A 70,277-nucleotide genomic window follows, 5' to 3' on the forward strand; every position below is an offset into this window, starting at 1 on the left:
TACCTCGTGGCATGTGTCTTGTGAGAGAGCTAAGATTATATATCAAAAAGGTTGATTTTATGTATTATAGTATTAAATTGTATTAGAAAATGAAAAATTACATTGAAAATCACTTTACATAGATTTTGGACTTGTGAACCTTTAATGTTTTGTTTTTGTTTGAAACAATATTCTTGTCCTCTGGTTGTCAGATTTTAATATGATGATGCACTGAGAAAAACAGCTTTGTCTGAATATGATCAGCTGTTCTTCCCTGTTGCAATGGCACCATCTATTGGTTAAACCTTGAATACAAACCAACAACAACAACAAATTACATTTGTATAATAATAATCCTTGCATTTAATATTGCGCTTTATCATGTCTTTGAGATGTCTCAAACCCCTCACAGAATGTATTGTAAAGTGAATTGACTGTATATTTTGTGGGCGAAACGTGGCAGCCAATTGCACACAGGAGTGTCCCACATACAGTTGGGAATTGAAGTGATGAATTTATTATTTTTTTTTGAAGGAATTATTACCCCTGGAAAATCGATCTGCCAATCGACTGTCAACCAGGTTCCTACTTACTGCTAGGTGAACAGAGGCGTGTGGAGTAAGGAAACTTGCCTAACATTTCGTCCTGGTGGGAATCGAACCCAGGTCTCTCGCTTGCGAGGCGAGCTTTCGAACCGCGACTTTCATATCGGAAAGATGTCCAAAAGTGCTGACTAGGTTCTAATAAAGAATTTTACAGTTTGCAGAAAATTAAAAATTTTAAGTTAAAACTTAATGCATATTCTGAAATTGTAACCACGCTGTGGAATATCATAAATCAGAGTGTAATTTTTTTTAAAAAGTTGTTGAGATACACTTGGCTGTCTGGAGAATATTAATATGTGCAAAATGAACTTTTCATCACTTTGAGAACTCCAAGTTAAAGAAACCGTAGTATGAATAGCTGTAAAATAAAACCTCTGCCACGCATTACCCAAGGAAGTACCTGAATGGTTCACAAACAGAGAAAGGAAAGAGGTTGGCCACTAGAGGACTCTTGTACAGCTTCTCCCAGCCTACAATTGATGGCTTGTCTGCCTGTAATTCACCAAGTAGCAGCTGGTAAGGCCGTTCTGTAGAATTGTGGACAATTTCACAAATTCAGCCTCAACTTGGAAGGCTTTTTTGTACAGTTGAATTCTTCAAAGAAGCCAGCTTCAAAACACAAGATTGGAACTTAGATTTTAAATTAAAAATGAACTTACAGACTTCACAGCGTATACTGTAAAGTGAATTGACTCTATAATGTTTTGAACCTGTGAAAGTATGACTCAGCCCATCATTCTGCTGGGTAATGTGTGAAGTGCACATTAAATGCGTTGTTACATGTTTCTGATTTACATATCAAGATGACAAGACCTGTTATTGATATATCAGGAAGTGTTGTTCTGGGTTTACTTTCTCAATCCCATTTAGAACATTGTATGCCCCTATAAGGTCCTCTCTCAGCCTTACCTTATCTAATTGCTGCTCATTAATGATTATAATCACACTAGGGAAGATTCTCATTGCTCTACATTCATTGCCTCCAGACCTGGGAAATACCCTTATGTTGCAGCAAGCAGCCTTGTATGCCGGTGTGGCCTGTACAGCTCCAGGAATCTGGTTTGGCAATAACAGTAGTCAAAGTATAATCCCGTGGGTTGTTTTTTATTGCTGTCTCACTATTTTGATATGGAGAGCAATGAGTCAGCCACTTCCCCTAGGTTCCTTTCAGCTTCCTGAGTTGTCCTGACTCATGCCACTCAGCTTACATTTTCCCTCCAACACCTTGTATATCACCTTTATATAGTTTGGAGGGACAGCTCCCATCCAAGGTTTCCAAAGCACAGAAGTGACTGAGAACAACCACCTTTTTCTAGTAATGACTTAGTTTTCTGCCTTGTTTTATTCTTTTGTGTACCTGAGTATATTAACTAATGTATCATATTTGCCATATCATTGATGGGTGTATTAAGATTGTTCTCCAAAAACATTTGCAACTCGTGTGGCCGTGAAACTGACCAACCAATTTTTTACTTCTGACATTCGGGCAACCTTTTCCTCTCCCACTGATTACTGACACAATAATACAGTGCTCATCTGGTCTGGTTTCTTAATAACTTAATACCCCTTTGGATGGTCTCTAGGCCTGGGATTCTTTTCAACAATCTAAAGATTCACAAGGAATGTACAGCATGGAAACAGGACACTCAGGTACAATCAGTCTGTGACAATATTTATATTCCACACAAGCATTCACCCATTCCTTATTTGCTACAATTTCCCTTTTTTTCCTCGCTCCCTCATGAAGGTCTAGCTTCCTCTTGAATGTATTTACATTGTCTGATTCTACCACAGCTTCAGGCAACGAGTTTCACAATCTCACTACTCTCTGCGTCAAGTAATCGCTAATTTACACCTGTGTCACTTGGTTACAGACTTCCCAACCTGTGGAAATAGCCTATTCATATTAACCTTATCAACCCTTTTATGTTTAAAATCCTCTAATAGTTCTCCCCTGAAACATCTCTAGCAAAAAAAAAGGCCCGAGCTATCCTATCTATCCTTAAACCTAAGCAGTACTATTTCCCTCTGTATGCTTTGCAATGGTTGTCTTATTAACACCATTAAATAAATACACTTCCCATCTTAACATCAGGCTTTTAAAATAAATTCTAACTATGAACTTCGGCTTTTATTTCGAGTCCCATCTGGGGTTCAGAGATGTGGCCAGCAGTGGATCTAACCACTCTGTTTAGCCTGGGACAAAAGGTGTGGCCAGAATAGACCAGCTTATTCTGTTTAAGATGAGTGGTCGATACCGTGGACCACTCTATCCTTTTCCACTGCCTCTCTTCTCACTTCAACTTTCAAGGTTCTGTCCTTGAATGGTTCAGGTCTTATCTCTCACACTGTCTCCAATTTGTCTCTGCTAACAATTTCTCTTCCAGCCCCCGCACAGCCTCAGGGCTCTGTCTTCAGTCACCTCCTCTTTAACCTCTACATGCTCCCCCTTGGTATCATCATCTGCAGACATGGGGTCAATTTCCACATGTACAACAACAAGATTCCATTTTTTTTTTTTCCATTTATAATGTGCTGTGCTGACTCCCAATCCCTCAGAGGATAGAATTCAAAATCCTCATCCTCACTTTCAAGGCCCTCCTTGGCCTTGGCCCCACCTACATCTCTGACCTCCTGACCCCCATCAACCTGTCCGCTCCCTCCGCTCAGCAGGCTTTGGTCTGCTCTAGATCTCCCTCCTGACCTACCCTACCATCGGCGGCCGGGCTTTCAGTCTCTCTGCCCCCACTCTTTGGAACTCCACCTCACAATCCCTTTGCCTTGCTCCCTCTCTTGCCTCCTTCAAGGCACGACTCAAGTCCTTCCTTTATGACTTTGCCTTCAGCCACCCTCCTAACCCCTCTGCCCTCCCTCATCCCAACTCTGCCCCCAAGCTCGAGTCCTGATCCCTGACTGTTCAGTGCCTTGGGATGACCTTCCGATGTGAAAGGCACTTTACAAATGTAATTTTGTTATTGTTATTTAGCCAAAATATAAAGTCAGGAACCCGAGAACAGAGGAACCAAAGTCACTTGTTTCTATGCTTAACAACTCAATCAATCACTAAGGCAAAAAGATATGTAGTTCGCATTAATTTAATAAACTGGGTTACAATAGCCAGGGAATATTATGCTTTTATGCTCACGTGTAGTACATCACCATGGTGACAATATTGATGTTCATAGGCAGCATACAAATTTCTTTTGGTTTGAGAATGCTGATAATAGCTGTGTTGAATCTGTTACAACTGCTCAGTTATACTTCTTTATATCATGGTTACTTACTTCAGGCTAATCAGTGCATATCAGCACTTTTTCACCCACCTGATTATTTTCATCAACTTGGGTCAACTTATTAAACTACAAATCCATGAAACAACAATGAATTCACGACACAATAGACTACAGCTGCAATACAAATTCCCCTCTTCTTTCTCAGCCAATTTAATAATAATAATCCTTGCATTTGATATAGCACATTATCAAGTCTTCAAGACATCTCAAAGTGCTTCACAGAATATACTGTGAAGTGAATTAACTGTATATTGTGTAGGCAAAACCGGCAGCCAATTGAGAACAGCAGTGTCCCACAAACAGTCGTGGTTTGAGTGACCAAATTATTATTATTATTTTTGACAGGATTATTACTCTTGGAAAAGCGATATGCCAGTCGACTAACAACAGGGTTCCTACTTACTGCTAGGTGTGTGGAGTAAGGAAACTTGCCTAAGGTTTCGTCCCACCCAGGAATTAAAACCTTCACTTAATCAAAACAACATTTTACGATTGATTTTTAATGATTTATAATTTAACTTCATAATACAATACGCAGCACATTGATGTCTTCTCATACCATTTTGTCTAGTGTTATTCAGGCTACCCCATGACACATGTTACGCTTATAATACAATATTTTGTAACCAGGATTGTAGTTCTGCAAATCATCTCAAACCCTAATATTGAGCATAAGCAACCTTCACTTAATCAAAGTAGCATTGTATAATCATTTTTTTAATTGTGCATGTCAGATCGACACCAGCTAACAAGCATAAACATACTTAACTAAAACATTTTTAATAATTCACTTCAAATCCGATCACACACATTTGCAATGAGAAGTGCTTTTTTCCCGGTGTCATGGCCAACAATCGTGCAAGCAAAATTGGTTATTCACTACATTGGCTGTTTATGGGACATTGCTGTGCTTAAATTGCCTACTGCATTCACCTACAAAATATACTCTCACTACATTTTACATTTAAGATATCATCCCAATATTCCAAAAATGACCATTATTATTTGATTATTAAAAGTTTAGGAAAATCAGTCACAATTAAAGCAAATTGTAATAATACCCCCAAAATAGAATTATTATTATGTTTACTGTCACAATCTAAACTTCTTAAAACTGTGGTGTTTTATCAAAAGATTAAGGCTTCCTCATCTCATCATTATTAGTCATGCTGATGTTTTCCATTGTGCCGACACAGGATTAAATTGTGTGAAGTTGAACTGCAGCAGTAGGTCTAAATTAGCACTAATTCTATTTGATACATGATCTGGAACAATAGGGGTGAAAAACTGTCATGTCTCATTACATACATCTCTCTGATGCTTCTCCTCTAATGGTGCAGGTAAGTTTAGCCAGTGAGCAAGTTGTACTATATAGTATATGTTCAATCTTGCTGAGTGTGTGAGGCTCAGATAGAATAGCAGTTTGTACTCAGCACCCTGGGCTGGTTAGTGGAAAAACAAATCTGCCAGAGACTTCAGACCTGATCACCACCAACTGACCCATGATAGAGGCGAACATGTCTGGTTAATGTGTGATCTTCTCCACAGTTGAATAGCCTGCCATGTTGACATTAGCTGTCAAAGCTCACATATCTACTCATAGCCATTTTTCAACTCTATCAGAAGGAAATTGACACCAGTGTAACAATTTGAAATTTAAAAGGGGGAAATGAAAAGGAGAGGAGGGGAGAATTGTTGTGAAAACTCATGGGTGACAAAATAGCAAAGAAATCCAGGATTCTCTAAATAATAGAAACAATTCAGATTTACTCCACAATTGTACAATACTATATTCTATGCTCATGTGGCAAGCTTTTTAAGAACACGTACCCGATTGATAACTGGTAGCAAGTCCACTCAAACTAATCGTTTGAGTTCTATTCCAATGTTGTGACTAATATCTGAGCCAGGAAGGGCACCTAACAGAGATTGACAGTTATGATAATGCATAGGTCATTTTGACCTTATTTGTATTTTTTTCCCCCAAAAATAGTATTTTTTTAAAAAAAGTGCAGTAATGGCGTATTTTGTAGGTGACACAGAGCGGCAAATTTGCACACGGCACTGTCCCACAAACAGCCATGAAGTGAATAACCAATTTTATTTGGGAGTTTGTTGGTGAGGACATCAGGAGAAATTCCCCTCTCTTTTTGAACATGGCAATAGGATCTTGAATATCCACCCAAAATGACAGTCATTTCATTTCCCCTTTGTCTAACATCTCATCTGATGGACAGCACCTCCAACAATGCAGCATGTCGCTATTGGAGTGCCAGTGTAGACTTGTGAGTTCAAAGTTCGGATGTGCAACTCAAACCAATAACCTTTTTGACTCAGAGGCAAAAATACTATCAACCCTGAGCTAGGCTGACTTCTTGAATTTGAACTGTATAAATAGGAATACTTTTACTCAATTGGTAAATTAATCAGAATTTTTAAGGAGATGTGTTAAGTTACTTTTTCATCATCTTTTTGCTTTACTTTGAGGTATTTTTCCCCATGTCCTTTCCCCAACAGGCTCCGCAAGTCTATTAGCCCCATCCTCGCTCAGCTCCACTGGCTCCCCACTCCCAAGTGGATCAAATTCAAGGTCCTGATTCTCATCTTTAAATCCCTCCATGGTCTGCCTCACCCTACCCCTGTGACCTTCTTCAACCCTACTGACACAACCGTTCTCTTCGCTCAGGAAACATTGGCCTTTATGTAACCACCCCTCCCCTTATTCACCCAAACATCAGCGGTCAGCTTTGAGCCATTCTGCCCCACTCTTTGAAAGTACATTGCAGAATCCCTCCAACTCCCTTCCTCCCTCTCCTTGACATGCTGATCTCAAGATGTAGCTCCTTGATCACATTTAGTGTAATATTTCCCCTTCCTCACCCCCATCCTGGATGCCCAGCCAGCAGTGTTAATTGCTTTAAGACGCCCTCCTGATGTGAAAGGTGACATATTAGTGTAACTTGTAACAACAACAACTGGGATTTATATAGCGCCATCCACACCGGACGGCGTCTCAGAGCACTTCACAATAACGGATCCCGGGGCCGAGCCCGGGGGAGGGGGAGGAAGGTGACCAAAGGCGCGGTCGAAAAAAAAGGTCTTCAGCCGAGACCTGAAAATAGGAAGAGAAGGGGCGAGACGAAGGGAGTGAGGAAGGGAGTTTCAGAGCCTCGGGACGTAGTGGCGGAAGGCATGGCTGCCGATGGTGGAGTGGAGGATTCGGGGGACAAGGAGGAGGCCAGACCCAGTGGAACAAAGGCAACGTCACTGCTTTGAGGAGAGAGTAGGTCAGAGAGGTAGGGGGTTGCAGAGGAGTGGAGGGATTGTATTGTCCACTTCCCACAGATCCACAGACCATTTTAACAGGGTTTCCCAAAAAGTTTTATTACAATAATCTGCATGAATAAATAAATGAGAGAATACATGTTTGTTTTGTGTCTTCTTTGGCAGCTAAAGGTTTCTATCAAACCGTTAATAGACCATGTTGATTTTTATGTACAATTTTCAAACCCTATTAAACATTGCTTTGAGGCATCAGCATGTTTTATGTGTTTTCTCAAAGGCTGAAAGTGATACAAAAATAATCGACATCTGGTCCATGCAGTAGACAAACATTACTGACTGATTATTGAAAGGTGCTTAACTCAGGCATCAAATGTTTTTTTGGTTTCTATGTGTAATAGTTTTACTGGAACAAAGATGTGAACAAAATGTTTAAATCATTTCCTGTACTGTGTGATTACTCGCATTCTTTCATAAACAATTGATTTCAAAGATCACAAGAGAGATGTAAGGATGTAAAAGGTCCTTTGGTCTCTTTGATCGTATCCTCTCAAAATAACAAGTCTAGCCTCTTACCATTACAGCATTCAGTTATTTTTTAAATGAGTTCAGTATCATCAATTTTTCTTGGTAACCGTTTCCATCTGTTAATCACACTCTTTGTAAAAAAAAGTATTTTCTAGTATTTGGTTAAACATGAACATTATTTCGAATATTTGAAAGTATTGTTTCCAGGTTGTTATCAGCATCCCATTGAACATCTTATGTACCATTGTAAGCACTCCGACATGCTACTTGTGTGAAGGGCGCTATAGAAATATATGTTGTTATTGTTATTGTAAGATCCTGTGAATTTTCGAAGCTGCAGATCCTAATCTAGTTTTTCCTAATCATCCCTCAAACATTGTGGATTAGTCTTGTTGCATTCCTTTATCTGTGGGACCTAAGTAGCCCATTATGTCACGACGACCAGAAATGTACTCCAAGTGCGGTATGATGTCAGGATATGAGCTCAACTGATTTGGCACTGCAGCTCCACATCCTGTTTGACTTGTTTATGGCTGCCTCACACACTGTTTGGCGATTCAGTCATTCACTGTAAGCTGTTTATCATAGCTGGATTGCAGGATAAACATTGTTCTTTGAGGCATATCATGATTGATACAGTATTGCCATTTATTTTTATAGCCACTAAATTGTAATCTTCCTCCCTGGCTGGCAGCTTCACTTTCTGCTCACAGTCACGGCAGCCAGATGTAGATCGAATGTGACGGGTGGGAGGATGGGCAGGATAATTCCTTGGTCTGGGGTAGATCTCTCTACATTGTTCTCTCTAATGTGGTAGTTGTAGGCGTGGTTGTTCCTCTTGATCAGTCAATCAGTTGCGATTCTCAAGGTAGTAAATTGCGGGCACATTTTCTTCTTCCACCCTAAGTTATTTGGATGCACGAGTGTTGTTCTCTGATCTCCTCTGTAATTACAAGCTGCCCACTGCTATAGCTTCATGCCTTTGGAATTCCAGACAGGTCATTTCCCTGCCGAAACTGGGCTTGTTTTCCAAAGAAGCTGCCTGTCAGAAATCTTGCACAGAAACTGCATGCATTGCTTAGCGAGAACCATCTGAGTAACTATTTAAAAAAAAGCATATCTTTACCTACACCAGTAAACATGCAAGTTTAGTAACCACAATACACATGCACACAGTAACTGGATAAATGAGACCCCTTGCTTGCCTTAACAGGGCAGTGGTTAAGTCTTACATTTCAGCCTTAACTTTCACTGAGTATTACCAGATGATCAGACCATCATCTAAGACCACTATTATCTTAGTTTTTACAGTAATGGCAAGTGCCTGCTGAATACTCAAGGTCACAACTTAGTTCTGCTTCTCTCTGGTTTATTGGTCAGAATGTGGTTCATAAGTGAAACATTTATTATTAATAATAATAATCCTGACATTCGATATAGCACCTTTCATGTCAGAATGATGCCTCAAAGCTCTTCACAGGATACATTGTAAAGTGTGGTGACTTTTGTATTTGGGCAAACGTGGCAACCAATTTGTGCAGAGAAATGAGCCACAAACAGCCATGAAGTGAGTGACCAATTTTATTTGGGGGATTGTTAGCTAGGACAACGGGTATAACTTCCCTCCCTATCTGAGAGAATAAAGATCACTGAAAAAATATAGAAACTGCACAAGGTAGCGAAGAGTTAAAAAAAGGGATGCAAAGAGCTGGCACCAAAAGAAACAAAAACAATAGAAGCAATATCATATATTTAAACTGAAGTGTAGTATGGTAGTGTTTTGACATACCAAAGTGCTATGCTATTGTAGAATATAGAATTTGCTCACAATTCCCCAGGCGGTAAACTCCCAATCTTGGCTGAAACATCAGAGGAGGATGCTGAGTAATGGCCTTAGGAGAGGGAGGGAAATAAGAAGGCTAGCAACTCCTGCTGTTCTCACAGTCTGTTACAGAACAATCTTAGCAGGAGAAAAAACCTTTCTTGCCAACAAGGAAAACTACACACTTACAAAATGGTGTGAAGTACTTTGAGATATCTCAATGACGTGATAAGGCGCTATATCAAATGCAGGGATGATCTGTTCTGACTTTCTGTCTGTCCAAACCACATGAACAATAGATAATGAAGAATAATGATTAGCAAATTGCGGCAAAGTATGTCTGCTGAAAGTCCGAGCATTATTACGTTCAATAAAATGGATTTCTTGTGCAATTTCCGAGCAGTGAGATCTGATCATTCCAGTAAACAGAGAAAGATGTTCTCTGTAACTAAATACTACATTGTTTCCTACCTAACCTGTACAGTGTGTACTAAGGTATTCAAACTATTGTACTTGTGTTCAGCCCAGCACAGTTGTAAGGACATTTTCAGAATTTTTGGATTGTAAAGCTAAGGCTTTTATTTCATGAGCTCACCAAATAGAACCATTGTATTCTAGCATCAAAAGTGTAACAACAACAATTTATATAGTGTGTTTCACATTGAAAGAGTCTTAAACTGCTTCACACAGCTGACTGTATGTCCAATCTGGGGGGTGGGGGCGGGAAGTGGAGGGGGGGGAGAAGGGGAGCTCAAGAGGCGGGGAGCAAAGAAATATGTTTTAATATGGGTTAAGGCAAAGGGATTGCAGATGGAGTTCCAGAGAGCAGGGGCACAATGGCTGAAGGCTCATCCTTCGATAAAAATAATAATTCTCCTTGTATTTGCTATAGCACCATTCACATCAGAAGGAAGTCTCAAATCGCCTCACAGAATTTCACTGTGAAGTATAATAACTGCACATCTTGCAGGCGACCTTAAAATTAACCTCACTCATTTCAAACTCAGTGCAAGAGCTCTGAAACCCTGCCCCACATGAAGGCGCTGTATAAATGCAAGTTGTTGTTGTAATGTAATTCTACTTTATTACTTCCTGACTTTTTATTAACCAGGCTGGAATTGAAGGTGAGCTTATTTATGTTGACACTTGCTAAAAGTGATCAAATTTTTATCTATTGCCGAGTTGGGTGCTGGTGGTTTATTTAAGTTGGTTAGTGTAGGTGGGACATCCTCCCGTCGTGCAAGGTGCTATACAAATGTAAATTGTTGTATAGGTGGTTTGGTTAGATGTATCAATAAACACTTGTATAACTGGTTTTCCACAATTCCTTTGTTAAAGGTGCATTATTATTTACATATAATATAATGCCTATATAATGTCAAAATATCACAAAGAGCTTTGCAGAGTTGCAGAGGTTTATTTAAAGTGTCTTTGTAAGTGAATGTGACAAACAATTTATATGCAGCAATGTACAACAAAAAGCCAAGAAGCAAATGACTAATTTATTCTTGCTTGCACAACAGAAGAAACTTCCTTATCATTTTGAATAGCGTCATGAGGACTTGACGTGCACTTGAACAAACAAATGGGACCTTGTGTTAAGGTTTTATCTGAAGAACGGATCTCCAACAATACACTGCTTCCCAGCATTGCACTGTAGACTATAAATTCAAAATCTTTACATGGACCTTAAGACCCTTTGACTCAGAGGTAGTAGCTCGTCAAATCTTAAAATTAGAAACATAGCAAATGCATAATGTACACAACTGTAAAGTGTGCAGAAAACACCTCAGGATTAGTAATCTGAGCTCTCTGCGGGGAATCAACACCTGCTTTTTTTCCAATTTTCATCACAAAATCACAACATTAGTTTGGTTTAAACATAGTTGTTCCCATATTCAAGAAAGGTAATAGAACCATGTCTGATAACTACAAACCCATTAGATTGAGCTCAATAATTGGAACAAATATCCAATAATTATATCCAATCACAAGATTGGTTTGGATAAAGAAAGCCTTTCAGCCCATCTGACCTGACTCCTCCGGAATACCTACCTACTGTCTGTCCTCTTCACAGCTTCAGGCTATTTTCTTTTATGAGTCCAGTGTCCCGGCCTCAAACACATTTCCTGGCAACCTATTCCAGTTGTTAGCCAGACCTCTTTTTACTCTCAACTGATAAATTATCCTTGAGTAATACCTCCCAGTCTATGTCTCTTAGCACAGCCTTCACACCCTTGAAGTTTTCCAACCTGACGTTGCACACTAGCTTTGTTACATGCTTGTGCTGTTCCCCAAGTCAAACTGAATGTTATTGAGGCACTTTCTTAATATGTGATCTTTCCTTTACAACTATCTGCAACTCCCTCATTAGACATCTGACAAGTACAGGTTTGAGGCAAGCAGGGTCTCCTTGAAGTTGAGTTTGTTCCAAGATGGCATGCCACACAAAGGAGTATCAGAATCGAGCCATTTCTCTGTGGCCATCTCAGTAGTCCACTATCTAAGTCTGACAGGTCTGTAGTACTCCAGCATACTATTATGACAGACCAGCCAGCTTGCTTCAGCAGCGGGATTTGGAGGAGCAGGCTGCTCACTGAATGAAATTGGTTATTTGTTTCATGGCTGTTTGTGGGACACTGCTGTGTGCAAATGGGCTGCCATGTTTGCCCAAAGAAATGCACAAAAATACATTTTGCAGTAAATCCCCTGAAGTGCTTTGAGAAATTCTCCCAAAGTGAAAGATGCTGTACCAAATGCAAGGATTATTATTTTACTAGCTCCTTCTCTCCCAGCAGAGTGACTTCAATATTTTCATTCTGACCTTCCAATTTCTTTATCCTCTTGTCCTACCCTACAAATGCAATCTCCTCCAGCACCATTCTCCTTCCACTTCTGAAATTTGTGTCTACTATTCATTCCTTGCCACTCTTCTTCAATTCACTGGTGACCATAAATTCAAGCAATATAGCCCTAGTGCTTCTCTCTTCCAAAATCCCTGGCTTTGTGCCCTCTCTCCATGTCTTCAAAACCTTCCCCCCAAATCTCTTTGACTGCTTTCGGTCAACATGCCCATTATTTCCTACCCAAACTCTGTTTCCATCCTGTTTGATAATCTGCATCTTCTTTACAAAATGTTTCAAGACATCATCCCACACTGTTCTTGTATGATATTCCTTGAACCCCTTTGAAGAGATTATCACTTTCCAACCATTTACCACTTTCTGTTGCATTTAATTGATTCCACGGCTGTTTATTAATATTTATTTTACTAATTGGAAATCAACACAGTGATTAATGGTAATCAGCCAAGGCACAGAACACATACCATATATTCACGGATGAATATAATTAACCAAGGGAACAAGCAGCATTGTAAATGTGTAAACTAAACACAAAATACTTCAGATGCTAGAAATCTGAAACAAAAACAGAAGTCGCTGGGAACATTCAGCAGGTCAGGCAGCATCTATGGAGAAAGGAAAGTGAGTCAACATTTCGGGTCCATGACCCTTCGTCAGAATGGAATACATTGTAAATGTATTACTGGCTTTTATGTGTCTTTCATACTCAGAACATAAATCAAGGATGGAGATAATGATTTTTAGCTCACTTCCAATGGTCAATTTACAAGTGGCCCTGACATGGACTCTCCATGATTTATTATAGTCTACTCAAAAACTGCATAGTTACAGAAATAGATCTTCATTAGCTCTTTAGCTGCATAGATGAATGAAAGTCCAACACAAGAACTGATAAAAAGAAATATTGCAGAATCGGTCCTAAAATCATGCCAATTCACCAGCAAGTGAATGTGGAGTCCTATAGCTCAGTGGTTAGAACATTTGTCTTGCAAGCGAGAGACCTGGGTTTGATTCCCGGCAGGATGAAACTTGGGCAAGTTTCCCTACTCCACATGCATGATAATAATCCCTCAAAAAAAAAAAAAATTGGTCACTTCTGAGTTTCACCCACAAATATACAGTCAATTCACTTTACAGTACATTCTGTGAAGCACTTTGAGACGTCCAGAAGACGTGAAAAGCACGATATCAAATGCAAAGATTATTATTATTATTAAGTGTCCAGTTTAAACCAACATTTAAACAATAAACATATGTGCTCGATGAAGCGGTTCCATTAGAAGAGGTAGTGAAAAGTGTGTGCTTCTTGATAATTCCCTGACAGTTTTCTGTCAATGAGAAGTTGTTGTCAGCAAAGCAAACTATATGCTAGATTGCATCTCAAGAGCATTTGACCAGAATGTAAAGGTTATTGTGAGGCCAAGTTTGAAATTGAGTATAGGGGAAAATATGTAGTTTTCCTTAAATTAACATCAGACCAGCTTAACTTTAATAAATTATTTAAAAATTGTGTAGATTTTACCCCACTGAGCAGATTTGACACCCAAGCATCCATATAAAGTTGAAACATTGGAGAGGGATCAGACTCAAGGGAATTAAGGGATTGTTTGAGGACTAATGTTGCAAGGAGAGGTTCACAGAACTAAGTTGTTATAATGGAAGAAAAGAAGATTGAGGGGATGCGATCCAGACCTCTTTCAACTGCTGAGAGTGGTAGGTGATGTAAGTAAGTGTAATTAAGAAAATAACTAAACATTTGTTTTGACTTATTGGAGCACATAAAGAAATGCAGTCTGAAATGATAAAGATTCAATGTGACACAATGATTTCCAAACTGCTGGAAATGGGGAGTGGGGGAAGAGAGCCTGCTGCCCATAGAGTGAACTCAGGGTTTAATATCTGTGAGGATCTTTAAAGTGTTTTTTTTTACTGATTTGCATCTTAACTACTTAGATTTTTGGGTGAAAGTTGGTTGCTTAAAAAAATAAGTTTCTCCAAACCTCTGCTGAAGTTTCTGACTTGTGTTCACATTTTTCAGCTTAGAAATGCACAGGGGTCAGAATCCTGTCGATTGACACACAAATCACATGCTCAAGTGTTGGCCTCTGAACCCTTTGATAGTGTGCAGATAGCCTCATTGGAATACTGTATGTATATAACCTGCTTTGTGACCTATTCATATAGCTGTAGAAGAACTGGTGCCTGAATTTTTACCTGGTGCTGGAATTGCTTGTACTTATTCCAGCAATTTGAGAGTGAAGTACCTGTATGGAGTTTGTGCTGAGAAAAATATTACCGTGTTTTAGACCAAGATAGACCCTGACAAAAAAAAACAAATATATCCTGGATTTTTATTTTGTGAATAAAACTTGACTTTAATGGACCTTAAAAATTAGAGGTGTTAGGATGGATAACTCTTTTAGTTAGGAAATTTTAGCTCCAATACCTTTTAGATCAGAGAATATTTATACAGAATATTTACAACAAGGTTGGGGTGAAGTCTGTAATAGTCTGTAACCTTGTGTGGTTTATTTGAAAGAGTGGTTTCAATGAACTAAATAGCCTTTTCCTTTTCCATTTGTTATATAACTGGTCTGTGTTGGAACGCATTATGTTATTCTCACTGTACATAGTGTATGATACTGGATATTGTACTGGGAATCCGATCGCAGATCTCTTCTATACTTATCTGAACCTCATAACAGTATGTTGTTTAATGAGCTAATGCTAAAAATGTCAATGAACACACCATCAGAGTTACTTGTTCAGTGATTATCAATAGAAATATATTCTTATCTTATCACAAACTTTTAAATGAAACCATTGCAAAATCAGGGTAGAATTTCAATAAGGAGTGGCATTGGAGTCATACAATTGATGTCTGTGTGGTATTTCTGCCTGCAAAATAACTCAGTTGACCCGTTAAACTGGTTTGAACAGGTAAACACATGTAGATCAATGGGCATGTGAAGCAAATTAATTTAAATAATCTCTGAGCTAAGACAGTGAGAGTTGGCAGGGTGAATGTACCGCGGGGACAATAATAACTATGCCTGGTCTTACTCTCAACTGACATCCTATATATGCAATTTCCAGCAAATATCAATAAAAGAAAGAACTTTCATTTTAAAGATGTCTCAGTTGGTAGAAACAACAACGACAACTTGCATTTATAGAGCGCCCTGCATAAGCGGTAGCATCTCTCAGTGCTTAACAGTGGTGGAACTTGACACTGAGCTGGAAGAGGGGGGAGACATAGTCAAAGAGGAAGATCTTCAGGCACAATCTGATGATGGTAAGGATGGGGCAATGCAGAGGGATTGAGGCAGAGAGTTTCATAATTTCGGGGCAGAGTAGCTGAAAGCATGGTCACTGATGGTGCAGCAGAGGGGATGCCAGAGCCAGTCGAGTGGGGGCTGCAGGTAGTAGAGTGGGGAGTAAGCAGGTTGCAGAGGCAGGGAAGTGCTACAGTGTGAAGTGATTTAAACATGAGTGTGAGGTTCTTGAAATCGATATGCTCAGCAATAGGGAGCCAGTGGAGCCTGGCGTGGAGTGGGGCGATGGGAGTGTGGAGTTCGATGGAGATGAGTGGAATTTTGAATTAATTAGATTTTATCAATAATGGAATTGGGGAGACCAGCAAGGACGGCATTGGATAAATTGAAGTAGTTGGTGACGAATGTGTGGATGAGCGTTTCAGCTGCATTGGGTGTCAGATAGGGTCCGTCAGAGGTGGGCGGTGTAGCAGAGGTGGAGGAAAGCGATTCTAGTCAGGGATTTGATGTGGGGTACGAAGGACAGCTGAGGAACGAACCTGAAGCTTATGTTGTATACAGGTTCAATGAGTCTGAGGTATTCGCCAGGAGGTTAAAAAATCAGAGCCACAGGTGAGAAGACGTTGATGGGACCTAAGAAGAATAGCTTCCATCTTGTCAACATTCAGCTGCAAAAGGTTGGCGCTCATCCAGGCCTTGATAATAATAATAATCCTTGCATTTGACATAGCACCTCATCACATCTTTGAGACGTCTGAAAACTCTTCATAGAACATACTGTGAAGTGAATTAACTGTATATTTTGTGGGCGAAACGTGGCAGACAATTTCGCACAGCAGTGTCCCACAAACATTTTTGGATTGAGTGACCAAATTATTATTATTTATTTATTTTTTGGAAGGGATTATTACCCCCAGAAAAGCAATCTGCCAATCAACTCACAAACAATTCCTACTTACTGTCAGGTGAACAGAGGCTTGTGGAGTAAGGAAACTTGCCCAATGTTTCGTCCTGCCAGGAATCAAGGTGAGGCGAGTGCTCTAACCACTAAGCTACAAGTCACCACGACAATGTCCGACAAGCAAGAGGACAGAACATCAGTGCATCTGATGTCATCTGCAGACATGGGGTCAACTTAATGTAAATGAGAAAAAGAAGGGGCCAAGCCTGGAGCCTTGGGGCATCCCGCAGATGACCCTGTGGGGGTGGAAGGAAAAAATATTTGCTGAGATATAGTGATGCCACTTGGTCAAATAGGACTCGAATCAGGAGAGTGCAGTCCCACTGAAGTGGATGTGGGAGCAGAGATGGTTGAGGAGGGTGGCATAACCAACTGTGTGGAAGGTAGAGATGTCTAAGTGGACAAGGAAACAGAGCGAGAAAGATTGTAGGATCATGTCACGACTTTGAACACACTCCAATCGAGTCCTGGGAATATGTTGCATTGCTGGAGGTTCCAGGTTTCAGGTAAGACTTTAAACCAAGGTCCTGACTACCTGTTCAGGGTCCTATACAATACAAAATTACATTTGTAAAGGGCCTTTCACATCAGGAGGATGTCCCAAGGCACTGAACAGTCAGGGATTAGGATTCGAGCGGGGTTGTGGTGGGGGTGGGGTAGGTTGGGATCAGGGAAGGTGGAGGGCAGAGAGGATAGGAGGGTGGCCAAAGGTATGGTCGAAGAGGAGGGTCGTAAGACGTGCCTTGAAGGAGGCAAGGGAGGAAGTGAGGCGAAGGGAATGTGGGATGGAATTCCAGAGGATGGGAGCAGAGAGGCTGAAGGCCCGACCGCTGATGGTGTGGTGGGCCGGGCGGGATACGTGAAGCAAGTCAGAGCCTGCTGAGCCTAGGGAGCCGACAGGTTGATAAGTGGTTAGCAGGTCGGAAAGGCAGAAGGGGGCAAGGCCATAGAGGACCTTGAAGGTGAGGACGAGAATTTTGAACTCAATCCTCTGAGGGATGGGGGAAGCCAGTGGAGCCAGTGGAGCCGGGCAAGGGTGGGTTCCAGACAGGAACCCAAAAATTATTGTATTATTATTTTTCTGTTAAGTCTTAGTGCCCTCGTGGTTTGTTTCTTTATTAATTTCATTGTGTCAGACCAAGTCTGAAACTAGAAAATCAATGTTTCACAAAAAAACAGCAAATCTTAATGCTTGGGGCACTGCCAGAGTTTAACCAGCTAAAACCATTGAGAGCATTGTCTGCAAGCTTCCTCCTGCTTGTCCAGTTAGGACCACTCTAGCCAATAGAGCTTTGGCTTGCAGTGTTACCAGAAGCCCAGTGGAAAGAATCTCTGCTCCCAGTCATTGGCCTACCTCCCAAATCCTGGCGATGCTCGTTCCCAAGCATACCAGACACCTTGAAGACAGTCAAGTTTCGAGTCAACCTTCGAGACCAACTTACCTCCTCCCAAGGAGAAAAGAGATGCGTGATATAAACTTGGGTAGCTAAATATAACTTTGTTTCATATTACATCAAGACTTGCTGAACTAGTTATTTTTATCTAAGATCACATCTAGAAAACATTCTTGCAGGCCTCACACTTTGCCCTTCCTTCTCTCCTTGAGCCCCTGCAGTCTGTTTTTTTGCGCTGCCAACAGCACAGAGACAGTGCTTGTCAAAGTCACAAATGACATTCTCTCTATCTGTGACCAGGGCTCTCTCTACCTCCTCGTCCTCCTGGATCTCTCGGTCACGTTTGACACAGTTGACCACGCCATTCTCCTCCACTGTCTCTCCTCCCTCATCCAATTTAGTGGGACTGCACTCCACCCGCTCCCGCCCGGTCACCCCAGGCCTCCATCCTTGGCCTTTTCCTTATCTGTATGCTCCCTTTTGGCATTGTCATCCGCAAGTTTGCCTCCTCCAGTACCAACTCCAGGTCCGCCGATGTTCTATCAGCATGTCTGGCAGACATCAGGGCCTAGCTGAGTGTAAACTTCTTGCAGCTAGATGTGGACAAGACGGAAGCCATACTCTTTGGCTCCTGTTAATGCCTTCACTCCTGTGGACCTAAACTCCTCAACCTCCCTGGGCTCTTCTTCAGACTCACCGAACCAGTGCGCAATCTAGGCATCCGGTTAGATCCCCAACTGTCCTTCCTCCCCCACATCAAGAAACTGACCAGGACCACCTTCTTCCACCTCCACCACATTACCCGCCTCTGACCGTACCTTACCCCAAATGCGGCCAAAACCCTTGTGCATGCATTTGTCACCTCCCGCCTGGAATACTCAAACACACTCCTCGCCGGTCTCCCCAGCTTCACTATTCAAAAGATCCAGCTCATTCAGAACTCTGTTGCCCACATACTGACCCGGAACAAATTCCGTACCCACATCTCACCAGTTTTGGCCAGGCTCCACTGGCTCCCCATCACCGAACAGATCGACTGCAAGATCCTCACACTCAAGTTCAAATCCTTTCATTCTCTGGCATCTCTCTACCTCTCCGACCTCCTCACTCCCTAATCCACCACCAGGTGCCTCCGCTTGACTGGCACTGGCCTCCTGCTCGTCCCTCGCACCCTGCACCCCACCATCAGAGATCACACTTTCAGCCACTACACCCCAAAACTCTGGAACACTCTCCCTCAGTCTCTCCGCTTTGCCCCCTCTATCCCCTTTTTCAAGTCCCGCCTACAAAACCTTCTTCTTCAACCGTGCTTACAGCCACTTCCCCACCACCCCGGCTCATTCTGAGACGCTACCCTGGTGGAGGGTGCTATATAAGTGCGAGTTGTTGTTGTTATCTCAAATCTAAAATTAAATGCTCAAAGGAAGTGACTCATAAGATATTACAAAATCTACAATGGATCTCAAAGGAAATTTCAATTTGAGGCTAGCAGATCTAAAAATAGATACTATAACTCTGTCTGATCTGTGATGAGTAATGTAATGTATTGTGTGCCTTGTCTACACTGTGTTACTACTTCCCAGTCAGGGGATTGGAATCAGGAGGGTTGGAGGGTAAAGGAGGGTAGGAGTAGGAGAGTGCCTGAACGCGCAGTCGAAGAGGAGGGTCTTGAAAGGAACAAGGCGAAGGGACTGTGGGATGGCGTTCCAAAGCGTTCCAAGCTGAAGCCTGCTGAGCAGAGGGAGCGGACAGATATGGGGTTAGCGGGTCACAGAGGTAGGAAGGAGCAAGGGTGTGGAGGGCCTTGAAGGCGAGAATGAGGATTTTGAACTCCATCCTCTGTGTGATGGGGAGCCAGTGGAGCCAGACAAGGATGGGGTTGATAGGAACACAGAGCCTGGTGTGGGAGAGGACATGAGCTGCAGAGTTCTGGATGATCTGCAGCTTGTGGAGGGAGAAGTTGACCAGCAGGAAGTTGGCATAGTCGAGCCTAGATGTGATAAATGCGTGGATGGTGTCATCTGAAGGATAGAACCTCCAACAATGCAGTACATTCCCAGCCCAGCACTGCAGGGGAGTATCAGCCCAACATAGAATTAAACTCACAACATTATGACTCAGAGGCGACAGTTCTACCAACTAAGCAAAGCTGATACACATAAGGAAGTTCTTTGAAAGCATTTAAATACAAATTGATCACGTTTTAAAGCCCACAATATTTACATCATAGAATCATAGAATCGTACAGCACAAAAAAAGGCCATTCGGCCCATCGAGTTTGTGCCAGCTCTGTGAATAGAGCAATTAATGTCAACCCACTCCCTAGCCTTTTCCCCATAACCCTGCAAACCCGTCCTCCTCAAATACCCGTCCACCACGTTTTTAAAAGTAGTTATCGAATCGGCCTCGACCAACCTTCCACTTCCCCCCCTTCCATCCATCACCAAGGGCTACAGATACCTACAGTGATTAGAGAATAAGGAGCTAGTACATTCTGTACTTTAATCAATTTTACTCAATATAATCCTTTATTACAGAATAATGTAAATGCTATCTGATGAAATGTCTAAAAGGTGTTATTAATAAAGAGCTAATGCAATATAAGAGCACATATTTTATTTATAAGTCTACAGCTTTGTAATCAATCAAACTCATTTAATGTACAATATGCAGCATATATTCATATACAATAATGTCATAAACAAAACTTAGATAAAACACTTAATTTATATTCAAAATATTTAACAGTAGTTTTGAAGCAATGAGTGTCATAAATTACCCATTTTCTGAGTCATTTATATTTTTAACATTCATATAGTCATCTTGCCCAATTCTTTTGGGGTACCTTATTCAACCCATACAAATTTCTCCATAAGGAAATTACTTCACCAATCATAATGAATTCCCTGGAAATGCTGCAGGAGAAAAACTATGGGGTTAAATTCAGTATAAGATACAATACAAAATTACAATCCAAAATTACATTTGTAAAGCGCTTTCACATCGGGAAGATGTCCCATGATGATAAAATTATCGTAGGTTGATAGTTTTTACATGGCAAACCTTATTTATCACCTGATATCAAATAGTCTCACTTATCCAGATTTCTAATATAATATCTTAAAAACGTATCCATTTATTATACCCACATAATTAGGTGCAACGCTTTCACCTGTGAATCATCCATTTAACCCAAATAAAGATGACTCTCGGAAACATCAAGGCAATTCACTGATAAAGTTTATCCACCTCTCATAGTTTGAGCTTGTAAGATCTAACTTGTTAGTATCTCTCTGTATCATATTATTCGGTATGCAGCCTCTGCTAATGGACAAAGACAGAAAAAAATACTGGAATGAATGGATCAGGTCCATTCCTTCCAAAGATCTTGAACCTATTGATATCCTGAGGGAAATATGTTAACTTTCTTTGATGAACCACCCAGAGATAATAATAATATAATATTTTTTGCATTTGATATAGTGCTTATTATGTCTTCGAGACGTCTCAAAGCGCTTCACAGAATATACTGTAAAATGTAGTGACTGTGTATTTTGTGGGTGAAACGCAGCAGCCAATTGCACCCATATAAAAGTGCTTTACAAATAATGACTTTCAAGTGTGGTGACTGTTTTTTTAAAAGCAAATGTAACAGCTTGTTCACCAACAAAGTCCTACAAACAGCTATAAAGTGAATGATCAATTAAACTGAAGGATTGTTAGCGAGGACACCATGAGAAAACTCCCTTCTCTTTTGAAATAGTATCATGAGATCTTCAATAACCAATGCTGAAATTGAGTTAGCCCACGGAAGGCATATTTGGCCATAACTAGGGCTCACACCTGAACTAGCAGCAATGCAAACTGAGCACCTTAAGTACATGTTCATTTCACCAATAAAACATTCACCAACTTGCAATTCTCTTTCTGTAAAATTTGTTCGTTCTGCCATTGGCAAAAATAGGATAGTTTGAGTTCACAGATGTCTGGCAGTTGCTATTTTTAAAGTGGATATGAGATGCTAAAGTGGTATTTATTATTTTTGTAGAATTGCTGATGGATTCACGAGAAGAATAATTTACTGAAATGGGACTGTTTGTAATAACAGTCACACTTTTCAATGAATAATCATACAGATTTTTCAGAAAGGAAGAGGTAGTGTTCAATTCTTTTTTAAAAAGAATTATGTAACATTTCGGAAAAAAGTGACAACCTAATATTCCATAGGTGGAAGATAAAATTGTAACCATTTCCACAGCAGGAAGATATTTGCCCTGAGTAGTTACATAGACTGGCACAAATGTAACCCATGAGATGAAGTATATTAACATGCTGAAGGTAATAAATTTTGCCTCATTGTAGTTCTCGGGCAATTTTCTACTTTTAAAGGCAAACATGAAACAAATTAGTGATAGGAAAGCTATGTATCCTAGCATGACAGCAAATGCTGCATAAGAACCCTCATTGCACTCCAGCAGAATTTCTTTTGGAAATCTCTTGCTTTCCTTATGAGGCTGCGGACCGTCGAAAACTAACCACATTGTGCATATGACTATCTGAAGCCCAGTACAAATACCTTTGATGGCCCAAGGCTTGTAGAAGTGCTTCAAATTTTCCTGTTCAGCCGGGTTGAAGTTGAACGCTAGCAGTATTTTAAATGATTTTGTCAGTGCGCACGAAACACAAAGGGCAAAGCTGATGCCAAATAAAGGCTGCCTTATTTTACAAGTGATTTTGGTTGGTGTTCCAATGAAGAATCCAACGCTCGCAAAACTGCATAACAGAGAGAAAAGCATAATAAAGCACATAACCCCACCATTGGCCTTTACAGATGGTGTGTCCATATATTTGATAAAGATGACAGCTATTACAATGATCAGAACAATTCCGAAGGCTGCAAAAGCCAGCAGTACGATAGCAAAACCATCAGTCCAGTCAAGAAATGAAAATACTTTTTTATAACATTTAGCACTTTTTATTGGGGCCCACTCATCTTCCAAGCAGACAAAACACATCTGTGCATCTGAAAGTAAGAAAAAAGCTTTAATTTTTTCAGGAAAATAACACACATAAAATACCAAATTGAAGCTCTCTGCAAGCATACTTTATTTCTCTGGGTTGGCAGTGCCTTGAACATTTATAGAGGTTATATTCTGATAAAATAAACTGTAAGCAAATGTTCACTGTGTTTCTTTGCAAAAATAGATAATAATAATCCTTGCAATTGACATAGTGTCTTATCACATCACTAAGATGTCTCCAAGCGCTTCACAGAATATACTGTGAAGTGAATTAACTCCATTTTCAAGTCCCTCCACCTCATACCCCCTCCCTCCCCATTTTTTAAAGTCCGCATTAAGAATTATCTCTTTGTCTTTCAGTCACCTTCCCCTTCCTCACCCTCTTCAGCTCCCTCTCTCCTCTGACTCAGTTGCCTATCCCAGCTGTGTAAAGCACTTTGAGATATCCTCCTGAACGTTTGCTGATAGTATTGCATTGTATATTTCCTGTAAATTGATATAGATCTTTGATTGAGCCAATTATATTGACCAGGAAGCACTCTGTTGTCTTTGTGTGGTGTCTAGACCATTTTAAAGGTTTTAAAATTCTTTCCAAATCTCTTGTTAGTCTATATTTTGTTCACAACTATATAAATGTGTATATTGAAGGTTGTACAAGATTTGTGGTCAATAACGTAGTACTGTAATATAAACTATGAGTTTGGTGAAATGAGTGGTATTGTTTTCATTCATCGCTGCTCTATTTAGTTAGTACCACGAGAAGTGCCTTGAATCAGTGGTGTGAAATTTATAACCTTTGATAATGTGTGCCTTGCAAGGAATATATTATAAAACAACATAAATTACACTACTGTCACCAAACATTCATTTGTCAGTCAAATGCTGCCTCTGCCTTTCACCCAAGGCTTCCAGCTGCTAATCCACCACCATTGTGGATTTGTGAACCATAGAGAGTCATTGTATCTGCTGGTTTTAAGGTAGGTTTGCATTTAAAGGTAGAAGAACTTTAAAAAATATATTGTTTGGTTTCTCTCAGATTCAATGATCATCCCAAAGAATTGCTCATTCCTCACCACCTTGCCGCGGCACAATGGGACCAGGTACAATACAGTTTCCTGTACATTTCTATGTTCTAATTATATTCCTCTTTTCTTAATCCGCATTTTTCATGAAACGTCAATAGGACTCTGGTGAGCAAGTTCATCAGGACCAAGTGTTACCAATACATACTTCCTGCTCTTGCAACATTTATGACTATTTCATACACGGGACACAATGTAGGACAGTCTTTCCGAACTAGCCATTTGCCAGTAGATTTACAGATTACCTACCAGTTGTGTTGGAGAATGTATTGTTATTGCATCGCACACAGTTGTAGCAACACGTGTGTTGGCCCTGGGATGATTGCTTTATTTCTCCAGGTTGGCAGTGCTTTGAACATTCAGAAGTTATTTTCTGATAAAAAAATTACAGGAATAACAAGACATTTAGAAACGTGGAAACAAAATTGGGGGATACCGATCCCCACAAAATCTCTTTTAGAATTGTAGCATCAACTAGGTTTGACAAAGCGTTAATTAAATGCAGTTGAAAACCAAACAAGTCATCTTATTTTTAGTCGTGTGGTATTGAATGATATTGAGACTACATTGTTTTAAAAAATCTGCAACTTGGTTATCTAAACTAAGCTGACCAAGAGTCTCAAGAAGTAACATAAATACATAGATGCTGGAAGATTTAACACAGAGAAAGAAATATTGTATTCTAAATGCAAATGACCTATTGGACTGTTTGAAAGGGTTTGAGCCATTGGAGTCCAATATGAGACATCTTCACAATTGTGCCCAATCTTACATTTTAAGACAAAATGGTCTTACAGGATCTCATGCTGAACAAGAAGCAGTTGCCATGTATACACAAATAAGGGGACATCCATTAGCAGAGGTGGGGAAGGAGTTTGATTACTGATTTACCAGAGGTTTGCAAGCATGAGGATCCTGCTGTCAACAAAGCTAATCAAATATTGAATTGCATCTTGAGAGGTTTTCAATAAAAGCTGAAAGAAGTTATTCTAACCTGTACTAATTGCTGGTGTGGCCACATTTGTAATGTTCGATTGAAAATGCAGTATTTAAATCCTGTGAAACTTTCAGACACTTTGAGACATCCTCTTTATATGAAATCAAATGCAAGGTGGCTTCCAGTTCACAAGTGAAATTGCAGGATTTACTATGAAAAGATATTCCCATACCAAAAGCCTCAAAAACACTATTTTGTAGATGGTGTTTTGCTTTCCAACACCTTTGTCTGACATTCTAATTCTTTAATTAGAATTAGGGCTTGAGATGGGCTTTGAAGAAGGCGAGGGAGGGAGCGAGGCGGAGGGACTGTTGAATGGAGTTTCAAAGGGTGGGGGCAGAGAGGCTGAAGGCCTGTTGCCCTGTTAAACAGGGGAAGAGGACGGTGGTGAGAGCGAATTTTGTGGTTGTCGGGTTCTCTTGCGGTTTGTGCAATATTATCCATTGATTCGACAGATTAGCTAACACCTGGTTATTGCACAAACCAACATACATCCAGTGCCTTGGGATGTCCTCCCAACGTGGAAGGCGCTAAACAAATGTAATGTGTTGTTGTATTGTTCAGGCTCTGCTGTTTCTAAGTGAGCAACAGAGGCCAATGTCTGAGGCAAGAACCATCAGTCACAGCTGATCCTGCACAGTCTTGCCTTGCTTCATTTGCTTTGGTTACTTATATAGCAACATAGGAACAGGAGTGGAGTCCTGTAGCTCAGTGGTTAGAGCACTCGCTTTGCAAGTGAGAGACCTGAGTTCAATTCCAGGCAGAGGGCGAAACCTTGGGCAAGTTTCCTTACTCCACACAGAGCCTAATAATAATCCCTCCAAAACCAAAAACAATAATAAATTGGTCATTTTCAATCTACGACTGTCTGAGGTACATTGCTGTGCGCAATTGGCTGCCCCGTTCGCCCACAAATATACAGTCAATTCACTTTACAGTGTGTTCTGTGAAGCGCTTTGGGACGTCCTCCAGACGTGAAAAGCGCTATATCAAATGCCAGGATTATTATTATTATTATTAATAAGCTGAAGAATGGGTTGAAAACAAAAGTCAACCACAATTGTGATTTCCTTGTGAAAATCTAATTTTCAATCCCAACTGTGTATGTTTGAGCATGCAATAGGACATAAAAACATTGCAAACAACAACTTGCATGTATATAATGCCATCCACTCAGGAGAGCGTCTCAGAGTTCTTAATAGTGGCGGAGCCTGACTCTGAGCCAGGGGGAGGTGGGAGGTGGCTGGAAGCACGGTCCAAGAGGAAAGTTTTCAGGTGGGACTTGAAAGAGGGGAGAGGGGGGGCAAAGCTGTGGGATTGAGGGTTTGGTCCATTCCCACATTGCAAAACAATGTACATGCAAAGCTTTAAGTTATGGGACAAAAACAGAGAGCGCTGGGAAAACTCAGCAGGTCAGGCAGCATCTATGGAGAAAGGAAAGTGAGTCAATGTTCTGGGTCCACGATCCTTCGTCAGAACAGACCCTTTGTTGTTTGACCCTTCGTCAAACTCTGTTCTGACGAAGGGTCGTGGACCCCAAAAGTTGACTCACTTTCCTTTCTCCATAGATGCTGCCTGACCTGCTGAGTTTTCCCAGCTCTCTTTGTTTTTGTTTCAGATTCCAGCACCTGCAGTATTTTGTGTTTTGTTCTAAGTTATGGGGAATGACTCACTTAATTCATTTTCAATAGAAACAAGCAAATTCAACAGCCACATGATCCAGCTCTTTAAAATGCTGAGATACACAAATGCTCCACATCCCCCACTGGATAGAATTCAAGAATTCAAGATCTTCATCCTCATTCTCAAATCCCTCCATGGCCTTGTCTCAACCTACCTCTGCGATCTGCTGCAACCCTAACACCTCATCTGTTCAACGCTTTGGGACGTACCCTCGACATGAAAGGCGCTCTATAAATCCAGTTTTGTTGTTGCTACTATCCCCTTCACAGTTTGTTACTTTTCCTAGCTTAGTATCATTGGAAAACTTGAAAATTGTACTCCCTATACCCAATCCAGGTCATTTATATAGATCAAAAATGTAGTTGTTGTATTTTGTTGTTGTTCCCTCTGCTCAGTTATCACCGATCTGCTTCATGTCCCCCACCTGATCTATCTGAACATCATTAGGCAAGTTTACAGCCTTTCTGCCCCTGCTCTCTGGAACTCCAGAAGGGCATTCTTCCACTTCACCCCATGCCACCCCAGTTTTAAAGTCTGACTTAAAACATTAAGACCTATCCACCGTGCCTACTGGGACCTTCCTTCTCTCCCTGGCTCAGCGTCAAGCTCCACCACTGTGCACTCCAAGATACTATTCCAAGTGAAGGGTGCTATATAAATGCAAGTTGTTGTTGTTGTTTTCCACCATACACTTTCGAGAATCTTATCCCACCGCTCACCCTCCTCCTCTTCTTCCCTCTCCCCCTCTGACACATAGGTTTAATTAACAGCCTCAAGGAAGACTGCAGATTAGTGGAGTAATGATTGTATGGTACAGACTCTTAACAAAAGCAGTTCACTCCTTCGATAAAGACCTGGATGAGTATTCATTGGGGAAGATTCCTTAGAGGATATAGGAACAGGTGCAGACTGGAATGAACAAATGCTCTGTGGGATATAATGATTTCTATGTTGCTGGGGTGGATAAGGAAGAGGTGGGGGTGAATGTGTTTGGTGAAGGAAGCTAGAGTTGAACAATGAAGTTATGGGAATGCTCTGGAGTTTTGCTTGATTGCCTTTGGGAACCAGAGAGTTTATATATAGACCATTTGCCCAGGGAAGGAGCGGGTGGGATGCATTCCACTATAAGATACACTGTGTGTGGTCTGGTGGACTTGGCTGAATGGCTGACATAGCTTAATGGCCTTTCTCATTTCATGATTTCTTATAGAATTTGACAGCACAGGGGACTACTGTACTTATCCATAATACCTGATCGGAAAGCGCTATCAATTTTGTCCCTCCCCCACCCATTTCTCACACTGTTATACATTTTGTCAAATATTCTCTTTATAAATAATTCTCTTTAACAGGTATTATGGATTTAACCAGTCCTTTTCAAAAGGCATTCCATGTGCTAATAACCTTCTGCTTTTTAAAAGAAATCCTGACCTCTCCCTTGGATTCCCTCTCGTTACCAACTTGAAACCTTTTCCCTCCTATTTGTTTGCAGGTGAGGGTGTGGGTGTTTCACCAGCACTGTGTGCCTTCCAATTCACACAAGACAACATTCCTAATTTGTAATTCTAGATTATCAATGTATTCAACTAAGGGGGCATCATAGAGCAGCATAGTCCAGTGTCCACAGCATCCATGCTCTAAACTTTTCAACCAAATTCACTGAATGGTGATTAGAAGAAAGATTTTTCCTGTTGATTCACCATAACCCAGGGATACGGAAGAAATTGTAGTGTTCCTGCTAGCATCCAGCTGAGATCAAGTAACCCAGCACTGATCTAAAATGCAACGGGTCCCTCCAGGACTGTACGTCTCAGATTCAGTCTTGACAATATCCTCATGCTTTCTTAATAAAAAAAATCAGCGTCTGTGTTGGTGAATATTAATGTCATTGATCCTAGCAGAAATCATTCAACTCGCAAGCTCAGAACAACATTGGATGTACAATACAATGCAAGTTACATTTATATAGGTGATAGCTACCTGAGCTGAGTGAAGGTGGAGGAGACAAAGATGACTGAAAGTGAGGTTGAAGAGATATGTCTTAAGGTGAGGTACACTGGAGAGCTTTCGTTTATATATAAAATAGAAACGCCAGATGTCATACAGCTTCAGTTTCTAAATATAGAGCTGGCAGTTGTCTATATATTTGACCTACTTTACCTGCATATCACAATCTCAGTCTGACAGAAGAAATTATACTTTGTCTTACTCTTTGTTTTCTTTATATGGTTGTTTAACATCTGCAGAATTCTGAATTGTACTTTCAATTGAAGAGTTTGCCTACAAATACACCCAATCACTACAAATTACAGTATATCCTGCAAAGCATGTTGAGATGTCCTCCTGATGGGAAAGGTGCTATAACAAATGCAAAGATTATTTATTTAATAAGAACATAAGAATTAGGAGCAGGAATAGGCCATTCGGCCCTTCGTGCCTACTCCGCCATTCAATAAGATCATGGCTGATCTTCTCACCTAACTCTGATTACCTGCCCTATCCCCATATCCCCTAGTCCCTCTATTTTTCAAGAGTCTATCAGTCTCAGCCTTGAAAATGTTCAAGGACTGAGCATCTACAGCCTTCTGGGGGAGTGAATTCCATAAGTTCACTACCCTCTGAGTGAAGAAATGTTTCCTCAACTCTGTTCTAAGAGGCTGACCCTTAATTTTAAGACTGTGACCCCTGGTTATAGATTCTCCTACCAAAGGAAACAGTCCCTCTGTGTCTACTTTATCCAGCCCTTTAAGAATCTTATAAGTTTCAATAAGATTCCCCTCTAATTCTCCTGCACTCTAGAGAATACAGCCCTAGTTTATTCAGCCTATCCTCATAGGTCAGTCCCCTCATCCCAGGAACTAACCGAGTGAATCTACGCTGCACCCCCTCTAGGGCAAGTATGTCCTTTTTTAAATAAGGAGACCAAAACTACACACAATACTCTAGGTGCGGTCTCACCAAAGCCCTATACAGTTGCAGCAAGGCTTCCCTACTCTGATATTCTAAACCTTTCAAAATGAACGCTAACATGCCGTTCGCATTCTTAATTGCTGCTGCACCTCCAAACTAACTTTTTGGGACTGGTGTACAAGGACACCCAAATCCCTTTGAATGTACAGTTATTAGTACTATACAATGTTACCTTCAATATTTTAAACCTGGCATCTTTGATTGTGAAGTTATCCTCCTGTATATTATATTCAGCCACTGTATGGTTAAACTCCATCTTGCCATTCACTGATTTCCACATGACAATGTCATATCCAGAGATAAACTCTCCTGAAGAATCAAATTGGAATTTTTTCTCATCGTCAGTAAAGTTCACTTTCTTAAGTTCTTCCAATAGCTGTAATACAATTTGGAAAAACATAAATGCAAATATAATTGAAATACTTTTTTAAAAAAATTAAATTTTTATTATACAATTACAAAAGAAAATTATATTAAAAAGATTAAGAGGAGACCTGAGAGAAGTGTTTAACATTATGAAAGGAATTAATAAAGTGGACAATGATAAGTGGTTTCCATTTGTTGGTGAATTCAAGACAAGAGAGCATAAACCTAAGATAGCTAATAATGGATTGTAAAGCAAATTTAGCAGGAACTTCTTCACACAGAGGGTGACGAGAATATGGAACTCACTGCCTGAAGCTGTGGTGAAGCAAAAAGCATCAATGTATTTAATAGGAAACATTTTTTTGGTCATGTGGAAACCCATTACTGTACTTAATAGTAATCAAACCAAACTGAGAGTTCCATGCATCCCACCTATTCATAGCAATTCCTGTCTATTGGAGTGGAATGCACACTCTCTCGCCGGAGGGACACATCCTGCTTAACTGTGAGCATTAGGTCAGGCTGACAAGTCCCAAGGCTTGGGGACCCCACATTGTGTGTTGAGCTACTGCTGGAGTCTAACCAGCTAAAACTACTTGTCACTGAAAACACTGTCTGTCATGCAATCCCCTACTTGTCCAGCTACTACTACCCTATCCATTAGGGCTTTGGCATTCAGTGACTCATCTGTCCCTCCATGTCCTATGGTTGAGCCAAGCTGACTGTCCTGTCATTAGCAATGCCCTGAAGTACTGTATTACTGCATGGCTTAGGAACCAGACTACTGAGACCACCACAGAGGGTTGACTTGATTCCAATATTCCGTAACCAAGCATGTCCACTGGAGTGAGTTCAGCTCTAAGGAACCCTGCTTACCTCCTCTGCAAGAGGAAACTTGATGCATACATGAGGGAAAGGGGAATAGAGTATATAGAAGAAGGGAGTAGTAGAGACGGAGGCTTGTGTGGAGTATAAACATTGTCTATTTGGCCTGAATAGCCTTTTTCCATGCTGTATCATTTGATGTAATTCTATCTGAAGGATGTTTTGAGGAAGGGTATTATGTAGTAGCATGTGAACAGCAAGTAGAGCAGACAGATGTAATGGAGAATCTTGGAAGCAGACTGATTACACGTGACTTTAAATCTGTAAAATGTTTATATTGTGATAGCTTTGAACTGAATGTGACCCACAACCTTCCCTAGAGGATAGTTGATGTGGAGTGCAGAATTTGTCAAGATTACATTGACAGGTTAAGGACAGATTCTAGTGACATCCCCCTATACTTGACAGCAATTATCTGTGAAGCTTGGGATGTTTTGATTTTATACATATTATACAAAATGCAAAGTTTATGACTATTTGGACCAAATTCTGTCTGTAGGTTGTAAGAATTGGTTGAGTGCACAGCATATTTTTATTCTGGAAGTAAAAACAAAATCAGTACCATTTCTGATAATTTCCTCCAAGCAAAAGATGATAGATCATCTTGGGAATGTAATGATGTTCGTACCATATGGAAGTGATAATACATGAGTTTATAGTTTTATAATTAAAGTAGGAGCTATTGATGTAAAAATGAAATGACTGGATTTCTATCCCTGCTATAACAGCAATCCAGGCCACGTGCTTCCAAAGCACCAAAGTGCAGGTTTGCGGAATATTGCCTCTTGCACATTTAATGTTCAATTTTTTAGCCTCAAGCATGTCTGCCTGGACAGAATAAAACAGCAGCATAACTTGTAGATGTGTAATATTAACATTGGCAGTTAGGATAGCGGGAAGGCATGGAATGCTGATTTGTTCTACATTTGTTTGGCTTCATAAAATCACAAGATTGGTTCAGGTGACCATTCAATTTCATACCACCAGAATATGGACCCTACTGTTCTCCCATCACAGCATCAAGCTGCTTTTCAAATGAGTCCAGTTTCCTGGCCTCTACCACCCTTCCTGGTAAATTATTCCAGGTATTAATTGCCCTCTTTGTAAAATCTTCTGGTATCTGTCCTAAAATTGCCCTTTGCAACTCTAAACTTTATGTCCTCTGTTTTCTACTGTCTTGTTGCATCTTATTGTTTTGAGTTTTCCTTTCCAATCATATTTAAAATTTTATACACCTCCATGAGGTCCCCTCTGAGTCGTCTCCACTCAAGATCAAAGAGTCCTAACTTGCTCTGGGAATTGTATTATTATCATTTGAAAATAAATCTTGTTCCCATGTATTTTGAGGCATAAAATTTCAAAAAGTAATGAGTAGTAATTTACCATTAAAAACCGTGTAAAAAGCTTACCATCCAAGGTGCAAAATCAAATGATTTCTGGCAGCGCTCTTCGTTGCATTTAAGTAGATTCCTGAGAGCATGAGCAAGGGCTATGACTGACCAATGTATGCTGGAAATAAAGCCTGGTTCAATATTGTTCACCAGAAAGTCATCTTCCCAGGACCTTCTGTTCGTGAGCTTATTGTGCTTAGAATGTCGAATGAACTTAGGATTCTGAGTTAGGTTTGAAATGCAAGTCTCCAGTTCGTTGTTTTGAATGTCCGCGCAAATGCTTCGTAGCCAGTGATAATCTTCTAGAAATGTGTTACCCGCTGCAGAGTTGATTGGCAAAGTTTTCACATAGTTCTCAAACTTGGAAAGGTTCCTGCTCTTAAATGTAAACCCGACAATATTCCCAATTTTGTGGATTGTCTCCAAATGAGTAACATTTCTGTTGGTTGACCAGCTATCGCTAGCGATCCATGTCTTGTTGACATTGTGCACACTTAATTCCTTGAACAGGTTAATGACGTGAGAGCCTTTTGCAAACACGATTATCACATTCACGGATGATTGGTTGACAACAGTGTTGACTATTCGTTTTATTCTGTCGTTGGTTACCTTGTCAGAGGAATATGACGGAATGACTTCTCGAAATGCGATGCACACGCCCAAGTTCTCTGCATCTGCGATGAAATTGTCGATGCCAGATCGACCATAATCGTCATCACTTGAGATAGTTCCCACCCAGTTCCACTGGGAAATGTGAACCAGCTTAGCCATAGCTTTGGTTTGATAATAGTCACTGGGAATCGTTCTTAAAAATGCAGGAAATCGGGTCTTGTCACTGAGAATCTCAGCAGACGATGAATAGCTGATCTGCAGAAGATTTAAATATTTCACAGTGAAACATATTGCTCAAGTGAAACAGAAGAAGTACACAAAAGCACTAAGTTTGTTGAGTAAAAATAGATTCCTGCAAGGATCAACAGATGTGCATTTCTCTTCAATGCCCAACAAATATGACATATAATAATATAATAATCTTGCATTTGATATAGCGCCTTATCACGTCATTGAGATGTCTCAAAGCGCTTCACAGAATATATTATAAAGTGAATTGATTGTTTTTCATGGGCAAGAAGCGGCAGCCAATTGTGCACAGTTGTGTCCCACAAACAGTCGTGGATTGAGCGACCAGTGATTGAGTGAATTATTTATTTATTTATTGATGATTACCTGTAAATTTCCAATGCTAATGTTATAACTTACAATTCCTCATAGAAATATAGAGAAATATGTAATATTGCACGTATAATAAAATATTTCATCTTTTCTGAATAAACTAAGGAAAAATAACCTTGCTTTATCTTAGTTCAATGTAAAACTTTAGTCCACAAAGGGCCTAAACACCACAAATAATTTTGTTAGCGGCCACACTTTAACTTTTTAGATTTCTCCTTCTTCTGGTGATAAAGTGGGGCCAAAACTTATTTTTTAAGGCCCTAAACCCATGAGAGAAACCCCAAAAGAACTCCTGTCAATCAAAAACTTCTAGCCAAGACAAAGGACAGCGGACAAAGGACATGAGTGGAGGGAGAAACTGAGGCAGCACAGTCACAAGACGTCACAGAGGTAGGGTGGGATGAGGCCATGGAGGCATTTGAATGTGAGGAGAATCTAGAATTTGATCTAATGAAGAATGGGGAGCCAGTGGACCAAGTCAAAATGGGAATAATTGATTCGTACAAGCTGTTGTGGGAGAGGGCAATGGGATACAGTGTTCTTCATAGTCTGCAGCTTCTGTAGAGAGTACCTGGGGAGCATTCATGTTTAGAAGTTAAGAAACCTGTGGGTACGTGTGACTTGTGCTGTGTTTATATTGCTGCGAGCATAGAACCATAGAGCAATAGAAATTTGCAGCACTGAAGGAGACCATTCAGTCCATCACTTCATGTATGTTGTGCGCAAATTGATTTCTGTATTTGCCTACAAAGTAATGATTATTATAGGATTATTATTATCATTGTGTCTGTAATGGTAATCTAAAAGATCTACCTGTTTAGTCCCTCTCTATTGCCTTTTCCTCATATCTCTTTATATTTCACCTATTCAAATATTGAATTCCTTTTTAAAAGCTAATATAGATTTTGTTTCAACTACAGTTCCAGGTACACATCCTAACAACCATCTGTTTAAAAAAATCTTATCTCTCTCTTTGCTCTTTTGGTAATTACTTGAAACCCATGAACCTGTAAACCTCTAGTTACTGACTCACCAGTGGAAAAAATTCTCCTTGTTTATGTTATCAAAACCCTTCAGAATTTTAATCAGTTTTTCTCCCATCTTCTGTATCTTTTGCCCACAAAATATAAAGTCAATTTACTTTCCAGTATATTCTGTGAAATGCTTTGAGAAGTCTCAAAGACATGATAAGGCGCTATATCAAATGCAAGGATTATTATCATTATTAACACTTCCAACTTTCCAATCTTTCCTCATAAGTAAAATAATCAAACCTGCTTTGCCTCCTGTGGTGCAACGAAATGGAAAACAGAAGCCTGATTGATATTGCCTGCTCCACTCAACATTGAATCAGACCCATACAAAAACACCCAATTAAAAAATAGTTTATTGTAAGTTCATGTGCCATCTGAAAAATGCTTCAAGTATGGTTAATTTTATTGATTATTGATACAGTAGAGCAATTAAAAATTATGTTACCTGGGGCATAAGATACAGGCTTAGTATCCTGGCAACTGCAATGCTAACTTCTGATAAGCTTGATCCGACAACAGCTTTTACAGTTGGCAAATAATCTGTATAATTGCATTGAACTTGAACACAGTTGCTTGAAGAATTGGAAAGAAACCTCAAGGCAGCTCTCATCGCCACTGTAGCCTCTGCACAAGTATCATATATTTCGTATCCCAGTTTGACTCCAGGTAACAGAGTGGAATTGTTCACCATCTCAATGGAATGGATCATGGCAAGAGTCCTTACAAAACCCCGCACGTCAAACCTGAATATTAACAACAAATAAGAAAGATTAATTGTAGGCAATGAAGGCGTATCTGAAATTTTTTATATATATTCCAATTTGTCATTAAAAAGGAATTTGATATCAGCTTATGCTGTAGATAGTGCAACTAGGGAAAATGGAAACCAGTGCATTTGAAAAATCTAGGTGGGCTCAATCATTGTCAAACAGCTGGGGGAGGAGGACATACATTGCCAGACATCAAAAGGGACAGAATTTTCAGTGATCCTGATTAGTTTAACATCAAATGTTGCATTTCTTACCTTAATGGTTATTTAGCTTTACTGTAGCTCTATCAGGCTGTAGCTCTCTATCAGGCTACAGTGCCTGGTGGGGTGGAGCTGGCTCTCACATTAGTTCCTCTACCAGCAACAACAACAACAACAACTTCCATTTATATAGCGCTCTCCAGGCTGGGCGGCGTCCCAGAGTGCTTAACAATGGCGGAGCCCAAGGCCAAGCCATGTGGAGGGGCAGTAGCGTAAGTTCTTTGAGCTTTTTAGCAGTCACCCCAAGAGATAGACGTTGGGACAGTTCGCTTTTGTGCAACATAATATCTTGCCAGATCCAGCAAGCACCAGACCCATTTAAGTATTGGAAGCTTTGTTTCACAACTCCAAAACTTGCCATGAAACTTTGTGGAATTGGGCACGATTTATAATTGTATTGATTCTCAGTTGTTGTCCCGGTATTGTGCAGTGCTATATAATCTAGAGACTAAATACGTAGCTTGGGTCTCTTATCAGTAAACGATCAACCGCCTTCATTTTGAAAACACTGCGTGATTGATGAGGCCCTCAAAACAAAGGAATCCTGAGTCCCACCTCTAGGAGATTGTTCACTAACGTGTACAAATCACGCACCATTTGGACATGATGGATTGGCGGACTTTGCAGTTAAGGAAAGTAAAGCAATTTTTACAGGAGAAACTATAGATTTTATGTGTCTTCTCTAGCAAGCTCTTTATTTCAGGATGTTTGGGAAAAATCTTGCTGCTTTTGTGTCTGTTGTTGACGGTCATACCCGACCTGCGTGTAACAAACAGCATGCATCTAGATGCTACCTCATCTGTTAGCTAGTTAGTTCAAACGCTTTGCCTTGAACTCAGTTACTCCTACTTCAGTAAATGACACAGTTACTTTACCACTTTTACAGTATCTCCTCTTCCAGAGTCAAGCTCACCTCTGGAGGCAACTCCTAACTGCACTGTTGACAGTTTTTCCAATATTGTATTTCACAAATCCCTGGATAGAATTGGATTTTTTATTGTATCCGCGTACAGGAGTTCCAACTCTTCAATGTAAAAAGTCGGCAGCAGAAGGTCAGGCAATGTTCCATTTACATATGGATTTCTTGACATATTTGTGCTTTGGGATGTTCTTCTGACATGAAAGGTACTATCTAAATGTAAATTTGCATTGTATCATTGCTATAAGTATTGCAATGCCTTTAAACCTTTGCACATATGTAAAGCACCATTAGAAAATGTATTTGGGTGACAGTTGATACCTAAATAATGGGAGCGGAACCATGAAAAAAAAGCCTGGAGTAAAGTCATCCGATATTCAGGTGCGTCTCCTAGTCTCTGTTATTAAATGGGTAGCAGAGATTAGCAAAAGCAAATTTCTAATGTGGTTCATGCACCCGCAAAACTCTGATGGGGTCACAATATTTGTTTGATGTCATCTTTTAGCCACAATGCCCTTAACCTCTGGACACCCTGCCTGAATCCCTCTGCCTCATCCTTCGTTATTTCTCCTGAAGACCTAACTCTTTGATTACGTTAGCGGTCACCTTGCTCAGCATCCACCTCGCTACTGTGCAGTGTTCCGAAACACTGTCCGGCGGGAAGGGCTCTATATAAATGCAAGTTGGTGTTGTTATGAAGGCATTGGCACTAGTGTGGAATATCATTGCTCACAAGCACTGCCTGCAGCCAATGTAAAATCAGTGGCGGCTCGGAACAATCTCTCTAGTATGGTGCCCATGCTACGTCTCCAAAGCCACAAAATAAAAACGGATTTAGAGTAGCTGTCTTTTACGCACCCAATTAGTCGTATTCATGTTTAATGTGCTTTAACCCACAAAATATACAGCCAATTCACCTTACAGTATATTCTGTAAAGCATTTGAGACGTCTCAAAGATGTGATAAGATGCTATATCAAATGCAAGTATTATTATTATTATTATTTAACAACCTCATTCATGTGCAAACCATTCCAGTGTCTGGTTTTAACGGAAAAGAGTAGGAATAAAAATCTTGCAAATGAGAAACAAATTTTGCCAATATACGATTGAAAGATCAGCAAAACTGTGCAAAATAGCCTCAAACGTAATCATTTAAAATGAATATTTCATTACTATGACAGGTATAATCTTTTTATACTATTGTAAATCAATCACTTACCCTTTACAATTCTGATTCACTGGCCTTTTAAGATCCACTAAATTTTCAACTTTTTCATGGACTGGAAAGAGACCCCCGATGATGATATCTCCTGGAGCCTTCGCTCCCTTTAAATCATCAGGAATTTTGCATGACTGTGTTGTATTAAAAGACAAGGTGCACAGTACAGCGAGCGCGACTAGCAGAGTCATGCTTCTGAGCAATGCTGGACACGCTGCAACGAATGAGCTAGCTCAGGTTGAAATATGGAACATTAGGCAGTGAACAACTTCCTGATATTGCTGCAGGTTGTTATATGAGGAAAAGAGTCTCAAACATTCAGTCACACAGGCACACCTGGTTTCCCCTTTCTGTTTTTCATTGGTTTTTCAAGGCAAGTTCTCAGCATGCAGCATCACCCATGGCACCAATCAACAGGAGGTCGGTAAGGTTTCATTGCATGGGTGTCAGATTACAGTTTCATTCATTGATGAAATATGCTACTTTCAGGCCACTTTTAACACAATTTCTTTGAATGAGATTTAACACCAAAGACATCCTTATTATTTGGGCAACCTCCGTTCTCCCCACACCCACCCAACGCCATATACATCACTCTTGAGTGTTGCAAAATCTTTTTCCATGTTTTCTGGCTCATTTCCCCCCACCCATCACTTTCTGAACCCCCAATAGCTACCATTATCTGACTGCACAAAACCCTCAGGATTTGTTAATGCTGTTCCAAGCCAAACTTTTTTTTTAATTTGAAGAATCGTGGCATAAAAATATTTTTAATTTTAATGCAAAGAAGTCATCAAAGGGTTCAACTTTATTTTAATCTTGACTTGGCTGAAGATGAACCAGAAATGTTGTTGAATTTCAAGTTGAAATTCCATTGTTTAACCCGATCTTACATTGGAGAATAGCAACAAAGACGCTCAGTGTTCTTTGTTCTCAATGACCCCTAATATCTTGGCAATTCTTGACATCTGTAGTTTTACTTTAGAACGTCTATCTGTTTCACGCAGAGATGAAACAACAACCAAAACAACACAATTTGCATTTATATGGGCCCTATATGTCGTATAACATCGCGCAGAGCTTCACAGGGACAATGTTGAGTGCCGAGAGAGAGAGACTTGGAGGGAGGAGTTGACCAAGTGCGGTTGAAGAGGTGGGTATTTAAATAGGATATAAAGACAGTTGGGGAGGGGGGGGGGGAGATGGAGGCATTGAAAGAGGCAGTTCCAAATGGTGGGGGCGAAGTTACTGAAACATTGTGCTTCCCTATGGGTTTAATCTGTGTCTACCTGTTTTGATTTATAAACTCCCAATGCCTTCATAAATTTAATCTGCCTATTTACATGCCATGGTCTCTTTTGTTTTCCCCCAATAAAGATATTTACAAATCAAAGAGTTATTTGACAGAAACTGAGCAAAGGTGAATAATTAACTCATTGCATTGCAAAACCAAATTAGTAAAAGTTAGTTTAAATTGAAAGACTTTTATTGTGTTGATCTCATTAGCTGTTGTGTTCTGCTTCCAGAAGCAGCTACTGAACACCCAAAGTGTCAAGTTGCAAGGTAGGGTAGGTAACAGTTTTTCCTCGCAGAGAAAGAGTAGGACAGATGACTCTGTGCCAAATATGTTTTATAATAGTCTATAGAGTCCTTGTTCAGATTTTAAATGGTGCCTGTAAACTTGTTTGGGTTTTATTTTGTAAATCCTGGAACAGTTTGGATATGATATCAATACATGGTCTAAGAGTTTGCTTTATTTCCTCGTGTGGTTGAGATCTAATAGTTATGTTTAGCTCTGCGGGCAACAGTATATTCTTTCTCTTCCCAGAAACAAAGATGCCATTAATCATGGCTACATGACAAGCGTCTCCAAAAGTGAAGCAGGACAATAACTTCTGAATGGCATATTCTGTTTGTTACATTGTGAATAGGAAAATAGTCTTAATATATTATTGTGGGAATGGAAAATTAATGAAATGTCTATTTGTCCTCACTTTACCATTGTGATTTCTGACCAGTGGGAATATTCATTCAGATGTTGGGAGGTTAATTTCACATCGAGAAAAGAAGAAAGAACCCGCATTTTTATGGAGTTGTATTACATTAAAATGGCTCAAAGCACCTTACAGTAATTGCTGTCAAGCATAGTGACCATTATTGTAGGCAAATGTGATGTCCATTTGCACCATTAAATGATACAAGAAAAGAATGAGGAGATAAGAAGTAAGACAAGATAAAATAGGTTAGGTTGGATGGCAACAAGGTTGGAGTTTAAAAGCGTAGGAGAAAGGAAGGTTTGAGAAGCGAAAACAGTGTCCTAACACTTTAACCACAACATTTTGCCCAGGGAACATTGCTTTTAGTTAACTTTTTACTTATTTCACTTCTTTACACAATTTTGAGCTGTGGGGAATATAGGCGCACTCAGTAAATGTTGTTTACAATTACTATGCACTTTACAGTACACTTTGAGACATCCCCCATGTGAAAGACACTGTATCAAACGTAAGGTTTATTATTATTATAACTTTTTATTTCACAGTTCGGGTGTAAGGTGGAACGAAGAGAAAGATCATGAAGCATGGGAGGAATATGAGAGCAAAAATTCAGTGCAATAATGACTATATTTGGATTCATGACATAGAAAAGGAAAAGATTGTTTATGTGTAAGATAGAATTTGAATGTTAGAACCATAGAAATCTCTGACTCAGAATGTGAGAGGTGTGTAAAAGGTCACCCGACAAATGAGAAGCCTTATGTTGCATCGTATCCAGGAGCCCAAGAGAAAACAAGAGAGAGACGGAGAGTAAACAAGATTGACAAGAATAGAAGTATTAAAGTTAGGGAGGTACTTGAGACTTCATTTGGGTGAAAAATGCGATATAATGCAGCACGTGATAATTGTCTTATCACATATCACATTTCTCACCATATAAAGAGTTAAGTTTTGTTGAAAAGTTTGATAAGGTGTTTGACATGAAAAAATATGAAATGAACTTCTTTGAAGCGGTTTTTAGTTAGTTCAGTTAGTTTTACAATACAATTAACTCTGTGTGTTTTTATAAGGAGTTGGCTCTAAAGTCAGAAAATAAATAATCAAATGATTTACTTTGGGAATAGCTAATAAGCTTCATTTAACAAAACTTTCTAAATTTTCATAACAAACCTATGGTTAGCTTGACTCATTTGATTGCACGCTTGCCATTGAATCAGAAGGTTGTGGGTTCATAACTTAGGTCAGAACTTGAGTTCATAGTGCAGTGTGACACGTCTGTGCAGTGTTGGAAGAGCACTGTAATATTTTAGATGTCCTTTAGACAAAATATTAAACCAAGGCCTTATTTGTCAGATTAGTTGAGCATTAAAAATTTCAAGCTGTGTTAATATTATTTCTTATTGATCAATGAATTCAAAGACAATAGGAGTGTGAAATTGAACAATTTTAAACAGGAAGAAGTATGTTTGCTGATTTACAGGGTTGCCATCCAACTTGATCTATTTTAAGAGTGAAATTCCCATGAATTGTTGTGATGTGAACTCACAAATGGATGATTCAGCTGTCTTACAGGCTGCTAGGTCTTATAGATCAGCCTGCACAATAAACTCAAGTTCTGATAATAGGTTTGCTACTGCATGTCACAGTAAATGCAGAAAAAATATATTACTTAATAATATATAAATATTGTGTAAGTATGGTCAAATCAGAATGTTTGAAAACACAGAAATAATGTATCGATTCTAAGTACCAAAACAGAGACCTTTAATTTGATACCTGAGAACATAGTAAACTATTTTTTTTGGTCAACTCAGTGTCTGACACATGCGGAAACTCATCACCATGCTTAAGTTTCCAGACTAAATGGAGAAGGATATAATTTCACTCATTGGTAATTTACCCGGTTTAGCAACTTTACCAACTAGCGATATTTCACCTCAATAGTTCCTTGTAGAAAAGTACTTATGACTTATAAAAACATTACCATCGATGAGAAATACCCTCCGCCTACAGATATAATGCAGTTAAAATCCATTAGACCAGGTACAAATCCTAGAAAAACATCAAGCAAAAACCCAGGTGAGGGAAGCCTTAGTTTATTGTTGATGAATGAATTCCAAGTCAAAAGAACTCATGTTATAATTACAGTAATATGCTAGCATTTCATGTTCAATAACATCAGCATATGTAACAGTACCACCTTGTGCTCATACTGGTGAACTGCTGCTGTCTGAACAAATAAATGTACTGTGTGAACATGGGACTGTTATCCATATAAAGTAGCCCGACGGGGAGTCTGCAGGGTGAAAAACATCTGCTTCATAACAGATTCATGTATTATAAAACATCAGTTTTACAGGCCTACATCTGAAACAAAATGTGAACCCAGTAAACTGGCTGTTTGCAGTTTAAAACCATAAGAAATATCGCCAAACTTTTAGCACAAGCTTAACTTCTCTTGAAACACTTAGTTAAAGATTATCAAGTCCTGTATTGCTCATTCTGAAGAATGTAGAACAGCAATGAGCTCTGCAATTAGCATGAGCAAAAACCAAAGACGGTGCTAGATGCTGTTGTTGTTGTTGTTGTTTTGCCAATTATCTTTTTTTTTGCCCTCTTTCCTGCTCCTGAGGGAAATAACTCTTACTGATCCATGGCTATTCTTCATGTGTGAGCCCAGTATGTGTCGCTAGATTGTTAAACCATGGGAGGCACCTCAGCCAATACAGATTCTGATTCTCACCCAATTTTCATGCAGATCCTTCTCCGTAGGGTAACTGGATAAAAAATCAGGAGCAGAAGCGCTGGATGATTTTTCAACTCCTGAGCACAGGAGCATTGAGGTAAAATCTACAGCTTTGTGAGTGGTCCTCAAGGCCATCGGCAAAACTGCAAAGAAAATTATTCTAACCTTATCTCGATGAAATTTGAGGCCACATTTTGAATATTGCGCTGAATGCTTCAACAGGTGAGAATTGTCACATCAAAGAAGATTGTGTTCTGCCAATGGTCAGTTGCAGTGTGAATTGAGTTGAAAATAGGATGTAATACAAAGTCTTAAAATCTCTTATTGCAGTTCCATTCAGCTATGCCTAATATTAATATTAAAATATTAAAAGCAGCACAAAAACAATCAGCAACACTAACCTGCACCTATCCCTCATTGCACACCTTTGCCTAAGGTACAACAGTCAAGCTTGGCAAACAAGTAATTTGATTAATTTTGTGCCTTATGTTTGTCACAGCCTGGAATGAGAAGTGATGAGACAGAAACACGATCTTATTATTTGCAAGCACGAGCTAATATGTTTTAGCCAGAAGCTTTTACTAACAATGGGCATGTCAGTGTCTAGCTGTCAGTGTCCAAGGATTGTACACTAGCGTGAGGGAAGCTGAATGCAAGGAAGTATGTTTGATGGAGCCAAGGTCTCCTGCAGAGAACCAAAAGGAACAAAATGTCCATCTATTTGGTCAGTTCGGATTTGAATGCATCTGTGCCTTTAAGAAAACAGTGTTGCACAAGCACAATGGAATCATTCATTGTTTTTCTCACTGCACTTGAGGTATAATCATGTTTCATAAGTTTCTCTTATAGTGCCAGTGTGGGACTGATTGGCAGGTATCAGTTTCAGTTTGTTTTCATGTTATTGTAAATCTGTCCAATTTCCATGGGCCTCCAGTTGTTACCTAATCACCTATCTAATTTCCCTGGGGGATAGAAACCATTTGCTGGGTATTGGCAAATGCATCAGCCATGGCGGTAAGCACAGATCAATTTTCACTATTATAATAATAGCTTGCATTTATATGCCACCTGACTCTCCATCTTGGGGAAGGAAGGTAAGTGGAGCCTCCTTGAGCTGAACTGGCTCCAAGGTTTCATGTTTGGAAATGGAATATCGGAATCAGGCCAGCCCTCTGTGGTCTCGGTAAACTGGTTAATGAGCCAGGTGGGTCTGTAGTAATACAGGACAATGCTGACGACAGCACAGCCATCCTGGTTCATCGGCAGGAGCTGGCTCCTGTTAACCCTGCAAGCCAAAGCCCTAATGGGTAGGATGGTCCTAGCTGGACAAGCAGCAGGAAAGCTTGCCAGACAATGCTATCAATAGCAATCTATGCAGTTTTAGCTGGTTAGACTCCCCAAACCTTGGCTCCTGACAACCTGAGCCTAATACTTTCTGAAATTACATAAGCAGGATGAATCCCTCCAGGGAGAGAGTGCGCATTCCATTCCAACAATCTATCTCTGGAATTTCCATGTGAGGTGGGATTCATGGAACTCTCAGTTTGGTTTGGATACTCTTAAGCATGGAGATGGGTTGACGTGTGTGTCAGACACCCGACTGAGTAAAAAAAAACTGTATATACCACCTCTCATGAAAGATAAACGTCTCAACAACAACAACAACAAAATTACATTTGTAGAGCGATTTTCACATTGGGAAGACATCCCAAAGCGTTCAAAGCATTTTGGAAAATATAATTAATTAGATATGAAAGTGAATGTTATTACTGTATATATGTGGAGTCCTGTAGCTCAGTGGTTAGAGCACTCGCTTTGCAAGTGAGAGACCTGAGTTCAATTCCAGGCAGGGCGAAACCTTGGGCAAGTTTCCTTACTCCACACTCCTAATAATAATCCCTCCAAAACCAAAAACAATAATAAATTGGTCATTTTCAATCTACCACTGTATGTGGGACATTGCTGTGCGCAATTGGCTGCTGCATTCGCCCGCAAATATACAGTCAATTCACTTTACAGTGTGTTCTGTGAAGCGCTTTGGGACGTCCTCCCGATGTGAAAAACGCTATATCAAATGCAAGGATTATTATTATTATTATTATATAGGTAAACACACCAGCTAATTTGCATTCCGTAAAGTTTTAAAGTAAATGAAAAATTACTCCTCATATGTTCCTATCATCCCATTTGTATTGAAATTCAGTGTTTGATTTTTCTGATGGTCCAAGTGGTTCTCTACGTATGACATGTGGCTCTCAGAAAGCTTGTAGGATGAAAGATATCCAAGCTTTAGTGATTACACATATCTAGTTCTCTTATCATCTCGAAGCATTCCAAATTTAATGTGCATTTTGGTGAGTTTGTTGCAGTTCTGTAGTGGATGAGGCAGGCTGCTTACTGCAAGTGTATTGATATTTTTATTCCAATTTTCTCTATCCCTGCTTTTCTGAGACCACTGACTTCTACTAAAGAATGGTCCCATGGGTGTGAGCATTCCTCTGGTATCTTAAAAAGCAGAACCGCCACCAACTTCAAAAGGCCACCAGAGTTTGGCAATAAAAGGGCAACATACCTTGAGATGAAAATAAAAGCTCCATAAATATAAATGCTTTAGGACGTCCTCCTGACATGAAAAATAAATTATATTGTATTGATTTAATTGAGCAGAATTTTAAGATTGAAGACTGAATTACACACAGAATTCTAAATTCGCCTATGCTAGAATTATTTTAATTACTAAATGTTTGATCAATTTAAATAAAATATGTTGTCAAAGAGCACCAAAGCTGGGAGCTTCCAAAAGAGTGACTGTCAAAGTGAAACTAACCTGTTGTCAAATAAAAGCCAAACCTGGCTCTGATAAGTCTGAGGCAATTTTACTTCAGAGTTCCCAAGTGCTGCTTCTAAAGACTGAAAAGGCCGCACAGTCTTCATTTACCTTAATCCAATGTTGTACCTCTTCCAGTTAACACACTTCTCTACCTGAACATCCTTGACCTGTATTAACACTTTGAGTGCTGAGGACAAGTTCAGGGTCTCAGGGATCCATCCAGTGAATTGTCTGCATCCTTCAATTCCTCCTTTGGATCTAATAACTCACGTGCTGTGTTAATCTTCTGCTGTGTCTTACTATTGACTGAGAAATTGGACAATAATGCAGGAGCGGTGCCAATTTGTTTTCAAAACTGTAGTTTTCTTTTCCTTAACATTGCTTTAACTGTTGTTTCTTGTAGTCTAGGGATATTACAGTATTACAGTCATAGAGCTCTTTCCATTAATGAAATAACTGTAATTCTAACACGGTTGTTATTTCTCTGTCACAGTGAATGAACTGAATACTTGGAAAATTGGCTGTGCATTTCCCTGACCACGCCAGCAATTTGTTGCTTGGTTTGTACAACAGTAGAGAGACATTTATTCATACCAATTGGGACTGACCCCTCTACAGAGAAGCAAACAATGTGAATGATTTAACATCATGCAAAATACAACATTGCTCTGTGCCAACTGAAATTTTTTTCCTTCTGCAGTACTTCACTGTGTCAGCCCTATTCTCTCTCTCACACACACACTTTCTCTCTGATTCTAATTTTTATTCTGTTTTACTCTTTGTTTTCTCTCTCTCTCTCTCTCTGTGCTTTTTTCTCTGACTATCCTCCTTGGGGAGGATAAGTGGGGTCTCCTTGGAGCTGAATTGGCTACAAGGTGATATGTTCGGCAACGGAATGTCAGAATCTGAACCCACTCTCTGTGGTGGTCTCAGTAGTCCAGTTCCTGAGCCAGGCGGGTCCACAGTATTCCAGGCCACAGCTGATGACAGTCCAACCAACCTGGCTCATCAGCAGGAGATGGAAGGGCAAACCAGTCACTGGGGCAGGGATTCTTCCCACTCAGCTCCTGCTAACCCTGCAAACCAAAGCCCTAACTGGTAGGGTGGTCCTAGCTGGACAAGCAGCAGGAAAGCTTGACAAATAGTGCTCTCAATGGCAAGCTATGTGGTTTTAGCTGGTTAAACTCCAACAATACCCCAATGCACACTCCGAGATTCCCAAGCCTTGGCTCTTGCCAAACTGCGCCTAATACTTTCCGGAATTAGGTAAGCAGAAATGCATCCCTCCAGGGAGAGAGTGTGCATTCTATTTCCAACCATCTATATCTGGAATTTCCAAGTGATGTGGGATTCATGGAATTCTCAGTTTGGTTTGGATCCTCTTAAGCACGATGATGAGTTTTCACATATGTCAGATAATGGGCTGACCCAAAAAATCTTTCCCTGAGTCTCTCTTTCCCTGAGTCTCTGTGAACAACATTATATAAAAGCAAGTTGTTGTTGTTTTTGACCATATGTACATTCTGGAGGAATGAAATCAAATGGGTTTAAGGTTTTTTATCATCCATCCAATCTTGTGGCTCCTTTGTTTTCATCAAAGGATATGGTTCCATAGATGCGGGTTGTCATTTTTTATACCTTCTTCAAGTGGCCTTTATCTGTGTGTGAGCTTTCATACCTCCTCTGGCTCTGTTCCCATTCCCCTAAAAACTGCCACCATCACTCCCACTTTGAAAAAACCCTCCCTTGATGCGTTGCAGCTATCAAGCTACCGGCCCATCTCCAACCTCCCCTTCCTGTCCAAGGTCGTCGAAAGAATTGTCGCCTCCCAGCTGCGCTCTTTCCTCTCCACCCATTCATTATTCGAACCCCTTCAGTCGGGTTTCCGTGCTGCCCATAGCACAGAAACCGCCCTGGTCAAGGTCATCAATGACATCCTGACCATCTGCGACCAGGGCTCCCTCTGCCTCCTCGTCCTCCTCGACCTATCAGCAGCATTCGATACGGTCGACCACGCTATCCTCCTCCACCGCTTGTCCTCCCACCTCAAACTTCAAGGCCCTGTCCTTGAGTGGTTTAGGTCGTACCTCTCCCACCGTCTTCATTTTGTTTCCACAAACGGCTTTTCCTCCAGCCCCCGCACTGTCTCGTGCGGTGTCCCTCAGGGCTCTGTCCTCGGTCCCCTCCTCTTCACCCTCTATATTCTCCCCCTTGGTGAAATCATCCGCAGACATGGGGTTAACTTTCTCATGTATGCAGATGACACCCAACTCTACCTTTCCTCCTCTACCCTCAACTCCACGACCACCGATGTCCTGACAGCTGCCTGTCCGACATCGAGTCCTGGACGAGAGACAACTTTCTTCAGCTCAACGTGCGTAAAACTGAGGCCCTCCTGATTGGCTCGCGTCAGCGCCTCCGCACCTCAAGACTGCACTCTCCACCTCTCAAAGCCAGTCAGGAACCTCGGTGTTCTGTTCGACCCTGAGCTGTCCTTTCTTCCTCATATCCGCGCCACAACTGGCACCGCCTTCCATCACATCCGGAATATCACCAGACTACGGCACTACCTCACCCCTCACGCTGCTGAAACTCTGGTCCACTCCTTTATCACCTCAAGGCTGGACTATGGGAACTCTCTCCTCGCCGGCCTTCCCGCCACCTCCCTCCACAAGCTGCAGGTCATTCAGAACTCTGCAGCTCGTGTACTGTCCCGCACCAGGCTTCGGGACCACATCACTCCCACCCTCGCTCGCCTCCACTGGCTCCCCATCCCCCAGAGGATCGAATTCAAGATCCTCCTCCTCAGCTACAAGGCCATTCACGGCCTTGCTCCCTCCTACCTCTCCGACCTACTATCCCCCTACCTACCTGCCCGTACCCTCCGTTCCTCTGGCTCCAGTCTGCTCCACATCCCCCGCCCCAACCGCCCTACCATCGGTGGCCGGGCCTTCAGCGTCTCAGCCCCGAGGCTCTGGAACTCTATCCCCCAGTGCCTTCGCCGCCTCCTCCCTTTCCTCCTTCAAGGCCGGTCTCAAGACCTTTCTCTTTGACCGAGCCTTCAGCTCCCCTCTCGACTCTCTACCCCCTCCTCGCTCGCTCCCTTCCCTCCCCTCACCCTGACCATTTCCCCCCTGCTCGGGTCCTGACCCAACTGTACAGCACCTTGGGACCTCCTCCCGTCGTGAAAGGCGCTCTATAAATGGAATTTTGTTGTTGTTGTTGTTGTACCTGATTTTTGTCCTCACCTCCAATATCCACGCATGTGCACCTTCCAGCAAAGGATTCTAGAGAACAAACAGAAGCAAGAAACTTAGCTGACTTTTTCCATCTGGCTCATAGAGCTGAAGCCAATTATACTCCACTCCTGCCCCTGCTGAGATCAGCTAACTCAGGACTGGGCCTTAGAGCCCTGAGGAGCTAACAATTCAGAGGGGCTTAGACATATTTTTCATAGTAAATACCCTAGTGTACAAGATTTTTTAACACTTTCTGCTAAATCTCCAGATAAAAATTATTTTTTAAAAAATCCTTATATTTGATACAACCCTTTCCCATTAGGAGATCATCTCAAAACCCTTCACAGTATTTTACTCTAAAATGACTGTGCATTTTGTAGACAAACACAACAGCCAATTTGCACATAGCATATCCCACAAACAGTCAATAAGTAAATGTACAGTTTATTAATTTGGGGGCTGTTTATATGACCTTGTGGTGTGCAAAATAACTGCTATGTCTACAAAAACAGTCAACAAGGCTGACATTAAGCTGTAATTTTAAATTGTGCAGCAATGTTTGGTGCTAAAACACATGCTTTTCTCTTTACTTCCAGAAACTCAAGGCTGCTCTCAGTGTGCACAGAGCAGACAGACGCAGGTGGAATTATACTTTTGTTATCTTATTGCTATTTTGTTCTATCTGTGGAGGGAAGTCTCTTTTGACTTTATTGCTGAACTTAAGATGTCCTCAGCTTTCTTTTCAATTCCTTACTCCTCTTGAACTTGACGTTAAATTGACCTTCCCTTCCTCCAGATGAGGAAGGTGGAGATATCATCTCCTTTTCTCTCAATGTGCTTACAGATTCACAGCAGAAGCCGAAGAGCCTTCTCCCTTCTAGAAGGAAATTAAGGGAACTTGGTATTCGGGTTAACAGTATTCCTTTCTGACAAGCTGCACTGCGGTTTCTTTGAATATGTTATGGCTCCTTTCAAGCAATGGATCCTCAAAGTGTCAACTCTGTGAAATGTTTTTAAAAGATCCTAATCAAAGCAGGCTATGAAGCCTCCTTCTAATTTCACTTCTCACCAGGAGACTAAGCATCTGCTGTTGGCTGAGAGATAATAATGTGATAAACGTTATTCAACCAACAACCAAGTGGGGAACATTCAGATGGGAGATTGGATCTCCACCAGATTTTCCAGATGTTGTTAAATGTGACTGTCTCAAGAAAATGTGGCGGCATCATTGACAACAACATTACTGCTTGGTCACAAAGGAGATCATCTGTAAAGGAAATGTTTAGCTACAGTGAGCAAAACCTGTCCCAACAGTTTGGACTCACTGCCTTATAAGCTTTCAAGTGGAAAACAACCTTCTCATACTTTGGAACTGTGGCTGCAGCTGGTGAGTCAAGAACTGCTGAGCTGAAAGAGACTTGGAGTCTCAATTCAAACCTTAGGTAACAAAAGAGTTAAATAGAGTCTGTGTAAGCAAGTCTTGGCTTACTTTTCTTCAATTTAGTGCACATCACAGCTGTAACTCAAGAGGAAACTGCCCCCCAAGTGCATATATATGCATGCATACACACACTGATTCAATTAAAGTGCATTTGTACAATGATTCAGATATATCCAACAATATATCAGTGTAAACATGGCATGGATTTAACGCAGTTTTAAAGTTTGAAACTTGAAGCCTGCCAAATAAGGATGTAAGAATGAACATAGAAAGTGCATCCATCTTAATCCAGGGTGATGCAAATGATCTGGTGGTTTGACACTTTGTGATTTTTTGAGTTTTTTTTAATAGGAAGTTTTAAATCACACTGGGAGTTATTCTGCTGCTTGTACTCCTTATAGTAGATCTGTCGACGTGATTCTGCTTCATTTGGTAAGCTAAATCAATTGGTCTCTGTGTGCTTATGAATAAATGTAGTGACATTTCAAAACATTATTTAATTCCATATTTACATTGTCTTGGTACTTATTTATGTTTGTAATGTCAAATTGCATTCCAGTTATTTATAAGTGGACCTTAGCAGAATAGTGCTAAACCAAAAACAATAAATTTGCTACGCGCAAAGCAACAAACAGAACCCCCCCACTCCCTCCCCACCAAGTTGTACACATCATGTTGTGCACAATAGTCATAATAAAGTGCTTCACTGGATTTTATTGTAAAGTGTACTGACTGTATTTTGTAGGTGAGTGCGGCAGTCAACGGGTCCACAGCAATGTCCCACAACATTGTCTCACAAACAGCTAGAGTGATTAAAATGGGTGTGGCCTTTACCATATGATATAAGCACTCCATCCATCTGTTTCAAAACCAAACACAATTATTGTACCTCCTAAGTAAAATTATCATTCAAACTAATTTATCTTGAAATTGCAAAATATTAAGAAAGCGGTGGGTGGGGGGGGGAACAAAGTAGATAGTGAAAAGACAGCGATAGATGTCCTCAAACTGCTGGAAACCAGGAGGAAAGAAACATAGAGAAATAATACCACTAAAGGTTTTCTGGATAAAAGATTTATTATTCTCATAATTCTTGCGATAAACCGCCTCCAGTAATCTTCAGAATCAAAAGTCCTTTGATATGCATAAGCCATGTTAGGTGTAAAAATTCCACCTGCGTGTGGATTTATTAATGTAACACTTCAGAACATTCCGAATTTGACAAATTCTTAAACATAGCTAGAATTTTGAAACCGGCAAGTTTTCTACAAGTACTTTTAAGAACCACAAATAAAGCCTTCAAAGTTCAGCTTGAATTCAGCAATTTGCAAAATTCTGAATGTTCTGAAATGCTACGTTAATAGAGTAAATGTAGATCCAGGTGGAATTTCTCCCCCAGCAGGGGTGCAGACCACAAGGAGACTTGCCCGAGGTTTCACCCTGCCAGGAATCGAACCCACGTCTCTCGCTTGCAAAGCGAGTGCTCTAACCACTGAGCTATAGGACTCCACAATCTAAGCAGTCTAAGATTCTTGTTTTGAAAATTTAAATACATGCTCTGAGTTTTCCCTGATGAGTCAGTGAGTAAATGTGGTATATATTGTGGTGCTGAGACATTTACACTAAGTGGTTCCTGGCTCAATCACTGCTCGGTGCTGATCACCTGGCTATCCCTTTGCTGATTGATATCCAGTGACCTCTGATAGAAAGTGTGTGTGGTTTGTGTTTCTGTGTATGTATATGAGTTTTGTGTGTGTGTGTGGGGAGGGGTGGGGGATATGTGTGCAAACAAACCTCAGGTGTGATACTTCCACAGTGAATCAGCTCACATGCCATTCCAAGTCTAGCCTCACAAATGAAGAATGGTTACTTGGACAAGGTAACAGAGGACCACTAATGCCTGTGAAGCTGAAGCCCAGCACAATCTTCAGGAGAAAAGAAAAAGACAACAAACAAAACAAAACTCCAATTTGCTGTATTTCACAACATAGGATGAGTGTTTTGTTCCCGGGGGTGGATGAAATTGCTTTGGGTATTTGTCAAGCCAATGTTAAAGATAACAACAATTCCCACAGTCTAACACTGGAGAGCATAGATGAGATTTCACACTGTGGTGCTTGGGAAATTGGGGAGAATCTTCCCAATGCCTCAGCCAACCTGGCAGAGGAATCACATGCATTCGTTTCCACTGAACCCTTTGGGATCAGAAGTCAAGGTCTCTAGAATTCCAGGAGCTGAGCCTTCTTCACATACATATTACATCATTAAAAACAAGTTATACTAAGACAAACACTTCACTTTGCTGCTGTGGCTTCAAATTCTGGTTGCTTATCATGTTGGAGGTAAATTAATGATGGGAGAATAAAATAACCAAATGCCAGTGCAGTGAGACACACAGCAGATTCAAATATCTGCAAATGCATGCATAGAATGTGGGGAAATGCCAATACACATGTCAAGAAAGGTGTAAAGACCATTTGGCAAATTCATCCATTAGTCAGGAGCTCAAGGAATCTGAATTGGATTTGTTTTATTTCACCTTGGCACAAAATATCTTCCATTCTAAGCTTTAGTTCAATGGTTTTCACTTCCTGTCTTCTGTAGTCTCTCTCATGAATTACCATTACCTGGATGAACTAAAATGACAGCACAGAATATGTCCTTTCAATGGTAAGAATAATTTGTTTTCTTTAATTAAATTTTATTCTAAAGATTAATGACTACAATTAATTTTTTTGTTTTATAATAATAATAATCCTTGCATTTGATATAGCGCTTTTCACGTTGGGAGGACGTCCCAAAGCGCTTCACAGAATACACTGTAAAGTGAATTGACTGTATATTTGTGGGCGAACGCGCCAACCAATTGCGCACAGCAATGTCCCACAAACAGTCGTAGATTGAAAATGACCAATTTATTATTGTTTTTGGTTTTGGAGGGATTATTATTAGGTTCTGTGTGGAGTAAGAAAACTTGCCCAAGGTTTCGTCCTGCCTGGAATTGTACTTAGGTCTCTCACTTGCAAACTGAGTGCTCTAACCACTGAGCTACAGGACTCCACAAGCTTATTTTTGTGGATTAAATTTTGGCAGCATATCCATTAGTTGATGAGCATCAATACAATCAGCAATAATATTCATAAATTATAAACTACAATATGCAGTGTTATTGGAAGGGTGAAGAAGAGTTGGTACATTGCTGGTGCATTGTGTCAGGGGTTGGTAGAACACACAGTTGTGCCAATTCCTCACATGGTAAGCTCCTTACCTCAGCTGCTAAAGAAGATCATGAATGGGGGCCAAGATCGTCCCTACAGAGAGCAAAGGAAAATCAGATGGTGAGTCAGCCGAGGATAGTCTTTCGTGCTTCTCAGCAGCTAGCTCCAAAGCAGTATTGGCTGCAAGCCAGAGAACAGGTCAATTGGCTGCTTTCTCAGCCAGAGAACGCTTGGTCTAAAGCAGAGGGAGACTGTACAAATAACCCCTTCTGACAGAAAAAAATATACAATTTTGCATTAGAATTTAATATCACGGAAAACTATGGAAAATTAGTAAATTCGTAATTTAGAAACTAGTTCACTTTAAGAAAGTCGGCTTCTGAATTATGATTGAATTTAAGAATTTTCCACAATTCTGCATGATCTTACATGTTAAGGCAAAATGATCTTAGGGGCTAAGGTTAGGTGAAATTTCAGGTCCTTTTGTTTTTAAACCTTTCATTTGCTATTTCATTACATTTCATTACATTTTCAGGAGTCCTGTAGCTCAGTGGTTCGAGCACTCGCTTTGCAAGTGAGAGACCTGAGTTCAATTCCAGGCAGAGGGCGAAACCTTGGGCAAGTTTCCTTACTCCACACGCCTAATAATAATCCCTCCAAAAAAAAAAAAAAAATTGGTCATTTTCAATCCACGACTGTTTGTGGGACATTGCTGTGCGCAATTGGCTGCCGAGTTCGCCCACAAATATATACAGTCAATTCACTTTACAGTGTGTTCTGTGAAGCGCTTTGGGACATCCTCCTGACGTGAAAAGCGCTATATCAAATGCAAGGATTATTATTATTATTTAAGAATCATGACATTGAATCCTCAGATTTTTTACTTCAATTCCCAATCGAAGAGAGTTGATGACTATTGGTGGCCTAGAGTTCACTGTATAGATAAATTCATAGAAAGTATAGTTCAGAAACAGGCCATTCGGCCCATCCAGTCTGGCTAGTACCAACACTCCACCTGAGTTCCCTTCCTAGATCTTATCCTTAGTCTTATATTTTAGCCCTTTCCCCAAACCTGAACTTGATTCTCTCTCAACCATATGTCCAGTCCAGTTGAATTCAAGATCCTCATCCTCACCTACAAGGCCATTCATGGCCTTGCTCCCTCCTACCTCTCCGACCCACTATCCCCCTACCTACCTGCCTGTACCCTCCGTTCCTTTGGCTCCGGTCTGCTCCACATCCCCCACCCCAACCGCCCTACCATCGGTGGCCGGGCCTTCAGCCTCTCAGCCCCTAGGCTCTGGAACTCTATCCCCCAGTGCCTTCGCCTTACCTCCGCCCTTTCCTCCTTCAAGGATGGTCTCAAGACCTTTCTCTTTGACCGTGCCTTCAGCCCCCCTCTCGACTCTCTACCCCCTCCTCGCTCCCTCCCTTCCCTCCCCTCACCCTGACCATTTCCCCCTTCCTCGCTCCCTCCCTTCCCTCCCCTCACCCTGACCATTTCCCCCCTGCTCGGGTCCTGACCCAACTGTACAGCGCCTTGGGACGTCCTCCCGACGTGAAAGGCGCTCTATAAATGGGATCTTGTTGTTGTTGTTTTTGCATGTGTACATGGTTGTCTCCCCAACAACTGACTATGGCAGAGAATTCCATACTCCAATGACTCTGTATGTGAAAGGCCCCATCTACTTGATCAGGTGGTTATTAAAGATCCCATGGCATGATTCAAGAAGAAAAAGGAGTTTCTCCCAATGTCCTGGGCAATAATCCAACAGATAAAATTAGTATCTCAAAGCACTTTACACTTATGCATGTTGTGGCACATTTCTGTGTGCAAATTGACTGCTGTATTCACCTACAAAATACAGTCACTACATTTTATAGTACATCCTGTGCAGAACTTTAAGATAACCTCCGACATGAAAGGCACAATAACAAATGCAAGGATTATTGTTATTGACATCTAATTGACAGGTCAGTCATCACTGGTGTACGCCTAATAATAATAATAAATAAGGAATAAATACAGAGAAATTCCGTCTGGGTCTAGATTTACTCTATTAATGAAGCAATTTAAAGTTTCTAGAATTTGGCAAAATTGCTGTTAATAGAATAAATCTGACCCAGATGGAATTTCTTCCCAGATGTTTGCTGTGATTGAGAACATTTTCTTGTACTAATTAGGAAACACTTTACCCCACTATTATTTTTCTTCAAGCATTTGTCCAATTCACTTTTAAATGCTGATATGAACACATCTTAAACAGTTATTTGTGATAAGGCATTCCAGTTTTTAAGAACTCTGTATGGGGAAAAAAAATCTATGGGTCTGAAATTCAAGTTGTAGCTTGTAAGATCATTTTGACTTAAAATTTAAGATGGCATAAAAATGTTTAAATCCAGTCTTGATTTAGAAGACAATTTTCCACAAGAAAAATTCGCCAAATCTCTGTAATCTTGAATTTTAAGTCAAAATTGTCCTACAGCCTGAGATTGGGTAGATTTTGGGCCATATGATCATAGCATGTGATGGCTTCCCAGATCATTTGTTTCACCTCACTTGGATTCTGATAGATGTCACACAATGAATGGGCTTTATTCTTGTAAATCCCATTAATTTTGTAAAGCCATGTTACTCAGTAATCTTTTGTTAAGGGTCAAAATTGTAAGCACTGATTTGCTCAAGGCTACTCTCAGGAATGCTTCAACACCCAGCATTACAGAGTGATGTGTGTTTGCTGTTTGCGAATTGAACTCATTGGCCTTTTTTTCTGACTTGGGTTTGGGTTTCATAATTGGGCAGCACATAGTTCTTTAAACTAGAGAAGGAAATAAACCTTCAGTGGTAAAATTTAAAATGGAAAAGAAAAACAGAGAACATAATAAGGAGGTATATTAAGAGTGGTAGCATGGGTAGATAAGGCCATAAAAAACACAATCCTTAGATTTATATCTGGAGGGATTGAATGCAAAAACAAAGAGGCAATGTTGAATTTATACAAGTCAGATCACAGTTAAAGCATTGTATACGGCTTTAGGTACCCATTATAGAAAGCATATAAAAACAATAAAAAGTACACCATATATTCACTGGGATGCTACCAGGGATGAGTTTTATTTTTGCACAGAGATGTGAAAAGTTAAGGCTTTTTTAACTAGAGATGAAAAAGTTCAAGTCCTGATCAAGGATTAAGGTTACAATAACACTGAATAAGGTGCTCAGCCAGCCATGACTATGTACTATGTACTATGACACGAAAGGCGCTGAATAAATGTAAATTGTATTTTATTGTCAAATTTGAATTTGGTATAGCACCTTATCATGTTGTTGAAATGTTTCAAAAAAACTTCACAGGATTTACTGCAAAATCTAGTGACTATGTATTTGTGGATGAATGTGGCAGCTAATTTGCAACTATAATGTCGCACAAATAACCATGAGATAAATGATCAGTTTTATCTCGAGGACTATTGGTTAGGACACCAGGACACCCCTTATCTTTTTGAATAGTGCCATGGAATCTTTAGCATCCACCTGAACAGACAGGCAGGATCTTGGTTTAACATGTCATCTGAAGGACGGCATCTCTGACAATGCTGTGGTTCTCCAGTACTGTATTGCAGGGTCAACCTAGATTGGGAGCTCAAAATCTTGACGTGAGGTATGGACCCACAATTGTCTGGCTCAGAAGCTGCAAACTGAGCCGGGCTGATACCAGGAGGGTGATGAAGGGTTAGGCTAAAGTAAATATCAATATATTATTTCTATTTTCGGTGAATGTGTCTTCTACAAAAGACAGAAACCATCAATTATTTAAAAAATATAATAATAATCCCTGCATTTGATTATTGCACCATTCACATCTGGCAGATGTCTTTTCATGTCAGGGCAATTCCAAGCATTCACATACCTCACTGGGAGTTCAAACAAAAGGGGTTGGGGTGGTGGAGAGGTGGGGGGAGAAGGATCTTATCTCCTTGTTCAGGTAAATGTAAAAGATCACTTCACGGGATTTATTGTAAAGTGTAGATACTGTGTTTTTGTAGGTGAATGTGGCAGCCGGTTTGCATGTAGCAATGTCTCACAAACAGCAATAAAAGTAATGATCAACAACAACTTGTATTTATATAGCGCCCTTCATGCCGGACAGTGTCTTGGAGCACTTAACAGTGGCGGAGCCCGATGCCAAGCCAGGGGGAGGGGGAAGGTGACAGTAGACACGATCGAAGAGGAAGGTATTCAAGCGTGATTTGAAAATGGGAAGAGAGGGGCCAAGGTGAAGGGATTGAGGGAGAGAGATCAATTTTGGCTGGAGGTTGTTGACCAGGAAGCTGGGAAATACTTCCTGCTTTTTTCAAATAGTGTCATGTGATTTTTTACATCCACCTGAACATCACCCTCCTGGTATCAGCCCTGCTCAGTTTGCAGCTTCTGAGCCAGAAGAGTGTGGGTCCATAAATTGACGGTATTTTTGTGGGCGAAACGCGGCAGCCAATTGCGCACAGCAGTGTTCCACAAACAGTCGTGGATTGAGTAATCAAATTGTTATTGTTTTCTTTATTTTTCTTGAGTGATTATTATCAGGCGAGTGGAGTAAGGAAGTTTGCCCATGGTTTCACCCTGCCGGGAATCAAACCCAGGTCTCTTGCTTGCGAGGCGAGTGCTCTAACCACTGAGTTACAGGACTCCACAATTTCTCCTCCCACCAGGAGCTTTGGTGCAGGAAAGGCCTGGCCTATTCAGTTCTGGGTGGTCTGTAGCTTATGTAGGGAGTAGCTTCGGAATTTAGTGAGCAGAGCATTAGAATAGTTGATTCTGCAGATGATGTAGTATGAATGGCGGCCTAAGGTCTCAGCGGGCCCTGGTGGGGGGAGAAATTGTGGAGGAGGTGGGAGACATTGCAGAGGTGAAAGAAAGCAGAGAAAGTGAGAGCCCAGATAGTTGGGAGACGGTCGGACTTAACACAAAGTATCCCAGGTTTCCATGGCAGAACGATGAGGTGAACGTGAAAAATCGCAACTCAAGAAGAGAAGAGGATAGAAAATGAGAGAAATTGATAAATAATAAAAAATGAGAAGGGAAAGAGTTAAGCATACAACAAGTCAAAACTGTGGAAACTGACAGTTCAATCACGTCTGGTACCGTTTGTATCAGCTCAGCTCAATGTCAACGCTTATACACGTACAGAGCAAACAAATAAGCTGAACACACATTTTAACAGAAGACACTTAAAAAAAGGACCCCCTATCTCGGTGAAGGAGCATCTGTTAGCTATCATTTATTCAGCGTGTTGTATTTCTAGCCCAGAGTCAGTTTGAGAAAAANTTTGCAGTTTTGAGGCTTTCTTCTGTTCCTCCTGATAAACCACTCAGCTTATCGTGCAGGTGCCCCTGCCAGCAATCTCGGGCGCAATCTCGGGCCCAATCTCGGGCCCAATACGGATGTCTCAACGCGCTTCACAGTAACAGATCCCAGGGCCGAGCCATGGGGAGGGGGAAGAAGGTGACCAAAGGCGCAGTCAAAAGGAAAGGTCTTCAGCCGAGACCTGAAAATAGGAAGAGAGGTGGCGAAAATAATAATTGGAGATGAGAACAATTCATTCCGTCAAGTGAACCATGGCAGAAAAATTATGTATCTGACATAACTATTTGATTGTGCTGTTGGACACTATTCTTAAAACTTAATCATAAATTGGTCATTCACCACCTGGCTCTTTGTCAGACATGGTTTGTGCACAAATTGGCTGCTGTGTTTGCCTACAGCAATAATAACAACGAAAACTTGGATGTATATAGCGCCCTCCACGCCGGACGGCATCTCAGAGTGCTTCACAGTAACGGATCCCGGGACCAAGCCAGGGGGAGTTGGAGGAAGGTGACCAAAGGCACAGTCGAAAAGAAAGGTCTTCAGCAGAGACCTGAAAATAGGAAGAGAGGGAGCAAGGTGAAAGGAATGAGGAAGAGCGTTCCAGAGCCTCGGGGCATAATGGCTGAAGGCACAACCGCTGAGGGTGGAGGGGAGGATTCGGGGGACAAGGAGGAGGCCAGATCCGGCGGAACGAAGGAAACGGGCACTGTTTTGAGGAGAGAGGAGGTCAGAGAGGTAGGGGGTTGCAAAGGAGTGGAGGGATTTGAAGACAAGGGTGAGCATCTTGAAGTCAATCCTCTCTGGGACAGGCCACCAGTGTAGTCTGGCAACAAGGACTGGGGTGATCGGGGAGCGGAGTTTGGTATGGGTGAGAATGCGGGTGGCAGAGTTTTGAATAATCTGAATGGTAGTGGATGGGAGACCGACGATGAGGGCGTTAGAGTAGTCCAGCCGAGAGATGACAAAGGCATGGACCAGTGTTTCAGCGGCTTTCGGAGCAAGATATTGGCGGAGACGGCGATGCGTCGGAAGTGGAAGAAGGCGGTGCTGGTGAGGGTCTGGATGTGGGGGAGGAAGGATAATTGGGGGTGAAACCTGATGCCTAGGTTGCGTGCGGATTCGGAGAGTTTTAAGGGGATGTCGGGTAGGTGGAAGAGATGAGAACCATGAGATTTTAGACATTGGTGGGAGCCAAAGAGTATGAATTCCAGTTGAAGGAAGTTTGTTCTCAGCAAGTCCCTGAGGTCTGACAGGCAGACTGACAGAACATCAGGGGACTGGGGGTCGCAAAGGGAGGTGGAAAAATAGAGTTGAATGTCGTCCGCATACATGTGGAAATGTACCCATGTCTGCAGATGACATCCCCAAGAGGGAGCATGTAGATCAGAAAGAGGAGGGGGCCAAGGATGGATCCTTGGGGTACCCCGCAGGTAACCAGGTGAGAGCGGGAGGAAAGCCGTTTGTGCAGATGTACTGCCGGTGGTTCGTGAGGTAGGACTCAAACCAGACGAGTGCAGTCCCACTGAGGTGGATGACTGAGGAAAGGCGGTGGAGGAGGATGGTGTGATCGACTGTGTCGAACGCGGCGGAGAGGTCCAGGAGGACAAGGAGGCAGAGGGAACCCTGGTCACAATAGAGAGGATGTCGTTTGTGAGTTTAGAAGCGCAGTCTCTGTACTGTGGGCAGGGCAGAAACTGGACTGGAGGGGTTCGAAGATGGAGTGGGAGGAGAGGTGTGCCCGAAGTTGATTGGCAACAACACGTTCTAGGCCTTTTGTGAGGAAAGGCAGGTTAGAAATAGGGGGGTAATGGCTGGGGTTTGAGGGATCTAGGGAAGGTTTTTTCAGGACGGGTGTGATGACAGTAGTTTTGAGGGGGCAGGATCTGATCCGGAGGAGAGGGACTTGTTGATGATGTCAGCCAGTAGTGGGCAGAGGAGTGGGAGCTGGGTGACCAGCAAGTTGGTGGGGAGGGTGTTGAGGCAGTAGATGGTGGGTTTCATAGAGGCGATGGTACGTGAGAGGGAGGAGGGAGTGATGGGCGAAGGAATGTAGGATGGGGTCGTGATAGGAGCAGATGATGGGGATGGTTAGGGGGTCAGAGAAGGCATGGTGGTGGATGACAATATGCAGGTGGATGAGGCTGCCTGGCAGTTGTTAAGTAATTTAGAAGAGAAGAAGTCCATGACCTCCTCGCACTTGGCATTTGATATGAAGATTGAGGAGGCCTGAGGGTGGAGTTAGTGGGTGGTGGTTGTCTACAAATACACAGTCACTACACTTAATTACTGTAAAACACTTTTTCTACAATTATAGATGTTAAATCAAATGCAGGGATTTTTTTTATTATTATTGTTGCCTCACCATTATATTTGTCAATATTTCGAGACGTGCTTTATGTGAAAGGCTTTATACCTTTAAAGGGATGCTATAATGCAATGTATACTGTCTACTTTTTTCATTGAAAGGTGTGTGCAAGCCCAGGAGGTAATTATCTGTTATTAGGTGAGAACAGGCTTTGACAGTAGCGGGATCTGGGCATCGTTTTTGGATCTTTTCCATTGCCTCAACATAAGCCTTAACTATTTCATGATAGAGGTCTTCCAACGACCAAAAATTTGGAGATTCAATTGGGAATAAAGTATGTTAATCCTAACAAACATAGATAATATTGATCCTTACAAATGGTCTAGTGCCATTAATGTTGGGAGGACATCCCAAAGCACTTTGCAGAATATACTGTAAAGTGACTGTTTTGTAGGTGAACAGGGCAGACAATTTTACACAAATCAATGTCCCAGACAACCACAGAGTGAATAAAGTAGATGTTCTTTTAACGAGTGGGGTGTCTTTGTATGAAAAATCAAGAGAAATAGAAATGTGGAGGGAATATGGTTTTCAGTGTCGTAATTAGAAGGGTTATCATTATTATATTCGCAGATATTCTGCTCCTGGAAATATCCAAGTGGATTAACTCATTAGGTAAACTCCCCCTCCTCCCTCCCCTGATTTTGCGAAAATGTTTGGCCCAAAACCGCTTGTTGTTGTGTTCAACTAGCTATCCCACATAGGTTAGCTATTTATCTCATGCCATTCTTTGGGATCTTGCTGCTGTAAATGACGGACATGTTTGCCTTTGCAAACAATAGTCACTACACTTGACAGCAAATACCTGTGAAATGCTTCGAGACGTTTTATGATTGAATATAATTTACATTTATGTAGTGTTTTTCACATCTGGAGGATGTTTTGATGTGATAAGGCACTCATTTTGTTAACAAAAATTGCAATCCAATTGCCAGTAACGAGTTAGCTGAGAAAAATTATTTGGCTCTGTATCTGCTCTATTCTTACATAGGGACCTGAAGGGTTATTACCTACCAAAAATAAACAGGAATTTACAATGATATTTTAAGGTTGCCAACAGTAACTAGACTTTTGTTAACAAGTAACAGAATAATAAATCTAATTTCAGTGTGTAGTTTGTGTTATGGAGGTATTGACCAGAAAATATGTTAGTGTGGGAGATTCAGCAATTTCACATTTGGTTGAGTTCCTTACAATTGATAGAGGAAACATTTATGCTTTGCAAATGGTGAAATACCAGTCCTCCGTAACCCACCCATGACCCACATGCAATCATTGAAATAAGAAGAACTGCTTTGATAATAATAATACTTTCATTTGATATAGTCCTTGCATTTGATATAGCACCTTATCCCATAGTCGAGATGTCTCAAAGCGCTAAAGAAGATGTACTATAAAGTGAATTGATTTTGTGGATGAACAAAGGTAACATCACTCATAGTTCTCCTGTTCTTTCTTTAAGTTATTTTTAAAACTGTAGAAAAATATACACATTGTTCATTTATGAAAAAGCTTGCTGGTACAAAATGAAATTCGAGGTTCAGGCTCCTTTCTCGGGAGTCTTGCTTTAATTCTGATTTAGTTTTGCGAGTGACAGTTTGTAACAAGGAGCAGGACTTCGACCATAGATTATTTAAAAACGTAATTAGATGCTTAAAGAGGAACATTGAGGCATGTGGGGAGTGAGCAGAGGAATCGGACGAGATTAGGTGGTCCAGATGGGAAGTGGCAGCCCTGATGATGGAATGGATAGAGTTACAGTTCACAGAGCAGGACTTTGCTGGTTTAAATCCAGCACACTCAAGTGTCAGTACATCCCGGACTGTTATTATAATTTCCCACTACACCTAGATTGTGATTATAAATTTCCACATCAAGCACTTTTGGTATCCCGGTGCTGAAGTTGCAGTCGGAGGTGTATGGGAACCTAATTTTCATATTTCGGGTCCCTCTGCAGCACCCTCTCGTGGTTGTAATGGTTGTAAAACTAAACTGATTTGATTCCCTTGAACCATCCTCACTCCAATGTGTCGACTTCCCTGATCACATCAACCATTTGGGATACTTGTTCCGGGCTGTGTATCTGATCTCACTGCCTCGCACAGTCAAGTAACATTCAATTTCTGACCATGAGGGTACAAAATGTGGTATTGGCTCTGTCTATTTGTGATTTGGAATTATCATAGCATTTTATAGCACAGAAGGAGGCCATTCGGCCCATTGTACCTGTGCCGGCTCTTTGAAAGAGCTACCAACTAGTTCCATTCCCTCACTCTTACCCCATAGCTTGCATTTTTGTTCCCTTTTAGTACCTATCTAATTCCCTTTTGAAAGCTATTGTTGAATATGCTTCCACCAGGCTATGCATTCCAGACTGCAACAACTCTCTTGGTTAAAAAATTCTCCTTGTCTCCCCTCTAGTTCTTTTACAAATTATTTTAAATCTGTGTCCTCTGGTTACTGACCCACCCACCAGAGACACAGATTTAAAATAACTGGTAAAACTTTCTCCCTCTCTGCTCTATCAAAACCCCTCATAATTTTGAACACTTCAATTAAATCTGCCCATCAACCTTCTCTGCTAAGGAGAATACTCCCAGCCTCCTAATCTCTCCAAATAATTGTATTCCCTCATCTCTGGTATCATTCTTGTAAATCTTTTCTGCACCCTCCCCAAAGCCCTGACATCCTTCCTAAAGTGTGGTGCTCAGATTTGGATGTAATACTTCAGCTGAGACTCAACCAAAGATTCGTAAAGGTTCAACGTAACTTCATTGCTCTTATACTCCATGCCTCTATTTATAACAGCCAAGGATTTCATTGGCTTTTTCTTAACAGCTTTGTCAACTTGTCGTGCCACCTTCAAAGATTTTTGTATGTGAATCCTCGGGTCTCTCTGTTCCTTTAAAACTGTACCATTTATCTTATATTGCCTCTCCTCATTCCTCCTCTCAAAATGCATCACTTCTCACTTCCCTGCATTAAATTAGATCTGCCACGTGTTTGCCCATTTCACCAGTCTGCCTATGTCCTTCTGCAGTCTGCTACTATCCTGTAGTTGGTTTCCGGTCGAAATACATCTCCCAGCACGCCCCGCGATAGGCGCCCTGTGATTCTGTGCTAGAGGCGAGGCAGGGCAGAGCGATTTCGAGGAAGGAGTGAGTGAAAGAGGAAAGAGAGAGGGATAATAATATCATAAACCTTGCATTTGATATAGCACTTTTCATGTTTTCTCAACGTCTCAAAGCGCTTCACAGGATAGACTGTAAAGTGAATTGACTGTATATTTGTGGGTGAAACGCACCAGCTAATTGTGCACAGCAGTGTCCTACAAACAGTCGTGGATTGAAGTGAGCAATTTATTATTGTTTTGTTTTGGAGGGATTATTATTAGGTGTGTGGAGTAAGGAAACTTGCCCAAGGTTTCGCCCTGCCTGGATTCGAACCCAGGTCTCTGGCTTGCAAAGCGAGTGCTCAAACCACCGAGCTACAGGACTCCATGGGGTTGGGAAGAGGTAGAAGGAGCGAGAAAGGTTAATTTATTCTGTGTTAAGATCAACACTGATTAATAGCTGACAAGGGTTTGTAGAAGCCATTTTTAAGAAAATTGGCTTTGGGTCGAGATTACCTTAGCTGCTTTACAGTCAAAGTCAGCTCATCTCATCAAAACTGTTCATTGAAATTGTTGACTTCTCTAACTACCTTAAAGACCTTTCTCTTCGAAAATATCTATGGTCATCTCCCCTCTTTCCTCGATTGGGTGATTACTATGCGAAAGTGTCTCCAAAATACTACAAGATAACATCTCACGTGAAGGGTATACATAAATGCAAGTTGAAAAGTTACATCTGTCAACTATAGACACATTGTTCTCATCTCGATCAATGGAAAACGCATTAAAGCACACTGGACGATTATCTGCATGAAAATAGTCCAACAAATGACAGTGTGATAGGAGGATAAACCATGTCACTGCCTTTTATAGTTATTCGTGATCAACCTATGTTAAAGGGAGCTAACAAGGGCTGGACTTCCAATCTGGCTTGATTAGAGTTTGTGATAATTGGACACCAGCTCTTATGGATAATTGAGAGCCAGTATAAAGCTGGGGTTTGGGAGTGTAAGAGGAAAGTCTGGAGAAGATGGATGTGCAGAAGTAGAGCTCCCTTCTTAATGTAAACCTTTTGTTTGGGGGGTATGACCCACCCCCTCCTTCAGACAGCCATGAGAGCTTGGAGTCCAGATGATTGGATGTCTTCAGTTCTTAGCAAACCTCTTGATATTTGGTTTTGGAAGACAAAAGGATAGTTACGTTGGTAAGTAAACAAACCTATTATTTCCTTCCAGTCAAATAATAGTCCCTTCCTGGATTGTTTTGTGGCCATGTGAAGTAGCTTACATTTTTCCATGTTGTCTAATGACATTCCTTGTACTACCATGCTCTGGGATCTTCTGGTCAATCAGTTGCATATAAATTGTAATACTTTTCCCCTGATTCATGCCTTCTTTACTTTCAGTAGCATCCTCTTAAGAGGAACTGTATCAAAGGGCTTACTGAAATCCAGATATACAACATCCACAGCCTTATCAAGTTCTTTTGTCATGCTGTCAAAAAAAATGAGTAAATGTAGATTGGCTAAACCTCCTCTTCATGAACCTATATTTGCTATCATTTATAACTTTATTTCTGCCCATGTGCTCTGTGATTTTACTCTTAATAATAGTCTCCATAATTTTGCCCACCATTGATGTCAAATTTAGTTTTGTATCCTGGGTCACTTTTGTTAACTTTTTAAAAAAAAAGTAACATCTGTTTTTCTCCAGTCCTCCGGCATGCCCCAGTGTTCATTGATTTGTGCCAGTGTTTCTGCAACTTACTCCCTTAGTTCTTCAAGGATCCTTGGAGGCAATTTATCTGGCCCCTGAGATTTACTAACTTTAAGTCTGTTTTTAGCTGTTTTGCAACCATGCTGGTAGTGATATGAATAGCATTGCAACATTCCTCTATGGTTTCCTTGAATTCGCTTTCCAGATCAGATGGGTTATCTGTCTGCTCCTTAGTAAAAAAAACTGAAACAAAGAACTGCACTATGTGCAGCATTATTTGATTTTCATGTTGCCAGTCATATTTCAGTCTCTCTAATCTGAGCCCAGTATCTCAGCAACATTTGCCTTCAAGTACTCGACAGGGGGCAGAGTTGCTCTACAAAACAGGAGGTTTTCTGCATCTTGGGAATCTATTGTGTTGACTTTCTGTTAAGCTCTATCTCTCTTGTTGGGAAGTGACTGTGGATGTATTTGTACCATTATAGTCCAAAACAGATTGTTGGCTAGGTGTATGGTGTGTGAGGGTTGGAATGCTTTTTGGAATGTATCTCTGCACAGAAAATGGAAAAATAGCATGGCACAGGTATACATGACTCACAACGTGTTTGTGCAGCACCATGTGGAACAAGAAAGAATGATTTGAGATCCTTGATTATATTTAAGGATGAAATTGCTCAATCTTAAATGTGTTACAAATTGTCACAGCAATCAGATATTACAATGGATGTCTTACAATGACATTGTGTGTCAGGCTGATTCAGTTGGTACCACTCGCTTGTGGATCTTAAGGTTATGAGTTGATTCCCCATGTTGGGTTGTGGAAGCCATGGAGTCCGACATTCGGTGAAATGCCGTGGGTGCTGTCCTTTGTATGAGATGTTAAACTGTGGTCCATCCGTCTGTCTATTCAGGTGGATGTTAAGATGCCTTGGCACTATTCGATAGGAGAAGGAAGTGCCTCTTGATGTGCAAGCCAACAGTCCCCCAAATAAAATAGAACATACACTCCATGGCTGTTTGTAGGACATTGCTATGTACAGGCTGCTCTGTTATATAAATTCAAGTTGTTGTTGTTGTAAATGGGTTTGAGTATGCCAGGCTGTGATTGGCGGCACCAATTCACACTTGCTAGATGATTGTATGGTGATGTGAATGCAACTGATCTGGCAGGAAAACAAAAACTAAATGACATTAATTATTTTAGTATTTATCCACCGGAATTTCAACCAATAGACTGGAAACAAGTAAATGTGGATGTTTTATTCCAAGAGAGTTGAAAAAGTTACATCTGTCAACCATAGATACATTGGTCTCATCTTGATCAATGGAAAATGTAATAAAGCACACTGGACGATTATCTGTATGAAAATAGTCCAACAAATGACAGTGTGATAGGAGGATAAACCCTGTCACTGCCTTTTATGGTTATTGTTAAAGGGAGTTAACAAGGGCTGGACTAATTGGGCACCAGCCCCTAAGGATAATTGAGTGCCAGCATAAAGCTGGGGGCTTGGGAGTGTGAGAGGAAAGTCTGGAGAAAATGGATGTGCAGGGGTAGAGCTCCCTTCTCAAAATAAACCTTGTTTGGGGTGTGACCCACACCATCCTACAGACAGCCATGAAATTTTGGAGTCCAGATTCTTCTATTTCTTGTTCTTTAGGAAACCACTTGATATTAGGTTTGGAAAATAAAATGATAGGTACTTTTGTAAGCAAACATATATTATTTTCCTTCCATTCAAACAATAGTCATACAAGAAGTATGAAAGAATTGAGATCCTTGGTTATATTCATGAATGCTATTGCTGATTCTTAAATGTGTAATAAATTGTCACTGAAATCGGATATCACAAGGGAAGTCTTACATCGACAGTGTGTGTCAACTGGCTCAGTTGATACTATTTGCATCTCGGGTGCGCTCTCGGGGGCAATTAGGCTACCTCGCATTTGTCAACTGGTCTAGAAGAGAATAAGTCCTTGATCTCCTCACATTTGGGATTTGATATGAAGGTTGTGGAAGCCTGAGGAGGGGGCACGAAAGAGCTTGTGGGTGCAGGCTGTCTACAAACACTACAAGTCACTACATTTAATTACTGTACATCAATTTTTCTACAATTTGACATTATAGATGTTAAATGCAACAGAGGGATTTTTTTTATTATTATTCGTGCTCATCATTACATCAATCAACATTTTGAGATGTGCTTTATGTGAAATGCATTAGACTTTTCACAGAATGCTATAATGCAATGTATACTGTCTACTTTTTTCATTGAAATGTGTGTGCAAGCCCACGAGGTAATTATCTGTTTTTAGGTGAGAACAGGCTTTGACAGTCACAGCATCTGGGCATTCTTTTTGGATCCTTTCCATTGCTTCAACATAAGCCTTAACTATTTTATGATAGAAAGCTTTTCATTCAGCAATTTCATATTTGGTTGAGCTCCTTACAATTGATAGAGGAAACATTCATGCTTTGCAAATGGTGAAATGCCAGCCCTCTATAACCCACCCATGACCCTTACATGCAATCATTGAAATAAGAAGAGCCGCTTTGATCATAATAAAAATAACACTTGCATTTGATATAATACTTTATCACATAGTCGAGACGTCTCAAAGCGCAAAAGAAGATGTACTATAAAGTGAATTGATTTTGTGGATGAACAAAGGTAACATCACTCATAGTTCTCCTTTTACACTAAAAGTGTAGAAAAATATGCACATTGTTCATTTATTAAAAAGCTTGCTGGTACAAAATGAAATTCAAGGTTCAGGCTCCTTTCTCGGGAGTTTTGCTTTAATTCTGATTTAGTTTTGCTAGTGACAGTTTGTAACAAGGAGCAGGACTTCGACCATAAATTATTTAAAAACGTAATTAGATGCTTAAAGAGGAATATTGAGGAGTGTGGGGAGTGAGCAGAGGAGTGAGATAAGATTAGGTGGTCCAGATGGGAAGTGGCAGCCCTGATGATGGAGTGGATAGAGTTACAGTTCACAGAGCAGGACTTTGCTGGTTTAAATCCAGCACACTCAAGTGTCAGTACATCCTGGACTGTTATTATAATTTCCCACTACACCTAGATTGTGATTATAAATTTCCACATCAAGCACTTTTGGTATCCCGGTGCTGAAGTTGCAGTCGGAGGTGTATGGGAACCTAATTTTCATATTTCGGGTCCCTCTACAGCACCCTCTCGTGGTTGTAATGGTTGTAAAACTAAACTGATTTGATTCCCTTGAACCATCCTCACTCCAATGTGTCGACTTCCCTGATCACATCAACCATTTGGGATACTTGTTCCGGGCTGTGTATCTGATCTCACTGCCTCGCACAGTCAAGTAACATTCAATTTCTGACCATGAGGGTACAAAATGTGGTATTGGCTCTGTCTATTTGTGATTTGGAATTATCATAGCATTTTATAGCACAGAAGGAGGCCATTCGGCCCATTGTACCTGTGCCGGCTCTTTGAAAGAGCTACCAACTGGTCCCATTCCCTCACTCTTACCCCATAGCTTACATATTTTTCCCTTTTGGTACTTATCTAATTTCCTTTTGAAAGCTATTGTTGAATATGCTTCCACCAGGCAATGCATTCCAGACTGCAACAACTCTCTTGGTTTAAAAGAACAACAACAACAAGATTCCATTTATAAAGCGCCTTTCACGTCAGGAGGACGTCCCAAGGCGCTGCACAGTTGGGTCATGACCCGAGCAGGGGGGAAATGGTCAGGGTGAGGGAAGGGAGGGAGCAAGGAGGGGGGAAATGGTCAGGGTGAGGGGAGGGAAGGGAGGGAGCGAGGAGGGGGAAGAGAGTCGAGAGGGGAGCTGAAGGCACAGTCAAAGAGAAAGGTTTTGAGACCGGCCTTGAAGGAGGAAAGGGAGGAGGCGGCGAAGGCACTGGGGGATGGAGTTCCAGAGCCTAGGGGCTGAGAGGCTGAAGGCCCGACCACCGATGGTAGGGCGGTTGGGGCGGGGGACGTGGAGCAGACCAGAGCCAGAGGAACGGAGGGTACGGGCAGGTAGGTAGGGGGATAGTAGGTTGGAGAGGTAGGAGGGAGCAAGGCCGTGAATGGCCTTGTAGGTGAGGATGAGGATCTTGAAATCAATCCTCTGGGGGATGGGGAGCCAGTGGAGGCGAGCGAGGGTGGGAGTGATGTGGTCGCGAAGCCTGGTGCGGGACAGTACACGAGCTGCAGAGTTCTGAATGACCTGCAGCTTGTGGAGGGAGGTGGCGGGAAGGCCGACGAGGAGAGAGTTCCCATAGTCCAGCCTTGAGGTGACAAAGGCGTGGACCAGGGTTTCAGCAGCGTGAGGGGTGAGGTAATGCCGTAGTCTGGCGATGTTCCGAAGGTGATGGAAGGCGGTGCCAGTTGTAGTGCGGATGTGAGGGAGAAAGGACAGCTC

General features: G+C 40.9%; 1 protein-coding gene across 1 annotated transcript; it reads right to left on the reverse strand.

Moving 5' to 3' along the window:
• Positions 1-24,897: 24,897 nt before the first annotated feature.
• On the reverse strand, positions 24,898-52,423 carry gprc6a (G protein-coupled receptor, class C, group 6, member A). The gene is made up of 7 exons (XM_042332845.1): positions 52,370-52,423; positions 51,918-52,013; positions 48,640-48,695; positions 35,111-35,408; positions 32,417-33,265; positions 29,929-30,132; positions 24,898-24,912 (listed from the first exon to the last, which is right to left on the reverse strand). The coding sequence occupies exons 1-7, from the start codon at positions 52,421-52,423 to the stop codon at positions 24,898-24,900; spliced, it is 1,572 nt and encodes a 523-aa protein (XP_042188779.1).
• Between the last annotated feature and the right edge of the window lie 17,854 nt (positions 52,424-70,277).

This window comes from Callorhinchus milii, unplaced genomic scaffold (genome assembly GCF_018977255.1).
Source record: "Callorhinchus milii isolate IMCB2004 unplaced genomic scaffold, IMCB_Cmil_1.0 Scaffold3, whole genome shotgun sequence".
In the NCBI taxonomy this organism is placed as follows: domain Eukaryota; kingdom Metazoa; phylum Chordata; class Chondrichthyes; order Chimaeriformes; family Callorhinchidae; genus Callorhinchus; species Callorhinchus milii.

Excerpts from the sequence above, each read along its gene's own strand:
- gprc6a (XM_042332845.1), bottom strand. The coding sequence starts at position 52,423 with ATGATAAGCAACCAGAATTTGAAGCCACAGCAGCAAAGTGAAGTGTTT. Across the intron at positions 35,409-48,639 it reads GAGGTGAGGACAAAAATCAG|GTTTGACGTGCGGGGTTTTG; the intron begins GTACAACAACAA and ends GTTAATATTCAG. Across the intron at positions 33,266-35,110 it reads GCCTGTATCTTATGCCCCAG|ATCAGCTATTCATCGTCTGC; the intron begins GTAACATAATTT and ends AATCTTCTGCAG.